The following is a 71037-nucleotide window of genomic DNA, read 5'->3' on the forward strand; positions in this document are numbered from 1 at the left end:
GCTTGGGAGGATTTACAGTCACAGACCTTATCTGGCTTGGAGAGCTGCCAGGCCGATATCTGCAAAATGTGGCAAGGAGTCTCGGAGAGTCACCAACTAATGAAGCGAACTAATTGTCTCCTGCAAACTCCACTCCCATTTCGCTCCTCTTTTATTTCCTCTGGGAGGGGCCATTCACCTGTGGCCTTACTCCCAAGTCGACTCCTGTTCTTTAGCTGTTCCGTTCTCCTGACAACTCTGCGCATGCGCACACTGGGAACAGGCTCCAGCTGTTCGTCTGCCTCACTGATGTCTGACTCTGAAGGCAGCTGATAAGTGGTATACGGCTGTATCCCCCTCTCTGCCTCCGACGCAGAGCCCTCACCCGAGCCTTTCCCAGACTCCAGGACTGGCCCAGGTTCCTCTCCAACATCCTCACCATCCGAATCTGTCTCCGCTGGCAGGCGGAGACAAAAAAAAAGGAGGAAATAAGGCTGCAAGCCTTTCCCCACTACCACCATTTTTCCTGCCTCTCCTTTCGGCCATACCTCCCCTCTGCCTCTCCCTTTGCCAACTTTTTTTTCCCTCTCTGCCTTTCCAGCCTCCTCTATTTGCATATTTACAATGTTTGCATATTTGGAATGTTTGCAATTTTTTCCCCAATATGCAATATTGGGGGAAAGTGCATATTTTGCACTCTTTCCAAATATTGCACATTTGGAGAAAAAGGGCAGAGAAGAGCAACTAAAGGCCTGGAGACTAAAACATATGAAGAACAGTTGCAGGATATGGCTACTCTAGTGAAAATGACTATAGGTGACAGGATAACAGTATTTCAATATTTGAGATGCTGCCACAAAGAAGAGGGGGTCAACTTATTCTCCAGAGCTCCAGAAGGTAGGACAAGAAGCAACAGATGGAAACTAATCCAGGAGAGAAGCAACCTGGAATTAAGGAGAAACTTCCTGACAATGAGGACGATTTAACCAGTGGAATGGACTTGCCTTCAGAAGTTATGGGTGCTTCATCAGTGGAGAGTTTTAAGAAGACTGGAGAGTCATTTGTCTGAAATGGTATGGTCTCCTGCTTGAGCATGGGGCTGGACTAGAAGATCTCCAAGGTCCCTTCCAGCTTTATTCTGAATTGAAACTGAAAGACGTGAAGCTCTAACCTGTCCATCAAAGACTCATCAAAAAGGGGGAGCCCTCAAGAGTCAAACCTAGGTTCCTCCCTATGCCTTTGATGCACAGGGTTGTCTCAAAATTTCACTCGTCATAGAAATATGCCTTTTGTTTTATAACGTAGGTAGTCCTCGACTTAACAACCACAATTGGGATCAGAGTTTCCATTGCTAAGCAAGGCAGTTGTTGCGTTGCACCCATATTTATAACCTTTTTTTACCATGGTTGTTAAGCGAATCACAACAGCTGTTGTGAATCATTTAGTTATTAAGTACAGATAGCCCTAGATTTAGTCATTCATTTAGTGACCATCCAAAGTTACAATGGCACTGGGAAAAGGGACTTGTGTGAAAAAGAGTCCTAAACGCCATTGCTCGCTGGGGAATTCTGGGAGCTGAAGTCCACACATGTTCAAGTTGTCAAGGTTGAAAACCACTGAATTGGATTCTCTCCAATTCTCCAATTCTCTCCCTTCACAGCTAGATTCAATGATTTCTCTAAGTTACCAAGCATATTGCCTCATTTTGAGGAATAAAGAGTACTTCAGCTGGATGTTTGTAAATCACAGGTGGACCAAACATCTAAGAACCCATTCCTCTTCATGTTCTCAATTATGTGATCAAAAGGAAAACATCATGTACTGTCTGTGTGTGAGAGTGTAATTAATGCACACACAGTCAAAAAGAAACCTAATGCATTAAAAGAAAACTGGATGAAGAAAAAAAAATGCAAAGTCCTCAGTGAACAAACAGATCTTTAAACAAAAAGATTTTTTTTAAAAGAAAACAACGAACTAAACGAAAAGGAGATCTCATTCCAAATAGAAGTAGGGGGGGGGGGGAAACCAGTGTAATCATTATTAAAGTGAAGTATCTTCAATTTTCAACGCAATTTAGTTTTTAGACAATGCACTTGAATCCAGATGAAATGGAGCCATATTTTGCCCAGGCTTGTATCACATTTAGTACAAAACGTATTCAAAGCCTCCGAGAGCTGAACAATTTGGGGAAGACAACTTTTCAAATATGGAACACCTGCATTCTGCCAGACCATAAGTCACCTTGTTCACAACTGTTCAGTCTTCATCTAAAGCAGGGGTGTCCAAACTTGGGAACTTTAAGACTTGTGGACTTCAACTCCCAGAATTCCCCAGCCAGCATTCCCAAGTTTGGACACCCCTGATCTAAAGTCTTTCACAGCCTTAAGGATGAGTCTTTGGAATACTTTTTGTTTTTTTAAAAAAAAACTTCTTTAACCCTTGAACTGGCAAGGTCGAACAAGTGTGGAAGAGCTGCTACCTTCCTTGAAATGAAAGGAAGAAAAATTTTCCCCCCAGGCCCTGAACATATTCATGGACAACTTTGCTTCAGTGTCTGTTTCTAAAGCCTGCATAGCACTGATGAGGTTACCTAACTGGGTAATGAAACATCTGCAAGAAAACAACTCGAGAGCACAAAGGACCACTACAGGTCTATTTCTTTTGTAACATCATCTTATCGTCCAGCAAAGAGAGTTTTCTGATTCCCTAAAAATCTATCTCAATATCCATGTTTCCCCGTAAATAAGACACGGTCTTATTTTCTTTTGACCCCCCCAAAATAAGCACTTAGCCTTATTTTCAGGAAGGTCTTATTATTTGTGAGGTGCAGGTGAGCGCGGTCACCTCATGGCTGCTGCTGTGTTGCAATATTTTCAGGGAGGGCTTATTTTTGGGGGGAGGGTGCTCAAAAGCCCAATTGGGCTTATTATCGGGTAAGGGCTGTTTTGGGGGGAAACGGGGTATTAGGATACACAGTATTGTTGTATTATTTATTTATTTAATAGCCACCACGTAGGGATTCTGGGTAGCATGCAGCATTACAAATAAACAGTATAAAGACCTTAGAAGCAGCCCCCCTCCCCTCCATGGCAGCAACAAACACAACTGTACAAGCCACTTGATCTGCTCTAAGGCCCACTGAGAAAACCACACCTTGAGGGTCCATTATTATTATAGTTACTATGTTACTATTATGTACGGTACTCAGTGATTGTGTATAAACTACTACAGCATCCTTTCCGATGTAAGCAGGCATGAGTACACAACATGCCTTCCCGTGTGTCTACATGAAACATATATATGTCTTGTGCACAAAAAAAAGAAGAAGCTTCTACATAGTGGAGAACAGAGTCCTTCCTTCCAAGCTCGGTTAACATCCGCTCCAAGGCATTCCTTCAAAAAAAAAAAAATGTTAATGCGTTCCACTGAAGTGGAAGATTCACGGGCAAGTGGAAATGCATAGAAAGAAGCATCGGCTTAGGGAGCAAACAGCAAGAATGAGAAAAATTAGCAGAACAGAAACTTTCCAGCAGATTTGTGACAAAACCAAAAGTGCATCATCCAAAAAATAAAAAATAAAAGCGCAAGAGGAATTGCTCTGCCACTATGGGAGAACGGAATGTTTGCTATATGAAAATCCAAAGGCAAATGTCATTTGATCCAATCCATATGTACCAGGATGGGCCTTCCTGTCTGGTGCTCTCAGCACCATGGCCAGCTCCTTAGCCAACCCAACCACTGAAGAGGAACTGGTCAACCGCTAAGACAGGGGTGTCCAAACTTGGGAACTTTTAAGACTTGTGGACTTCAACTCCCAGAATTCCCCAGCCAGCTTGGCTGGGGAATTCTGGGAGTTGAAGTCCACAAGTCTTAAAGTTCCCAAGTTTGGACACCCCTGCTCTAAGATTTCCACCTTAGGGCATCTCACGGCACGAAGCTTTCTCGACTATGCTTGCCATGCAAGATTCAGTGGTCCTCCCCCTCCCACTTGCATTCACTCACCTTGTGTGTGCAAACAGAAAGGGGTAGAAGGGGGGAAGGGAACTGCTCCAAAAGCAACATAGCAATCTTCCAATACTTGAGCGGCCGCATCAAAGAAGAGGGGGATCAACTTGTTTTCCCAAACACCTGAGGGCAGGGCAAGAAACAATGGATGGAAACTAATCAGGGAGAGAAGCAACCTGGAATGAAGGAGAAACTTCCTGACAGCGAGAACAATTTATCGGTATAACAACTTGCTTCCAGAAGTTGTAGGTGGAGGTTTTCAAGAAGAGATTGGACAACCATTTGTGTGAATTGGTATAGGTCAAGGGGTTGGCAACCTTAAAACACTCAAAGTTCCTAACTGGAAGACCCCCGTTCAATTCTGAAGTGGACTGGAAATCCGGTTCCCCCACCATAGAGTCTCCTCCTAGCGCTACATCCTTTTCCCTCTACCTGTCCTAACTGAAAGCCCTATTAATTGTGGAGCGGACCAGCGTCAGGGAGCCAGAGGGATGAAAGAGCCAAATGTGGCTCCAGAGACACAGGTTGCTGACCCCTGGTATAGATTTTCCTGTTTGAGCAGGGGGTTGAACTAGAAGACCTCCAAGGTCCCTTCCAACTCTGTTATTCTGTTAAAGGAACTGCAGCTGGGATTTGTTTGCTTCCGTAGTGAGACGCAGGAGGAATGGTAAGGCTGGAAATCTAGATTAGACAGAGGGAAAATTGGAGAAAGGGAGCCAGGATTTAACTGACAGTAACCAAAATTGCTTTGCAACCTAGAGCAATTCTCCCGAAAATATTAGGTTGTAAAAAAAAAACAGGTTTCTGGTTGTATTTTGGACTTTTATTTAGCCTCTCAGGATCCATTTCATCTTACTTAAAGTATGGCTGAGCGTTTCTAATTTAAACTTTCTCTTTGTATCCCATTTCAATCAGGGCCCGTATATTTCCATTTTCTTTAGGAGTGATTATGGTGTTGGAATTTTCAGTGGGACAATAAATAGCATGAACGGTAATTATATTCCAAATGAAATTCCCACATTCAAAGTTGGTGCCATTGGGAAAAGGCACCTGGCCATGCCTGTCCTGCTTTTAATCTTTTCTGGGCCACTCAGGGGGACTAATATTGGAAGCAGGTTTCTTCTTAGTCAAATTCAAGGAGAAAATTCTGGTCTACAGACCCACCTAGTGGACGTGATGCCAAACTGCCCTCCTCCCCAAATAAATAAGGAAGGCCCTTCAAGGTGCATTCACAACAAACCTTTTGCCACTCTTAAAAAAAAAAACCTTCACAACAACTAGACATAGCTTTACATTTGTCACACCTCTGTACTTTCTGTTAAAGTCAAGACTTTTTGGCTAGCTAATTAACATTTGAGCCGATTATATCAGGAAAGTGGTGGTGGTGGATAGATTGTTTCATTCAAAATTTTGTGACACGCTTTAGTGTTATTATTTCCTTCTCAAAGTTAATGACAGTTTTTGTTTATTGTTATATTCTTTAAAAAAGCATATATTGGGGCTGCATGAAATTTCTGCAGCTGGAAATCTTTTATTTGATTAATCTCAACCAAGGATTTCCTCCTGTTTAAATAAATGTTATGACAGGCACTATCTTTCAAGAGGAAGGTGGAGGAAAATGTGTTTCAAAATGCTATGCATTTAAAATAATCAGTTAATCAGGCACACTTCCCTATGTAATGAAGCATTTCTCGTCAAGTAACTAATCAGATAAATATGTGTGTCTGGGAAAATTTAGGTGATCAGTTAACATAGATGATTACCAAATTAACTCAAAAGTTGGTAGTTTCTTTTTATATTCACCCTTATTTGTTCTTCATTACCACATTTCACTCACACCGGGAACTTCTTCCCAAACCAGAAAAAAAATAAAACCTATACAGTGCTGAATTGGAGGGGGGAAATAATCACAAGTGCTTTCATTTCTATTTTATTTTCATATGAAATAACAAAATGCTCCCACGGCCATGGGAATGAGCCCAGTTAGCAAGAAACAAAATAATTATAATAATTTGTATCATGGATCATGAAGGATATCTTGAGAGCAGGAAACCAACAGCAAAACAGGGAGCGAATCCCATAGTGAACAGAGCAGATTCAAGAGGCATTTACAACCCAGTTCGATCCCAAGCAAGAAGAGGATCAACAACAACAACACCCCCCCCCCACCCCCCACCCCAACACACCAAAAAATAGCATTAAAAGGACTCAACTGTAGAGAAGGCTGCCATGGGCCTTGCAAGGGTCAAAGGTTGCCCAAGTCGGAAGAGGCAATCCGTTCGTTCTGCTGAGAAGGGAGAAAAAACAGCCCAATGCCAACCAGAAGGGAAGGGAAGCATCAGACCACAGGATGGCATGGAGTGTGCCCAGCCATCAGTACGGCTACCTCAGTGGGAAGTGGGTGGGGCAAAGCGACACCTGGCTCATTTACAGAACAGGTGGGAAAATAAAAGGATGCGATCACATTCCAGGAATGCAGAGAGCAGCAGAAGTGAGGAGAGGAGGAGGAGCCATTTCGGCAAACACCTGGGCCTGCCAAGGGGGAGCCAAAGAGCAGCAGCTCTCAGTCCACCTCAAGAGACCAGCTGCCCCTCTTCGCTCCCCCCAGCCTGACTCAAACACCCCCAATCTGGACATTTTCCACCTGGATATTCTCAAAGTGAACACCTCCATCTGTTGGGTAGATCTCAATGGTCTCCACTACGGGGATGGTTTCCATAATGGCCACCGTGTTGCCATAGACGGGTTCGCTCGAGACCACCGAGGCTGAGGATGTTGCTGTTGCGGCGGCTGTGGCGGCCGCAGCGGCAGCCACGGCCTCAGCCATGACTTCTTGCTCGTGCTGCAGCCGCTGCTGCTGGTGCATTTTACGATGCTTCCAGAGGTTGGAGAAGGAGCGGTAGGCCTTCCCGCAAGCATCGCAGTGGTAGGGGCGTTCCCCTGTGTGGATGCGCTTGTGCTCGGCCAACCGCACCGCGATCGTAAAGGCTTTCCCACACTCTTCACATTTAAAGGGCTTCTCCCCGGTGTGCAAGCGCCGATGATCCTTGAGGTGGGTGGACTGCCGGAAGGCCTTCCCGCAATCCGGGCAAGGGTAGGGACGCTCCCCGGTGTGGATGCGGCGGTGGACCTGGAGGGACGTCTCTGTGCTGAACAATTTCTTGCAGTCACTGCACTCAAAGGCCTTCGGGCAGGCGGGGCGGCGGGGACGGGGCGGGGGTGGTTCCAACACCGGTAGCTCCTCCTCGACCCCTTCAGGGATCTGGATGTCCCCGTGCAGCCGTTCGTGGGCCCTCAGCTGCACCGTTGAGCCAACCTTCTTGCCGCACACGGAACACTCGAAGTGGCGACTCATCTTGCCACACTTGTGTTCCTTCAGCTGCTCGGCTGTGACAAAGGCAGCCCCACAGCCGGAGGTGCAGCGATGCGGCTGCTGGCCAGTGTGACTCAACTGGTGAACCTCCAGCAGACGGCGAAGCAAGAAAGAACGGCCACAGGTCTGGCACTTGTAGGGATACTCCCCGGTGTGGTGATAGCGGTGCATAAGCAGGCGGTAAGGCCGGTGGAAGACACTGCCGCACTCCTGGCATTTGTAAGGATAGTGGCGACTATGCACCAGGAGGTGCTGCTGCAGCGTGGACGACTGCGTGAAGCACTTTTGGCAGATGTCACAGCGGTAGGGACGCTCGCCCGTGTGCGTCAAGCGGTGGCGCTGCAAATTGGCCGGGGAATTGAAGCTTTTGCCACACTCCTTGCAGTGGTACGGCCTTTCCCCTGTGTGCGTCAAGAGATGGTTGCGCATGTGGGACTTCTTCTTGAACATCTTGCCGCACGTCAAGCATTTGTGGCGGCGCTCCATCTTGTGGGCAAAGCGCTGATGGCGCGACAGCTGGGTCTGCTTGGGGAAGGCCTTGCTACATATCTGGCACTGAAACTCCACAGATTTTTTCTCCTGGGCACCGCCCTCCATGGAGGCGACGCTGCTGCCCACCGAACAAATGAGGGCCAGAGGGACGATTTCTTGCTTGTCTTCCGGTTGCTCTGAGGCTTCTGGGGGCTCTTCCTCGAGGGGCTGGTCCTCAGGGGGAGAGGAAGGCAATTCGTAGATCTGTGCTGAATTGGCGCTGTGGGAGCGCCGATGATAGAGAAACTTGGTCATGTTGATGAAACTCTTGCCACAGGTGCAGCGGTACATGGGGTTTGACGAATGGGTGCGCCGATGGGAGAGCAGCACCGCCTCAGTGCCAAAGCCCAAGCCGCATTCCACACAGAGGAAGCGGGACTCGCCACTGTGCTCCTCCCGATGTTTCTCGAGAGCAGCTGGAGATGGCAGCACCTTGCTACAAAGTGGGCATTTGAAGGCACCCTGCCGGTGACTCCTCATGTGCAGCTGCAGCTTGTGGGCTGATGGAAAGAGCTGGTCACACTCGGTGCACAAATACTCCTTCACGGCCTGCTTCGCTTTACGGGGTGGCTGCTCCCCAGGGTTGTTTTTTAGTTCGTAACTGTGATCTGTGGCTGTGACGCTAGTCTGGATTTGTGCCGGCACAGCCCCGTTTTGTATGCCCATTACATTTGGCGGCAATAACTCTTTTGGCTCGGCAGGGCAAGAAGCAGGCAACTCCCTAATCTGTGCCCCTGGGGTTGGCTGGATCACTTGATGTGAGGCCTGATGCTCTAGGAAGTCTGTGGTTGACTGGAACAGCTGGAAACACTCGCCACACTCGTAGAGCAATAACTGCACAGTTCCACAGGAATCCCCTCCTTCCTCTGGCTTACGGTAGGAATGTTCCAGGTTTACAAGGGCCTGGCTCTGAGGAGGAGGAGGTGGTGGTGGTGGTGGTGGAGGAGGAGGAGGAGCAGCTGCAGCTGCTTCTGGCGGCTTGCGGTGGGTCTGACGGTGGGCAAGCCACACATCCTGACTGGTAAACATGGCTTTGCATTCTATACACTCGTAGTGGATTTGACTGGAACTCAGAGGCTTGACCAAAGGTTCTTGTTCATGAGTAACCATCTTCAAGTGCATCTCCTGATGTTCAAGCAACTGACTTGGAGACATGAGAATCTGTCCACACTCCAAACATTGGTACTGGCTTTCCTGCACAGTCACTGCTTGATAAAGACCAGTCTCGCCACCTGCCATCAACCCGGCTTCTGCCAACCCAACTACTTCATACTGCTGCTCCTGGGAGCACATGTGGCTCTGCTGGTGCACCAAAGCATCCTCTAAGGAACTAAACTGCTGGCTGCACTCTGAGCAGACATAGCGGTGCTCTACATACAACAGAGTTTCTTCCGCTGATTCGGCCATCACGAAAGATGGCTCCCAGTGTACTGGGAAGAGAAAGAGAGAGGGGAAAAAATTAGGGAGCTGATTGGTTGAGACTGTGCTTGGAACATCTGTTTGATTGATGAGAACAAACACTTATGTTATTTTAAAAGCGCCCTCAGATCTTTTAAAAGGGCCATTTGTAATGCAAGCACTATCAACTCCATGGGTGGCAGGAAGCTACTCAGAAGCATTCTTTTCCGACAGAATTGCAAAGTGCTGTGATAAAGGAATCTATCCTTTTTAAACAAAACAATAAAGCTTTCTGTTCAATTAATAACCAATTTTTTTTGGAACGAGTAACATCTCTCTCCTACATTATACCTATCATGAAACAGACAGTCAAAATCTCATTGGCAAATTCTGCAGCAAGAAATTTGTGCTGTAAACAAAAATTGCAAGCAGCACCATCCAATGTGGACTTCCCACTGGAGATTACTGTCAAATAAGGGTGTACAGAATTCTAGTCTTCATCAATCAACTACAGGCTGCATGTTGGTTAAAAAAGAAAATGTAAATTATTACCTAGTTTGTTTGAAAGGGTTGTTTGGTTTATTTGATTAGGTTTGAAGGCTTACTTCTATTCATTATTGCTTCAGGATATGAAATATTAAATATTAAAGAAGTCACTTCTTTGTAACAACAAGGACTTTCAGAAAATAACCATGCAATTAAGAAAAGAGAACATTGATTCCTGTTCAGATAATTTGTCTGCCTTCTCCCATATTATCTACTGAGACCAACACTGTCTCTCTCACTCTCATTAAACATATTGTTCTTTAGTTTGGGATTCTCCCACAATATTTATTTGATTTCTACAGCCACCCATCTCACTAAGTAACTTGTGTACATCATGAAGCATAAAGCAAATAAAACATTACAAAATAAATATTCATGGCACCAAGTAAACAAACCATTTGAATGCCAATCCGATTTCAGTATGGTACTAAATTATTCAGGATGATAAAAACTCATGGAGGGATAGCACAAAGCTGCAAAAGGAAATTTCTAAATTGGCAAATGAATTTAAATAGCTCCATTTCAATGGACAAGGTTCTCTCCTCCCCTCTTCTGCCTTTATTTTCTCTAGCCTCAGAAAATAATAACCTGAAGAGAAAGTTATTAAATGATCTCAGGCAAATGGGAATCCCCATTTCACAGCTGCTAACAAGGAGATCCCTAGCACTGCTCTGGAGTAGACTAACTTTTCTAAACCCTTCTTACAACACAGAAATTATCTCGAATTTCAGAATCTAATGTCAACCCCCCCCCCCAGTCTTTCTCCTATTCTTATTTTCTTGGACATTGCATCCTTTAAAATATTTGTTCACCACTACCTCATCTCCCCTTACTGTAATATTTTCTTCCAAACAAACCAACCCAATTCCTTTTTAACGTTGGTTTCCAGATCCTTATCAACTTAATAGCAATTCTCTGGCAGCCCACTTCAACTTCTCTATGCCCTTGTAAAGAACAATTCCCAGGCACCATGCCCAATGCTCCAATGTGGTTTAACCAATACAGTTTATCTAGTTTTCTCTCACATACCTTGCAGGCCTAAATCCAAGGACCTTTAGGCCTCAGAAACTCATCCAGTCTGGCCTCTGTCAGCCACATGCACGGCGGTTCGGAGCAGAAGATCCTTTTCTGAAAGCTTGGCGTTAAAAAGGCTACAAAGAAGACAGCAGAGAAGGTTGCAGATCATTTCATCCACCTCAAGGTCCCAGGTTCTGACCCACCCACCCCTCAGGAAGAAGGGGCCCCACTCCTCCTTCAAGCCTTTAAATCTTGAGCTACAGGGTGAGGCAGAAGTCCCACCTCAGGCGCCCCCTTCACCCCCACTTTTCCAGACAAACCTCCCTGCTTCCTCTGCAACCAAGAAGACCCACTCCCCCCAGATCCCATTCAATGGAGCCCCCCCCCCATTTCTGGCAGGGAAAATTCTAGGGATGCTCAGATGCAGCACCCCCCCCATCGCATCCCTCCCCCCCAATACACACCCTCTTTTTCACCCCACCCCCACGGAGGTCAGCCCCTCCCATGCGCCAGGAGGCCCCCCCCTCCCACAGCATTGCAAGTTGGGAGGAGAGCACACCTTTCCCGATCCCCAATTATCTCTCACATCCTCTCACGTTGCGCGCTCCGGGCTCCCCTCCCCCACCCCGGCGGGAGGGGGTGGCGGCCCATCTGCTCCGCCGCTCCCCCCCCATAAGGGAGGGGAGGGCTCCAGCCTCCCTCTTGTCTCCCTCCCCCTTTAGCTCCCCCCTGCACTAGGGGCGCTCTCCCCCAGTCCCCCTCCCCTCACCTTTTTTCCCTCCCTTCTGTCCCCCACAGCCCAACCTTCTCTCTCACCCTCCTGGTCGAGCAAACCGTCTCTCTATTGGGTGATAGGGCGCAGCCAATCCGGAGGCGGGTTACTCAACCGCCGGCCAATCGGCGGCCCCCTTGGTGCGCGGCGCGCGAGCCCTTGCCCGAAGCCGTCGGGATTCGCATAGGGCGACGTCACAATGACGTCGCGACGAGGCTCGAGCCGGGCGGCTCCCTTTCCCCTTGAGAAAGGGGGCGGGGCGAAAAGGAAAAGCGAGGGAACCGGCCGGCTGGGCTGTACCAACGTGAGCAGGCGGGAAGGGGAGGCATATAAAAAGGGGAACGAGAGGGGCAGTTGGACCGAACCAAAGTGCTGGGAAAGTGTGAAGGGGCTAACGGCTCCCTCAGCGATGGGAGCAACGATTGGGATATGTGTGTGTGTGTGTGTGTGTGTATGTATGTGTATGTATATTCATTTAGGAAATTTATTTCGTCTCAGAAATTCTCCTCAGACCTCTTGACGCCTTCATGCTTCAAACAATGTTTTATTATGATTTATGAACTTGTTTATTCGTCTCAGAAGCATTACAACATAGGGTATACTATATATGATATAAAATATAAAATACAAGAATAAAATTGGTGCAAGGTAAACAGATCTTGAATAATGAACAGATGAATCGCTACATCTGTACTGTGCTGCCTTGGAAAATTCTGGGGGTTGAAGTCTGCGCGTCTTCAGGTTGCCAATCTTGAGAAACGCCATCTTGAAGGAAAGAAGATAAATTCCATAAAGAAGACCTTTCGGCAGGATGTTTCCCCTCATGTTCTCCAGCTGCAGATCTGAACTTGGGGGGGGAAAGGAAGGAAGATTCAAGAGGGTCCTTGGGAAGATGTTGTGCGCCTCTGAATTTGGAGGAACAGAGAGAAGGAAAGGAAGAGAGATTCCTCTACAATATTTTTTTCTCCCAGCTTGGTTGCCCGCCCAATCACCCATCTGAGGTCTTCTTGATAGGCATCATGAGAAAGATGTTGAAGCAACCAAAAGAGGAAAGAAAAATGATCGGTGAAAGAGAAGATGAAGGGAGGAAAAAAAGCTCGCTCTTAAGAAGAGACGTTGTGGCTCAGCGGCTAAGATGCTGAGCCTGTCGATCAGAAAGGTCGGCAGTTCGGTGGTTCGAATCCCTAGTGCCGTGTAACCGAGTGAGCTCCCGTTACTTGTCCCAGCTTTTGCCAACCTAGCTGTTCGAAAGCATGTAATAATGCAAGTAGAAAAATAGGAACCACCTTTGGTGGGAAGGGAACAGCGTTCGGTGCGCCTTCGTCGTTTAGTCATGCCGGCCACATGACCACGAAGATGTCTTCGGACAGCGCTGGCTCTTCGGCTTTGAAACGGAAATGAGCACCGCCCCCTAGAGTCAGGAACGACTAGCGCATATGTGCGAGGGGAACCTTTACCTTTACCAAAAAAGAAGAAGATGGAAGGAAAATAAGCAAAGGGACTGTTTAGAGAAGGAAAGATTAGGAAGGGAGATCCAAAGAACTGCCTTGGGGAAGAAACACCATGAGGTTGTCGTACTAATTGCAGACCTTCTAAGGCAGAGAAAGAGATACTTTGCAGTTGTTTCTTGCCAATCAGCTATATTAATATATTTCTTAAGTTTATTTGCCATCCACCTTGTTTCAAAAAGGCCCTGGGCACCTAGATACTAGATTCACTCCCCTACTTCTTGATAGTTTTGGGATTTGGGTGCATCGTCATGGCCACCATTCTGACTTTTTTAACCCCAATCTTGCGGCTACTTCTGATTGAGTTGGTGAGAAAATTTCCACTTATTGAAACTTTGCTGGTTAGCTATTAACATCTTTCTTTTGATCCAATCCATCCATCTATATTTTTGTTCTTTCTTGAGTAGGAATAGTCAATCCTTCATTGTTCATATTTTTGGGGAAAAAATGTTCTCACTTCTGTATAAATATTAAAGATGCGAGCATCTTTTAATTTTGGATCAGGTGACTATAGGTGGAGACTGACATTTGTTATTGCAAATATGTAGCATTAAAATAGTAATGTGGAACAGAAGTTGGACCTACACACACATTGTCATTATCAGTGTGTTAACTCTCACTCACTCCTGGTATAGATGATGCATGCTCCAACTTGTCCTCCTGGCACTGCGGTCTACCACACCATCACACTACTGTGACTCTGCTGCTAAATACACACATTCCAGTTACAAATCTCCATTAGCAAGCCAGCATAGCACTTCAGAAACCACAGGAAACATCAATTTCGGACACAGCAACCTTATTTCTATGCTCTCATTATATGCTTCACAATCCAGTGGAATGAAATTTCCTGTGCATTCCTCCCTGGTTGTAGATTGTTTCACTGGAGAATTTGTCTATCACATACCCTATTTCCCACCTCATTCACAAGCCAGCCTCTAGAAAAACAGTAACAGCAAGATATGCATGCAACTGCTATGTTACAGCGGACTTAGAATTTGTTGGCTGAACGGATAAGGAGGCTTGTCTACCATGGTCCTCGCCAGCTTCTCTAGCGCCTTGGCCTCCTGATACACAACCCAACCCGTTAATCCTCTGTTGGTGAGAACCATCTACAAAAAAAGCATATCGGGTGCAGAGGATTTATGAATAACTTGCAAATTACATGCACCGGGTGTGACGGTGTTGACTCCTTTCCCTCCGAAATCCATTTTTCTCTTCGAGTGCTTTTATGGTGAGTGATGCACTTGATCATCTGTCCCTATTTGCATACTGATTCAAAATGTGTGTCTCCCCATGTTCTCAATCTCAAACAGATCCTAAATGCATCTACGGTAGGTCTTATTTGGTGGTGGGGCAGGAGATGAAATAGAGAGTGATTGCTTGCACTTAATCAGCAGTCTCCAACCTCTGCAGATGGCAATGGCGGCAAAAGGGGGGGGGGAGGCGATGGTTTTGCACACATGCGTATCGATAGCGTGAATGCAGCTTTGTGCACTCATGTGCTTGCCCACTGCTTGTACGGCCCGGTTTCCAAGGGGCTGTGACCTGGCGTCGGGCCGCTGAACCGGGGATAGGGTCCACTAGTTTACATCCGATCTGCCTCCAGAGCATAAGAACACAAAATAGTAACAGCTTCTCCATGAGCCACTAGGACTGTTTGTTTGAAATTGCCCCCTAACCAGACAGCAGCCAGTAAAGCAATGTCAGGTGTGTCCAGCATGAAAGTGTGGCACCTGATCACTGTCCGTCTGGTAGGATTCAGTAGTTCTTTCTGGTAATTAGAATTTACAGATACTGAGACACTGAGTATTACTTAATTGAAATCAAAGAAAGTGAATTGGCAGAAATGATAGGAAACTGTGTTAGAAATTCTCTTTTGAAGCCAGGCAGTTGAACCCCAAAGTCCTCCTGGGCAGACACACTTGGGGAAAACGTCTCACCTGGGTTGCTTTTACAGCCAGTTTCGGGTTGAATTAAAAATGACTACATACCCCCAACCTTTTGGGTACCACTTTCGTGGAGAGAAGTTTTTCCAGAGGACAGGAGGGGGGCTGATTTTGTGTGCCGCCTGCATCCTATTTGATGGGGCTTCGGTTGTTTGCAACGCCTGGTTTCTGCATGCTGCGGACCAGTGCCAGTCCATGGGCCAGGAGTTGGGGACCTCTGTTGTACAAGATTTAAAATTGTTATCGTGTTAACCTCCTAATGCTGCTCCATAGAGATGAGATCCTTTTTTTTAATGTTTGCTCATCTGCAAGCACAGTTCAGCAAAGGTTCCCTGCAATTAAATTTCCCCCTTGCAGGTTGTTCCTGTTTCATTGCTCTTCTGATCAGTTTGTTGAGGGATTAGTGGTGATTTACCACTTAATTAGAGTGCTTCTGCTCTCCACAAAGGGGGGAGATGGCAGCTTTAATTACTTGTTTCTCTTATTTTTTCCTCTTTGTTTTATAATGAAAAACTGCCTTTTCACAATAAAGGTGGGGGGGTGGGGGTTAAAGGAAGCCAGTTATTAATCCCCAACCCTCAGCAGGAAAGAGAAATTGACTAATAGATAAACAATGAATTGCTAATCTCTATCTAAGCAATAAAACAAGAAAAAGGCTAGCTATCTAAGGAAGAAACTTTTAAAATTAAACACAGACTAATCCTTGGTATTTAATTCATACTACAAATGCCAATGCTACAATTGGAGCTTACTGTAAAAGATTTAAAAAGAAAAAAAGCTTATAAAACACTGCCATGTAAAGATTTAGCAGAGTCACTAACTGGGTTTTTCTTTAAAAGGCGAGTGACCAAAAAGATGGTAGGTCAGGAATAATATGAAAGCCTTTGTTATGCCCTCAAAGGTCAGATGGAGGCTCTGGAAACCACTGAAACTGCAGCTAGAGTTAGACGTGGGATTGAAAAGATGATTGTTCAGCACAATCTTTCCTACAAGAGACAGAAAAAAATGTCTATGCTGTATATAGAAAGCTCTGCCTTAATTTTGTACAAATCCACTTGTACGCTTGCATAAAGGACATTTTTAAAAAGTTAATATAAGGGCATAAGTAGTGAAGTATGCACATGATTTTAACACACACACACACACACACACACTGCCTTTGAGTCAATTTTGACTCCCGGCAATTGGTTTTCTTGGAAAGATTTTTTGGAACTGGTTAGCCATTGCCTCCTTCCTAGGGCTGAGAGAGGGCTACTGGTTAGTTCTAGCACTAGAACTCACAGTCTCCTGGCTTCCTGATGCCTTTAACTACTACACCAAACTGGATCATTTAATACTCCCCAGTTCTTGAAACAGTCTGGGAACTGTCTACAATATAACATATAAAATCCAGCAACCACAATTTGGGTTTCTAGAAACCAGGATATGTAATTTATGACAAATGATTTAGAACTGGGTGAGATGGTGAATTACAAAACCTGTTTAGAGAGCCCTCTAAACAGTTAAACAGTTAAAATGCTACCGTGGTGCTTGTTAAACAACTTTTGAATTTATCATATACCAACATGGCATCCATATGCCAAAATGGAAATTTGACTTGGGTATAGAATTTGGTAGAGATTTAGAAAAATGATTTGGCCTGTTTTTATATATAAAAGGACACATTTTACAAACTTGTTCCCTTCAGATCCAATCTGAAATATCTGGAAAAATAACCAAGAATGTAGACAATAATTTTATTTCTATCTCTGTTTTCTTTTGTGGCCAACAGCTGTCCTTCTAAAATTTTAAATTCTTTTTCTGGACATTTGTACAAAGCCACAGTTGTTATAGCCTAAATGCTGAGGCCCCTTTGTTAAGGTACACCCTTGTCCCACTACAGCTGTTGCAAGAACTTAGAATAGCCAAAGAGCCCTCTCTCGCCTGGTACCCAATACAGGAGTGCCAAGCCAGCCTCCACCCTTCAGCTCCGCTATCTATCCTCCGTTGGTTTTGCAGCCAAAAAAGGAAAGAAACGTCACGCAAAGGATTAGGGGCAATGCTGCCAATGGCTTAATGAGAACCTTTGGATAGAGCAGCACAGCAACGGAGAACGTCAACAGTCAATTATGGGAGGTCAGATTGGCAGCCTTTCCCTCCCCCCCCCCCCAATACTTTTGATCTTTTAGAATAGGGGTCCAGAACAGTTTTGGACAAGTGACCATAATTGGAATGTGGAGACGTTATAAGCGCCATTGTTCCCATGAAAAGATGCGTCACAGTAATGGAAGTGGTCAATCGCAATATACAGTATGCAAGTAGTCCTCAACTTACAACCATTCATTTAGCTACTGTTCAGTTATGACAGTACTGAAGAAGAGAGACGCCCAGTCCTTGTCCTTACAACCATTACAGCATCCCTGTGGTCACATGATCGAAATTCAGGCCCTTGACAACTGGCATGGATTTATGACAGTTGTGAACTTCACTGCCCGCCTCTGAAAAGCAAAGTCAACGGGGGCTTCTAGATTCCTTTTATGACTGTGCTTCGAATGATTTGCTTAATGACCATAGCAAAAAAAAGGTCGTGAAATAGGCACAACTTATTTAACTTAGCAAGAGTCTCAATTATGGTTAAAAGTCAAGGACTACCTTTGCCCTTATTTTAGAAGGCAAAGAAAGCAATTGGCTGTAGATTACGTTATCTTCCAGTTATATCTTTGGAGCCTAATTGGGTGGCGAAGACGCAGCAGCAGGGAGAACACTGTTTTCAGGTGCCAGGTTGCTGATCCACATTTTTTTCCTTTCCTCCTGTGGTCTGCAAGTTCTGTGCCACGAATGAGTCACCATAACAGATTCTCAACTTCTTTTCAACTCATCTTTGGTTGCAAGATTTTTATTTTGTTTTTTGTTTTTAATTTTAAAAAAAGACAGGGAAAAAAAACACAAAACCACGACAGAACCAAATGAAAGAACAAATTTAAAAAGCACTCAGAATATTTGTTACATTATCATCATCATCATCATCATCATTTTTTTTCAAGTCACTTCTAAGCCCCACAGTTACAAATAAATTAACAAGACAGGATCAGACCCCGGAAGATTAAAAATTTAAAAAAAAAATGAATACTAGGAACTAACTACCTTTGGCAAAGTTATCACACGATTTCCCCACTGCTCCCAGGTCGGCTACAGCAACAGGCCAGTCATGTTGGGGTGGTGTCGACAAGAAACTGGGTTCTAGTGCAGCATCCTTCATGCAAAAGGCCAGCCCATTTGATCCACTCCTCTAGGCGCTATCAAACTGACCGACCTTCCTGGGCATATCAACGAGATTCCCTTTTTCACATTAACCTCAACACCGGTCAGAGTTGATAAGAGAGCAACCTGGAGAAGCCAGTTCAACGGAAGGCAGAGGAAGACCTCCCAATCAGACCCGAACGTGGTCCCAGTCAAGGTTTCTAAAGGAGATTCGCGTCCAACAAGAAACAAAAAGCCCAGCTTCAACTTTCGATACAAAAAAATGCTCTTGCATCACAGCTGAATTCCAGCTATCCTCCAATTTAACCCTGATGTACAAAGTGCCAGTTACATCGGGGAAAGCGAGGCCCTTAATGTCCAGCCCCTGGCGTGTCTTTTTAATTTTTTTGTCCTTCTCTCTCATGTCTTTGTGGATGCAGTCTTCAGTCCTTGTCACGGTTCCATCCTAACCACGTCGTCGTCCTTTTCCAGATGAAACGTATCCCCTGGAACCCTAGAAGCTTACAATAGATCAGATTTCATTGGACCTGGGCTGTCCTACTGATTTCCCTCCATGGGGCGAGAGGAATGCTGCGCCCGATCCCCCACCGCCCCAAAACAGACCTGTACGGCACACACCCTTAATAAAGCTTTTCTATTTGGTTTATCATTAAAGTATATGAGGTATATGGCGGGCTATCTCCAAAGAGCCTTGTGGTGGATGTCTTGGCACTGTAAGGAGAGGGAGGGGGGTGGTTAGCCTGTCTCCCTCCCTCGTGCCCTCCCCCAACCCTGGGACAGGCACTGGCACGGAGGCATGTGAGCAAATATTTGGTTTGACAGCTTTGGTTTTACTTTATTTCCTTCCTCTTTCTAAAACTCCTAGGAGTGGGGAGCTCAGCAGAACAGAGAGATGCAGCTATTTTTCAAGCATCTTCTTCTTTTTAAAACCAGCCAGTTGAAGAAGTATGTGGACTAGAGAGGTACAGTTGCTTATGGCCTTTGACCAATCAATAAAATCGGCCAATTTAAAACTAACGATCAGGCCGTCTTGCTCTGGATCCATCAACCTCAAGCATCCCTATAGCAAAATTAGTTTTACGTTTCACGTCTTATATAATCAGCAATTTGGAAGGGGAGATAGTGATGTCCCCGTGGTTTAGATGTCTCTCCCACATCTTTCCTAAAGCTAAAGCTAACCTTCAAAAGGGGCATCATCCTATCTACAACCTGTTTATGTATATTTTCTTCTGTCTCATTTCGGTCAAACATTTGGCTGGTTTTTGAAGGCTAAAAGAGGGAGCAATTATCAGCCACCCCCTTTTTTCATCTTTCTGAAAAAGCTGTTCCTCCTCCTCATCTCCAGATTGACAGCAATCTAACCTACTTCCCAACATCCTTACTTGCCCTATAAAATCTTTCCCTCCACGCCATTCAACCACCACTCAGCTCCATGCATGGAGATAGGGTCATTTTTGGTCTAGAATCAATTCTTTTTTTTTTTAAATAAAAAAAAACACATTTTGGTTTTTGGTATTTTTTTTGTTTTGTTTTTTGTTTCCTTTTTTCCCTTTTTATCTTTTTTTTGTTGCAAACCTTTAGCGTTTGTTTTTTGTCTTTTTTTCTTAATACAGTAAGAAGCGATAAAGCGGAACATAGAATTTTCTCTATTAAAAAAAAATAGATACCCCCCCAAAAAAGTAAAAAGGAAAGGAAAATAACAAAGATCACTAAAACAGTTACATTCCACCTAGAAACACGTTCAGTAGCACATGAGAGAGAGAGAGAGAGAGAAAGAGAGAGAAAACAAGAGAAATATTTCTCTCCAATGTTTTTTTTTCCCCCTCAGATGTCCACCATTATACCATAACTGAAATCTGAATAAATACTTGGCAGTTCTCTCTCACTCACGCACAGAATGGGATGAAAACTTTTCTTTTTTTCAAGTCAAGTCTTTTAAACTAGGTGTTTCCTGGGGTGTTTTGTTGTTGTTGTTGTTGATTTGTTTCTGTTTTGGAAAGTTTCACAGTATTTTTTTTCTTTTGTTATCTCAAACCCACCTGAACGTTAGAGCACAGCAAAAGCAGGAGATAAAATGAGGTTGAGGGTTTTTGTTTCTGTCCTTTAAGAAAGGTTCAAAGTACTTTTTTTGTTTGCTTGTTTATCTTTTTTTTTTTAAACTCTGTCCTTTTGTTTGGTTTTTGTTTTCTACCAGATCGCAGTATGCCATGGCTAACTTCCTTCTCTGCAACAGCAAAACTTTGGTTCGCAGGAGTTGAAAATAAAAGACAAACATTCAAAGAGCCCCCAAAACATCGATTAACCCACCCAACGTATTTTTTTTTAAAAAGATTCCAAACCATCCAGTTAAAACGAAACCAAAGACGACCAAGTAAAGAAATGTACAAAAAAAAGTTTAAAAACAAAACAAATAAAATAAGTGTTTTGAGAAGCCATTCTTAAAGCTTTCCAGACTTCTGGGAGAAAGTCGCAGGATCTTCTGATCTTGCCCTCCCACTTCAGTTGATTTGGTTTACTTATTTGTCTCTTTGCCATTTTATAAAATCTTGGCTTCTCAACACAACTTTCCATGAGGTATTTTTTTTTTCAGGACAGAGAAAGACGGTTGAGCCATTTTGTCTTAACCAGAGAAAGTAAAGATGTCCCCTTTATTCCCACACATTTTCATCCTTTCTTCTTCGTTTAAAAGTTTCTTGTGGTTATTTCTTTTTGCTTCTTTGTGTTCGCTTGGTTGGTTCTTTTTGGTTAAAAGTTTCTCTCGCCTCTGAGTCTCTGTGATACCCACTTTCTGAGAAGAATTCCTTTTATCCCTCTTCTTCTATCTTTGCTTTTATTTATGTTCCCCAGTGGTCTTCATTTTGTTGTTTTCTGTAGTGATGTCTATCAATTTTTGGTTTTTTTTTTCTGAAAAATGTAAAGAATGCTGAAATTCTCATATATATATTTTTTTTGTTTTGGTTTTTGTCAGGCACTGGAATATGAGTATTTATTTTTCAGAACACAGCTATAAAAATAATAATAACAATAAAAATAAAAAACCACACGTCCCGTTTTCAGAAAAATAACCCCTGATACTAACCCCAGGCAAAACCAATTAAAAACAATTCCCCCCCCCCCCGCTAAGCTCAATAGAAAATTAAAGCTGGCAAAGAAAAGGTTCAGCCGATAGAAAAAAAGCATAGATTTAGTGCTGCCCATCCTTAAAAATTTGAAGACTGTGACTTTCAATAATGCCTCTTGTCCTGCAAAAAGTACTTACATTATATGCCCTCTGAGTAGCCCTGCTAATAGTAATTGTTGGAAGAAATGACATTTCTTCCAACATAACAAAGTAATTCCAACTGGACGTAACCCCTTCATCCTTATTGTAGGAGTGAGGGAGTTTTTTGAGAGGGACAGAAACAAGCATTGCAAATATCTGGGCTTTGATGCACCAAATACTTGCAACGTATCCGTATCTCAGGAGGATCTTCAACGAAGAAATTTTGTAAAATGTTTCCCCACCTCCTCCTTGCTTCAAGCCCCAGAGAATTACTGGTAATATAGATTTTGGCTGGCAAGTAATCTGAATTTTATGATCACAAAACTCCTTTGGTGGAGCCTATCCCCAGGCCGATTAATCAAATAACCTCTTTACAAACAAGAAGCAGCAGAAATATTTTTTCAAAAATAACTCAATGCAGGACATCAATCAAGAAACCAGTTTCCAGACCAGGAGGAACCCGGTGTCTGATATTCATTATTGCCTTTGAAAATCCTAGCCTTCATTTCTTATAAGAATCCCCCTATTTGTATAAAGCTTTCTTATTTGTTTCATTTAAGAAGAAAAAAGAGCAAAAAAAAAAAAAAAAGCAGAAACATTTGTTAACCATTTAAAAAATAAAGAAAATATTTATAGGAAGATCCTGAAATTAAATCAATCCATTCTTTTCCTGGCCAAACCCTTTCCGGATCTAAGGAAAAGAGAAAGAATAAATAAGAATAAATAAAAGCATTTTGAAAGACATTCGACCAGACACTGAAGATAGAAAAGTTTGTAAAAAGCTTTGGGTGAAGCTAGAACTGGTGATTTTTGGTGTGAGATCCGTATTCCCCTTAAGGATTTTTAAAGGTTCTTTGAAAAGTATTTTTTTCTTTTTCTTTTTTTACAAAAAAAAAATATCCCCATTTATTGGTTTCCTTTCTGATACTGTCCAGGAAACGAGCAGATGAAGAACAAAAAGAGATAAATCATTAAAAATCGAACAGACCATCGACTGTCAACCTTCTGCAGAGGGGAAAAACAAACGAATGCCAAAGGTTTGGGGAACTTTTGTTTTTTGGTTTCTTCCTTTTTTTCCCCTTTTTGCTTTGCTTGTTTGCTTATTTTTTGGTTGTTGGGTTTTTTTTTTGTTTTTGTTTGGCTGTTGCTGACATTTCTATGTTTGGTTTTGGTGGTTTTGGTTTGCTTGGGGTTTTTTTTTTTTTTTTGGTTTCATGTGTCGGTTTTGTACGTCCACTCCTGGCTACCCCCCCGCCATGTCAGAAAAGGCAGCGTGGATGCGCCTGAGTCCTCACTCCATCTTGGCATCCAGTTCGGTGGATCCTGATCCAACTTGCCCCATTGTCTGCGCCATGTCACTGGAGGAGCTGCATGAGGAACAAGAGGAGGAGGAAGAGGAAGAGGAGGAGGAGGAGGAAGTCAGGGTAGGGGACTTGCTAGGCATAGAAGCAGCCGCGGCAGCAGCTGCTGACACCAGCCCCACGCCTCCGGGGGCAGCACTCAGCAAAGGCAGGCCCGCGTGGTTGAGGAAGAGCTGCGAGGTCACGATGCTCTGGCTTCCAGTTGTGCCCGCAGTGGTACCCAAGATTAAGTTGCCACTGGCATCAAGGCTGGTAATTGGCAGGCTTCCACCACTGGCCAGGGCTACACGAAGAGAAAAGGAAAAAAGTTGGTTAGACCACACCTGCAATGGCTTCTCGTCCTTGGCCTTGGGATCAATATAGAATTGGCCCAAAGGAGAGACAGTGCCAAGATTGCCCTCTTGCAGGAAACCATTCTTATCATCTTCTTTCATAATCCCTTGCCGGGTGGAGTCTAGGCAACTGAATGGAGCTAGCTGAGTATTTACATGCCGGATACCATTCCAGTCACCAATGCGGAGTTTTGTTCAGCAGATATATTCTCATTGGGCCCAGAGAGAGAGATAAATATCTGCCTCTACCTAGGATCGAACTCACAGCCTCCTGATGGTGAGGCGAGAGCTCCACCTCTAGGCCACTGCACCACTCACACAGGAAACCATTGTTATCTTTGTAAAGAAAATATTTTTGGAGGCTTCCTCTTCTCGCATGTCAAAAAGACCGGTATAATTGCAATGGCTCTTCCTTGTCCCCCGACAGCTCTTTCATTTCTCTCCCCCGACATGATTCACACGGAAAAGACGCACGGTGTGGGAAGACAGGTGGCACAATCAATGGTTAGCACATATGATGTGAAGGATGAATGTAATGGAGCCTGAAGGCTTCTGCTATGTGCAAATTCAAGATGGAATGGAGAAAGCCCTCAAGATGAATGAGAGGAGGTTGTGAGGGACTCCACCGACTGGCTGCACTTTCACACACTCTGTATTACACTTGCACACCAGCTCACAAGCAATCTCGCATCTTAGGTCTGGCCAAGAGGCGGGGAAGAGGCGTAATTCAGTAAATACCTCCTTGAAAGAGTAAATGGTGTGCGCTCTCTTGAACGCCCCAGATTAGACCATTTCTATCTGCACGGTCACAAACAAGTGCCAAAGATCTTAAGTGAAGCAGCTTATCTGGGTTGTTTTCGATCAGGATTCATAGCAAGGTCCTGGCTGAAAAAAGAGCCCAGATAATCAGAGGTGAGGATGGTAGAAATGGAATTGGTCCCTCTTGTGGATGATACTGTCATCTCTCTGTCTTGCCAAGCTCAACCTCCAGCCATCACATAATGATCTCCAGAGCTTCTCCTGTTTAATTCCAGGTGGAGAGCCACAACTGACATCATCCCACCTGATTCCCAAAACGACTCTGTTGGTTTACAATTATAACCGGGCCGGGGGGGGGGGGGGGAGGGGATTAAAAACAACCAATGGCTTTGGATAAATTATACATGTGGAGGATATCTTACTCCAAACTGATAGATCACCTTCTCCATTGGCTTCTTATATGAGGTACACCTTAAATACGGGTAGCATTTATGCATTTTCTTTTGTCCTGCATGTTTCAGCTGCTTCTGACATCCCTATTTATTCTAGGCTGGTGGGGGATAAACAGTCAAGTCTATGGCCCCTTTCACAAGGCTTGATCCTTACAGGTGGTCCTCAACTTACAACCATAAATGAGCCCGGAATTACACCCATAAGTTGTTGCCATCGTTAAGAGGATCCATAGTTATTTTACACACACACCCCAACACACAAACAGGTATCTTCCACTCTTTGCCAGACATGCAGCAATCCGCAGATGCTGTGCGCCCAACATGCAACCTCTACAAACTCACAGCCGTTCCTTCGCATACTTTTTCTCCCACGCCAGCAAGCCAGTGGAGTGGATGGCAGCCACGACACCATGGGTTGTTGGTTTTTTTTTGTCTTTTCTTTCACAAACCTTGTATGGTGGCCAGTGGGTTGGTGGCCATTAGCGCTGGGTTTAACCCTGCATTCACCCCTAGCACTGTGCTTCTGCAATCAAATCAAAGGCAGCGAGTTAAAGTGGGGGCTTTGGGGTGGCAAAGATGATCATGCTCTTGTCACATACCCCCATACCCATTTTTTCCTCTCCGCTGTGTCCAGGAATGTATCAGTAGGATCCAACTTAGAATAGTTGAGTCAATGTAGATGTTTTATCTTATCCTCCAGCACAGAGGTGGGGAACTATGGCTCCTGTATCACCTGCGGACTTCAACTCCCAGAATTCCTCAGCCAGCATGGGGAACTATAGGCGTTTTAGGACCTGTGGACTTCAACTCCCAGAATTCCTCAGCCAGCATGGGGAACTATGGGCGTTTTAGGACCTGTGGACTTCAACTCCCAGAATTCCTCAGCCAGCATGGGGAACTATGGGCGTTTTAGGACCTGTGGACTTCAACTCCCAGAATTCCTCAGCCAGCATGGGGAACTATGGGCGTTTTAGGACCTGTGGACTTCAACTCCCAGAATTCCTAAATGAAGGATGGGAAGGCAGGGCATGTTACAGGTCCCATTGATTAGGAATATACATCTGGTGAGACCACAAAAAGGGCCTTCATGGTGGAGGCCCCTTCTCTATAGAATATCATTCCCTTCAAGGTATGGTTGTCTCACCCCCTGAAAAGCCCTAAAAACGTAGCTCTGTCAGTGGGCCTGGGGATCCCCAATGGAAACAGGGCCGACCAACTTGATTTGATTGTATTATTGCTGTCATGCAGGCTGACTGGGAGGCTGTTATTTGTTGGATTTTTAAATGTTGTAAGCTGCCCAGCATCATCTATGTACGAGTTGGGTGGCTCTATAAATGTGTTAAAGAAAGAAACCCAGAAGTTAGTCCCCATGACTCAAATCATAGCCGTCTTCCAATATTTGAAGGGCTGCCCCAAAGAACAGGGAATCTATTCTCCAAAGCCCCTGAGGGAAGGACAAGAAGCAACAGATGGAAACTAATCAAGGAGAGAAGCAACCTAGAACTAAGGAGGAATTTCCTGACAGTTGGAACAATGGATCAGTGGAACGGCTTGCCTCCAGAAGTTGTGGGTGCTCCAACAGTGGAAGCTTTTAAGAAGAGATTTGTCTGAAATGGCAGAGGGTCTCCTGCTTGAGCAGGGGTGTTGGACTAGAAGACCTCCAAGGTCCCTCCCAACACTGATATTCTGTTAAGGGGCCGTTAAAGAAGCTCCACTGAGGATCGAAGTCCAACCTCTGCGAGAACTCAACCCTCCAAAAGCTTTTCCAGTCTTGTCACTTACCCCGTACTGGGATTCAGGCCTTGCAAGCTGAGAGCTGGATGGCTGCTGCTCTGAGGACTGGGATTTGTGCTGTTGCTTGGGGGTGGCGTGACCGAGTTGAGGGTGGTGCCCCCTGCTCCAACTGCTGTCCGACTGGGGGTTAGGGAGCAGATTGCTGGGGACAAGGTAGTAACTGTCCCAAAATAAGAACAGGAAGTTAAAATGAGAGCTTCATGCACAGAAGCCCAGAAAGCTAGGCATTCTGCCTTCCCAGTTGTCCTCCACTTATGGCCACAATGGAGCCCAAAATTTCGCTGAGCAAGATGGTTGTTAAGTGAGTTATACGTTCCTTTTATGACCTTCCTTGCCATGGATGTTAAAGGCGTCCTTGCGAGTTTTTTTTTTGCTAATAATGCAGTGGTTAAGGGAATCTGGCTACCCCACTGACTTTGTGAGAAGGTTGCAAGAGGGGATCACATGATCCCAGAAGACTGCAACCAAGTGCCCCCCTCCCCAATTTCAGGCATCCAATATGATCAATTTCTGATGTTGCCCTCTTATCATCCAGAGTCCCAACAGACTCAAAAATCCCTCAACCAACTTTGTGGGTCAAACATCAGGCTGTTCTTATATTCCTGTGCTTAAGGACGTCAATTTAATGCCCGGTCTCAAAAGCTCTCATCACTCCAGCCCAGTAAACTATTCCAAAGGGAAATAAAGGAAAGGGAAATAAAGAGGGGAGCGTGTACCTGTTGTGCTCAGACTACTGGAAGCCTGGGAGAGGGGCAAACCTGTGCCGGTGCCTGGGCTGGTCACCTGAGGAAGAAAAATAGAGAGACAAGAATCTGTCACCGACATGCTTTCTCTCTTCCACCACCAGGGGGCAGGAAAGGTTTTCCCTAAAGGGCTACTTAGGAACTTGTTGCATGGAGGAGATGGCATCAGCCATAGTGGACAGTCTGTTGAGGACAACCAACTGTATCTCTGAACCCCTGGCTGACCAAGAGATGCTGCCAAGCCTTGTCCCAGGGCCTGGAAGCTATTGGAGTCTGGATGGAGAGGCACATTTGGCTTAGCCACTATTTCAGCATGATTAAGTAGCTGTAGGTTCATGGACCAGTCAATACTGAGAATTTTCCAAGCTTAGTTCTCCAAAGGGTTGTATTTCCCCAGATGGAAAGGGTATGCAGTTTGGGTGGGGGTGGGGGTTACATGCACTGGTTTACTTGCTCAGTGTTGAACATGTATGTCTATAATTTGAAGATGCTTCTGACACAGATAAAGAACCTGCACTGATAGGTCCTGCTTTATGACTCTGTAGCCCCTAACTGGGCCAGAATCGGGACGACTGAATGGAGTTGAGCATTTACTGGCCAGACGCCCTTCCTGACACCTACGCAGAGTTCACAGCAGATATTTTTCCTTCGCACCTTAGGAGAGAAGTATCTGTCGCTACCTAGGATTGAACTCTTAGCCTTCCGAGCGGGCAAAAACAATGTGTCCCTCAAGGGACTTTTGCAAATGTCAGCGTCCCCATGGGGAAGCCACGAGAGAGGTCACCTGAGACAGACGGTCACCTATGAGGGAAAAGTGGGAGTTTACCAAGTGAGGGCTGTAGCCAGTAGGCTTGCTCTGGGCAGGCAAAATGGGAGCAGAGCTGCAAGGGTTGATCCGTTTCTCCTTCTGGCGGCGGTTGCAGAACCAGACACGAATCACCTCCTTCTCCATGTTCAACTGTTCGGCAATAAGTAAGATTTCCTCTGAGGTAGGCTTCTGGTTCTGTCGGGGGAGATAGAAGGGTCAGAGCGACATCCGGTCCTAGCGAGAAGTGAAGAGCAAACAGCAGGACAGGGAACTATTCTTTGACAGTCGGACAAAATGGATAAAACTGACTCTACAGCCACCTGTAGTGGGTTACAGGTAGTCCTCGACTTACGACCGCAATTCAGCCCAAAATGCCTGTTGCTAAGCAAGACAGTTGTTAATCAAGGTTTGGCTCACTTTATGACCTCGGGGAGGGGAGGGACAAGGGAGGGTGGGTCGCTTGGTAGGGAAACTTTTTTTTTTACCGCTAGAAAGCTTTTTTCCAATGCAAAGCGGACGTTGGTCTCAATGCTAGTCCGTTTCTTGCGGCGTCGGCCCGGCAGCCCATCAAAACCAAGGTTGGGACTGTTCAGCTGATTGGGGCTGGGAAGCGTGGAGTCCACGGACATTGTCTCTGTAACATATGGAGGAGGAACATTTTATTCGCCTCTTGAGTAAGACTCATCAGGCACATCCCCTAGACCAGGGGTCTCCGACCTTGGCAACTTTAAGATTCGTGGACTTCAACTCCCAGAATTCCTCAGCAAATTCTGGTAGTTGAAGTCCACGAGTCTTAAAGTTGCCAAGGTTGGAGACCCCTGCCCTACACGACACGACCCCAGAAATGGCATCACTTTTCTCCCCCACTTAATCGGAATTATGTAGGAATGTATCCCATGGTGATGGAGCAAACAAGAACAAAGTTTCTCCAGGGATGGGATTCAAAGCTTTTAGCAACTGTTTCTGGACTTCTGGGAGGCCTGTTTTTCGCCCTCCCCAGGCTCCGGAGGTTTTCCTTGAGCCTCCGGGAGGGCGAAAATCCTACGGAGGCTGGAAATGGGCCTGTTTCCAGACTTCCGGAACTTCCAGGAGGGGTTTTTTTTTTGGGCCTCCCAGAGCCTCCACACAGGTCCTGCACTTACCTGGCATCCAAAACAGGCCACGAGGAGACTCCCGGGAGGGGAGGGATGGGCGGGGCCAGCCAGTCCTTGCAAGTACCAATTCGGCGAGCCAGATGTAAAATTAGCATCCGGTTTGCCCGAACTGGTTCGAACCAGCTGAATCCCACCCCTGAGTTTCTCCCTGGAAGGTAATATGCTCTTTATGGTGCCCTATTTCCCACCACTCAATCCTGCTTGTATTGTGCTGCCCCATCTTCCTTCTGCCAGGCTCAGCCACGAAGGCTGTCACTTAGCCCCTACATCATGCTAAACTATGGTTTTTGAATGAGCCACAATTTGCCAGCTTCACACGGCATGCTAACCTTGTTTACCTGGGCTACCAATGGCAGGAAAGCCCTTTAAAAAAAAGGAGTAACAGAATAATAGCACTGGAAGGTACCTTGGAGGTCTTCTAGTCCAACCCCTGCTCAAGCCTATACTTGAAACCCTATACCATTTCAGACAAACGGGCGTCCAATCCTTTTTTTAAACCCTCCAGTGTGTTGGAGCACCCACAATTTCTTCAGGCAAGCCATTCCACTGGTTTATTGTTCTCTCTGCCAGGGAATTTCTCCTTAATTCTAAGTTGCTTCTTTCTTTAGTTAGTTTCCAACCGTTGCTTCTTGTCCTGCCTTCAGGTGCTTTGGAAAATAAGTTGACCCCCTCTTCTTTGGGGCAGCCCCTGAGATATTGGAACAATGCTATCCTATTACCCCTAGTCCTTCTTTTCCCTAGATTACACATATCCAATTCCTGCAACTGTTCTTCATATGTTTTAGCTTCCATCTCTCTCACCTTTGTTGCTCTTCTCTGCACTCTTTCCAGAGTCTCAACATCTTTTTTTTAAATTGTGGTGACCCAAACTGGAGCAATAGCTTATGTGTGAATGCAGCTGGCTCTTTCCTGTTGCCTTCACTGCAACTTTCACCACAGTCTCCTTGACCAAATTCTCTTTTCTTCTCTGGCATTCTTAACATTATCCAACTCCCAGACCGGCCATCCTGAGCAGGACTCAGCCTGAATCCCACTCCACTGTCTTTCCTTACCAGCGTCATTCAGCCATTTCTCCAGAAGAGGTTTGAGTTTGCACATGTTCTTGAAGCTGAGGTTCAGTGCCTCAAAGCGCGAGATGGTGGTTTGGCTGAAGTCATTCCCATAAAGCTTCCCCATAGCCAGCCCCACATCACCCTGCGAAGGACGGAAGGAAGACAAGGGAGAGAAGCAATTACAGAGAGAATGCCAAGGCTACGTGGATTTCACAATTCAATACAATACAATAGCAGAGTTGGAAGGGACCTGGGAAGTTGCTTCTCCCTTTGATTAGTTTCCACCCATTGCTTCTTGTTCTGCCGTCAGGTGCTTTGGAGAATAGTTTAATACAATACAATACAATACAATACAATAGTAGAGTTGGAAGGGGCCTTGGAGGTCTTCTAGTCCAACCCCCTGCCCAGGCAGGAAACCCTATATCGTTTCAGACAAATGGCTATCCAACATCTTCTTAAAGACTTCCAGTGTTGGGGCATTCACAACTTCTGGAGGCAACTTCTGTTCCACTGATGAATTGTTCTAACTGTCAGGAAATTTCCCCTCAGTTCTAAGTTGCTTCTCTCCTTGATTAGTTTCCACCCATTGCTTTTTGTTCTACCCTCAGGTGCCTGTTTGACTCTCTCTTCTTTGTGGCAACCCCTGAGATATCGGAAGACTGCTATCATGTCTCCCCTAGTCCTTCTTTTCATTAAACTAAATTCCCCGCACATAACTCTTCTTCCTTCATTAGGGAGAGCTAATGGACTGACTCTTCCTCATCTGAGCCCAGTGTTCTGAGGTGTACCTGCGTGAAGCCCAGTTTGATACGCCGTTGTTTGAAGGTGCGGGCAAACTGTTCCAGCTCTTCCAGGTCGCTGGGCTCCTCGGGGTGAGAAGGGGTCTCCAGGCATTTGGGTGGCTGTGAGTGAGTGAGGTGGGACTCGGGGAGGCCAGGCCGAGTCACTTGCTGCAGAAGAGGAAGAGATCAAAGGAATGAGAATCCAAGAGACTCGGAAGAACCACACCCAAGTCCAGGCAGACTTGTGTTACCAAACTCAAGTGGAGAAATAATCTCGCTAATTTATTTTTTAAATATATTTTTATCATTTACATACAAGTATATTGAACACAGTGTGACATTTCATCCGCAATAGAAACCAAAGTGAAAGACAAATAACATATCTACTACTTACACAGTGCTAGTCTTGTACAATTATTTTTGATCAATGCAGTCTAATACATAGAAAATATCTCATTCCAGGTCTACTTAGCCCAGGGGTGTCCAAACTTGGGAACTTTAAGACTTGTGGATTTCAACTCCCAGAATTCCCCAGCTAGCTATGCTGGCTGGGGAATTCTGGGAGTTGAAGTCCATAAGTCTTAAAGTTCCCAAGTTTGGACAGCCCTGACTTAGCCTAATTTTTTCATCTTCCAACTCCCACTTTGTATTTCCAACCATTGACAAAACCTGTTCCATGTGTCATAATATTCTCTCTCCTTTGTTTGTTTTTAAAATTCTAGCGTTAGTCTATCCTTTTCTGCGCAAGTTAATATCTTCCTTACTATCTCCTTTTCTGAAGGGGAATTTTCACTTTTCCATTGCTGTGCATACAGCATTCTCGCTGCAGTCAGGATGTGAAGTATCAGGTCTATTGACCCTTTGCTATAGCCTTCTCTTATAATACCTAATAGAAATAGAATTTATCAATTTATTTAATAGGGATTGCTTATGCCTGGGCCAAGATGAGGAGTCACTTCCCTGCCTTCATGAGTTGCAAACGTCATTTACTTCTTTCAGTGTTTGGCGGGTTAGGAATGGACGAATTTGCTCTCTGAGATTCGGGACTTAAATGCTTGCAACTGATTTAATACTGGAGAAAATGAAGCAGTATAATTATCTAAAAAGAAAAAAAAAACAGGGGCAAACCAAAATATTTGCATGGTGTTCATTTCCTTCTTTTACCTCAATGAACGTTTTATACACATTCTTTCTTTTTTTTACACGGCCCTCCTTTCCTTCCTTCCTTCCTTGCTCACCTGTGCTGGGAGTCCTGCACGAGGCTGGTTCGGCAGGAGGCTCCCTGGATTCTGCTGAGGTAGCTGAAATAAATTTGGTGTCGAAAGCAGCCCTGTGGGGAAGTGAGGGAGGAAAAGAACGAGTTAATTTCTGAAGAGACCCGACATATTTTTGTCCTTTGTGTGCCAAGTTACAGCCCAGTTAAGCCATAAGCAGCAACAGCTTAAAATTTAGTCCCGCCTTAAGCATGAGAGCCGGTTGGGTGACTTGGGGGCTAATCACCAGGAGACGGTGAGTTCTAGTCCTGCCTTAGGCATCGAAGTTGGTTGGGTGACTTGGGCCAATCACTAGCAGACAGCAAGTTCTAGTCCTTAGACATGAAAGTTGGCTGTGTGACTTTGGGGTTAATCACCAGGAGACGGTGAGTTCTAGTCCTGCCTTAGGCATCAAAGTTGGCCAAGGGACGTTGGGCCAATCACTAGCAGACAGCAAGTTCTAGTCCTTAGACATGAAAGTTGGCTGTGTGACTTTGGGGTTAATCACCAGGAGACGGTGAGTTCTAGTCCTGCCTTAGGCATCAAAGTTGGTTGGGTGACTTTGGGCCAATCACTAGCAGACAGCAAGTTCTAGTCCTTAGACATGAAAGTTGGCTGTGTGACTTTGGGGTTAATCACCAGGAGACGGTGAGTTCTAGTCCTGCCTTAGGCATCAAAGTTGGCCAAGGGACGTTGGGCCAATCACTACCCTGTTTCCCCGAAAATAAGACCCAACCAGAAAATAAGCTTTAGCGTGATTTTTCGGGATGCTTGTAATATAAGCCCTACCCCCAAAATAATCCCCAGTTAAGATCATCAGCCAGATGGATGCAATTAAAACCGTATTATTTCCCCCCAAATAAGAACTAACCCAAAAATAAGCCCTGATGCATCTTTTGGAGCAAAAAACAAATATATAAGACCTGGTCTTATTTTCAGGGAAACAAGTTAGGAGACAGTGAATTCTAGTCCTTAGACATGAAAGTTGGCTGGATGGCTTTGGGCCATTCACCAGCGGACGGTGAGTTCTAGTCCTGCCTTAGGCATGAAAGCCAAATGGGTGACTTTGGAGTAATCTCTCTCTCTCAGTCCAACCCACCTCACGGAGTTGTTATGGTGTGGGAAACAGGAAGAGGAAGAAGCATTAGGTATGTCTGCCCCCTCGAGTTGTTTATTAAAATAATAAAGGAAGGGTGCTTTTTTTAAAAAACAAACATGATCTCACCTTGCTGTCCCTGCTGGGCCTGTGGCAGCAGGAACTGGGCAGGGGGCTGGAGAGGGTGCCCTGGGACGAGGACTAACTGCTGGAGCTGCAGCAACTGCTGGATATCCTGGAAGAAAAGGAATCGGGAGGAGAACTAGGGTGAAAATACCTCCACCTGGTGCAGAGGGACCTGGTTTTCAAGGCGGTTGAACTTCTTGAGAGGTTCCTGAGAATTATACCTGCCCTGAGACCCCTTTTCTCCCCTGGAACCATGGCTCCCGTGAGCTGGCCGGAAAAGAGGCGATGGCTAGGGGACCAGTTTCAATGGCCAATGCAAGGCAGGCAGAACCTTTGAAGCATCCCCTCAGGAGCGACCGCCTTCCCTTCCAAGGGCAAGTGGCCTGGCAATGCAGAGAGAGAACCTCTTGTGGCCGTCCCTGCAAAGCTCCCTGCTTCGTGCGTAAGCCCTTACCTGTGCCGTGAGCTGGATTGGTTGGGACAAGGCCAGCTGGGGCGCCTGGGGCTGGCTCTGTGGTGCTGGCAGTTCAGCCCCAGGTTGCTGAGAGGAGGCGGCGGCGGCCGCAGCAGCATTAGACTGCTGTACGGCAGCCGCCAGGAGCTGTGCTTGCGCCTGCTGCAGGAGCAGCTGCTGTTGAGCAGGCATCAAGGCAGTGAGCTGTATGAGAGAGGAGGCGGCAGGGCGGGCAGCAAGCAGGAGGCAAAGGGAGAGGAAGGAAGGAAGGAAGGAAGGAAGGAAGGAAGGAAGGAAGGAAGGAAGGAAGGAAGGAAGGAAGGAAGGAAGGAAGGAAGAAGCAAGTTAGCCAACTACATTCTCTGCCCTCAGCAAAAAGCCAGAAATGTTCTCAGGTAGGCAGCCATGCAGTTCCTCTTTGGCCAGCGACTGCACTCACACACACACACACCACAGAGAACTTGGCCAGGTAGGAGAGAAGCAGGTGTGTTGCTCCTTGTCACGTATGGAGGTTCAGGGAAAGGTGTACCTGTTGGGTTCCTCCCTGTCCACTGGAAAAAGGGCCAGGAGGGAGAAGGGAGGGTTGCTGCTAAGAGGGAAGCAGGGTGGAATTACATCTCCTTCCCCAGCGACCTTTGGGGCAGAGGCTGAGACATCGCCATCTGCTTCCCCGGCCTCCGTCCATCCCAGGAGAGCCCTAACATGCACAACCAAAGAGAATGGGGGGCTCCAAAACTACCCATGCCCTTCCCTTCCTTGTGTGGGTCAGACAGCCCCTCTCAATGCGATGTAGACCAGTTGTTTTGGCGGATTACGAGTGGTCCTCGACTTACGGCCATATGTTTAGGGACCAAAGTTACAACGGCACTGAAAAAAGTGTCGTAGATGACCTTTGTTCACAATTACGACCATTGCAAGCATCCCCTACAGCAGGGGTGTCCAAACTTGGGAACTTTAAGACTTGTGGACTTCAACTCCCAGAATTCTGGGAGTTGAAGTCCACAAGTCTTAAAGTTCCCAAGTTTGGACACCCCTGCCCTACAGTCTCATGATCAAAATCCAGACACTTGGCCTCTGGCTCATATTTATGACGGTCGCAGCGTCTGGAAGGTCACCTGATTCCTTTTTGCGATAAGCAAAGCCAACGGGGAAGCCCAGTTCGCTTCACAACCGTACGACTATTTGTTTTATTTATTTATTGGCATTTGTAAACAAAAAACAAAAAAACGAGAACAAGGATAAGAGAATGAAAATACAATGACAGGGACGATAGGCACCTCCCCTCTACTGACCCCTTAAGTATGGAGTAAGGTCCACGGAAGTCAACGTGTGACTGAAATTGTGAAAATGTGTAGCCGAGAGACAAACTGAACCAGACTTTGACAACTCTGACTTACCGACGGCAGCGACTCACTTAACAACTGTGGCAAGAAAAGTTGTAAAAAGAGGGAAAAGCCACTCAACAAATATCTCGCTTAACGACAGAAATGGTGGGCTCAGTTTGCACTCATATGAACGTCTATATAAGTAACGCCTAGATAACAATAAACTACTTAAGTATGCTCAGCCCTTTCTTTCCTTTTAGGAGAAAGCCTCTGTTGCACGTATTGTGCGCAGTTGTTAGAGTGTAGTATTGCAAGCTAATTCTGCTGACTGCCACCTTCCAGCAGTTTGGCAGTTCGATTCTCAGTGGCTCAAGGTTCCATCCTTCCGAGGTGAGAAAAATGAGGACCCAGATTGTTGGGGGTAATATGCTGACTCTGTAAACCGCTTAGAAACTGCTGTAAAGCAGTGTGAAGCGGTATATAAGTCTAAGTGCTATCGCTATTGCTAATCCTAGAGTGAATGTTTGAATTTTGCCAGCATGGATTGCAACTTCCCTCCTCCACTTTCCTCAACCCTTGATGGCAATACTCAAGGTAGAAATAATTCAACAGGTTTCAATCCCCTTCTGTTCCACCTCTCACCTTGCTTCAGCCAAAGGTGAATTGCGGAAACTGCCTGTTGCACTTACCCCAGCAAGTTGGCTGCCTGCTAACATGAGCTGAGCCTGGGGTAGGTGCGGCTGCTGAGCTTGAGGGGCTGGGGCTGGGGCTGGGGCTGGAGCTGGAGCTGGGGCTGGAGCTGGAGGCATTTCTGCAGAGTCTTCAGCTTTGATCTGGAAGGGAACAATAATAATCTTGAATGGAATTCTCCACCAATTATGAATTACTATGTATTGAATTGTTGAGTTTTCCACCAGTCTTAGACTGCGAATCTCACTGCAGATTACCCATGTAGAGTAATAGCAATAGGCACCTTGCGTGCAATTATAAAACATCTGGAGCAACACTTGAACTTCATCCAGCCCTGACAAAATCACCATCAGTCAATTGCAAAAGGCAGCTTTACTCAGAACAGCTTCCATCCTGCGACAATACCTCTCACACAGTCGAACATCCACATCTGCCTATCCCAGATGCCTGGGAGGGACCAGATAGGCAGATAAAAATGTCAAATCCAGTCTGAACATCTAGCCGAGTGTGTGATCAACCATAATATAGATGGTCCTTGACTTACAACCGTTTGTTTACCGACCACTCAAAGTTACAACGGCGCTGAAAACAGGACCATTTTCACACTTACAACCATTTCAGCAGCTTCATGGTCATGTGATCAAAATTCAGACGCTTGACAACTGACTCTTATTTATGACGGTTGCGGTGTCCTGGGGTCATATCATCAACTGGTTCTCTGCCCGGTTGCTGGGTGGGCGTGGTCATGGAGGCATGGCCTACTTGGCCTCCTGCACCATGGTGGGGAGTCGTTTTTGCCCTCTCCAGGCTCTGGAGGCTTTCCTCGAGCCTTTGGGAGGGCAAAAACGGCCTCCCCCGGCCCTCCGGAGGCTGGAAATAGGCCTCTTTCCGGACTTCCAGAACTTCTGGGAGGCCTTTTTTTTGCCCTTCCTGACCCTCCACATGGGCCCTGCACTTACTGGCATGATGAATGGGCCACGTGGTAGGGAAGAGGTGGGCGGGGCCTGCCAGTCCTTCCAACTACCGGTTCAGCGAAGCAGATGCAAAATTAGCATCCGGTTCGCCCAAACCGGCTGAATCCCACCCCTGAGATGGTTCCTTTCTTGTATTTTTTAAAAAACCCTGAAGCTCCCTTGTCTGAACCGAATAGTTATGCCTCACACTAGAACCAAAGGGTCAGCTGTCGGGAGGATCCTGTACTGGAGAGATTGAGCCCTCTGTCTGATTCAGTGGGGACCCTCCACTGCAGCCAAGATCCTGTGCAGTTCGACTTGAGGAATCCCGAGCAACGGGATCCAAACCAGGGGTAGGCTGCTGCCGGTTTTACTACCGGTTCGCAACCCTCACGCGCACCAGATGCGGGCTGTGCACGCATGCACTGTTCAATGTCAATTGTTCTTCATGCATGTGCAGAACAACTTACCGTGAACTGTGCATGTGCAGTCACTAAAAAACAGCGGCAAGGGAACCATTTCAGGGGTGTGGCCAGCCTGGGCCGTTCTGTGACCCAGACCTGAATTCCACTACCAGTTCAGCCGAATTGGGCTGAACCGGGAGCAACCCACCTCTGATCCAAGCCCAGCAATCTTAAATCTCTGCTACACTGCAGATATTTAGTAAGGAGTTCTTTGTAGGGATGAGAAATAATGCAGTACAATACATTCACATCCCGCCCACTGACCAGTGCAAGATGATTTATCGTTTCTTGGCTTCCTGTTTTTCTGCCAGAGTTGAGGCACAGGGAATTCCCCCCTTAAACCAACCTTGATTCACAAGTTCCTATCAGGTTGATAACAAAAGCACAAGGCACTTCCCATTTGGGGGGGGGGTGTCTTTCTTTGTCAGCGTGATTTTGACCCGCAATGCCCGGCTCTGGCCTTTGTTGAGAGGGGGAGTTTCAGGATTTCCAGGAGGGGCAGCCTGAAGGGCCTCCCAGAATTGTTTGCAATATTGCAGAAAGTGCAACTTTTAAAATTATGTTAAGAGCTGAGCTGTTGAAGTTATCTAATTCTATGTCTCAAAAGAGAGAGAAGGGGGGGGGGAACAGATTGTGGTTTGGGCAATATGCAAATTTTTTCTGTGCAATCAGTTAATCAAAATGCAAGTGATTAATCCAGCTAAACAGACACGCACAGAGAGAGTTTACAGGCTTCTTATAGCATCATTCAAGCCGGCGTCAAGAGTTTTGGTCTCATTTCAAAACTAAACCCAAACAGACAAGGATGAAGACAGAGTTTAAAAACTGGGGTGCTGAATTATGGGCTATGACCTCCTTACGTCATTACCTCCAAGATTTAAAAAAGGATGATGTATACGATCATTGACAAATAAGATGTTTGTTGAGCTGGTCATCAAGACTTAGTACACAGTTACAGTTTTGAAGCATTAGCCTAGACCCATGATGGCGAACCTATGGCATCCTTGCCAGAGGTGGCCTGCAGAGCACTCTCTGTGGGCACGTCATTGCCAGCTGCTCTTCTGGGCCAGCTGATCTTTGTGTGTGTTGGAGGCCCGGAAATGCGAAGACCAGCTGGCATGCGCACACCAGCCACCTGGCCTTTGGGTTTCTGGGGCTCTGGCATGCGTGAAGATGAGCTGGCCCTCACGCATGCACACACTAGAAACCAGAAGGCCAGATGGGTGCCGCATGCTGGAAACCCAAAGACCAGGTGGTCTTTGGGTTTCTGGGGCTCAGTTATGCATGGACATCCCGGTTTGGGCACTTGGTACTGAAAAGGCTTCCCATCCCTGGCCTTGACCAGTGTTTCTCAACCATGGCAGCTTGAAGATGGGTGGACATCAACTCCCGGAATTCCGCAGAACAAAAGGGGACCACTCCTATTGTCTCATCCCCAAGAACGCACCCTTTTCTTCTCTCCTGGAGGGAAATTAAAGCTCACCCTCAGCACAGCTTCTGGCCCCAAGTCAGTCCAAGCCAATCTGAACGCCAGATGCCTTTAGAGCGATGTTTCTCAACCTTGGTGATTTTTAAGTGATGTGGACTTCAACTCCCAGAACTCCCCAGCCAGAAATGCTGTTGAGGAATTCTGGGAGCTCCTGGAGTTCCACCCATTTGAAAGTAGTCAAAGGTTGGGAAACGTTGGGAATTCTAAGAAGAAATGACACCACCTCGTGTTCCGTAGGTAGTCAAGAGAAAAAGTGGGACTTACCTTGGTGCCGGTGACGCTTGGGGATGGGGAGAACGGGGAAGGTTTGCTCTGCTGAGTCTGGAAGGGAGAACACGAAGCAACGTCAGCACTGGCAGTCTTAAGACTGTGGCCCACCTCAAGATATAACTATTTCCTTACTCCCACTGCTCCTGCCCAAATGGCTCTCACCTGATGGTTTGTGTCAGGTCCATTTCTTTCTGTATCTAGAAGCAAAAAAGTTAAATTCACCACGTAGGGTCCATACTAAAAGAGTCTCAAGAACCCCCAACTTGATCAAACAACCCACCCATCTCCCAATCTCCCCAACAGATCCTCAGAGGCTGATCCATTTCTTTCTTTCTCATATTCCTTTATGGATCCTGTGCTTGCTTCTGCAGCTTATAGTGACTGGAAGAATTCCATGTCTGATGAAGATGTTTCTACAATTCTGCAGTGTTATATCAATATCTGAATCACTGGCTCTGGGCCATGGATAACCGCCGTACATTGGGATAGATAACAGACTCCAGAGCGACACACCAGAAAGGAATAAAAAATGAGGAAATATGCCTAGAATATAATGTATGGCCTAGTCGTATTTTGAGTTCACACTCTTCGTTTTCCAAAAACAAGATCGGTGTGTACAAGCTTTGTCCTGGCCCTGATAGTTCTGATAAAGAAACAGAAGCAACCATTATTTTTGTCACCTACAACCGTTCTCAGTTCATTTACATTATTTGTATTTAGATAAAGATAGATGATCCTTTAAGGCTGGTCTGTGAAAGCATTAAATAACTGATGTGTGTGATCATGCATCACTATTCATCCTTCACAAGTTATTGGTGCGCTCTTGTTAATGTTCTGAGTGGTTTAAGATTCATTCTGAAAATGTGGTACTTTTGTGACAGCAGTAATAGCAGTGGCCCAATGAGAGGCTGCCACAAAGAAGAGAGCGCCAACCTACTCTCCAAAGAAAACGGGAGGCGGAACAAGAAGCAATGGATGGAAACCAATCAAGGGGAGAACCAACCTAGAAGGGAGGAGAGATTTCCTTGACAGTGAGAACGATTAATCAGTGGAACGACTTCCCTCCAGAAGTTGTGAATGCTCCAGCACTGGAGGCTTTTAAGAAGAGAGAGGACAGCCACTTCACTAAAATGGTGTAAGATTTCCTGCCTGAGCTGTGGGTTGGGCTAGAAGACTCCCAAGACCCCTTCCAACTCTACTATTCTGTTATTTGTCTTTTCTCTAAAATAGAGTGGGGAATATCCATCATTTTCTCTTGTTCCCCTTCGTCCACTACTTCGGATACTAATTTTGATTCATGTCCAAAACTGGCTAATGCAATACAGTAGCACCGACTTGTCTCAGGAGTATATTAATACTATTTATTAGGCCTAATGACTCCTTTATATCTTGAAGATGACTGGGGGGGGGGGAAATTATGTATAAAAAAAGCCAATTTCTGGGTTCCTGACTTTTCTATTAAGGCTCTCCAACAGAAAGCTGGAATCTGACCCTGCAGGGATCTCCTTTATTTATTCATTCACTTGCATTCTGTATTTTTAATACCTTCTTAAATTTAAAAGGGGAAAGAAAATGAATTAGCTTCAAAGAAGCCACCGCTGCAGAGACTGCAGGGAAAAGGGCGCTCTCATTTCAACCGGCCTCCGCAACAGCCTTTCTGCTAATGAATAAATGCATCTTTATTCTTCCCATCAAAGCAACTTACCTGTGTGGTCTTCTTGCAGCTCCAGGTGCACCTTCTCCAGTTCCAAGGGCTTAGACATTCTTACTTCTGTGAGAAAAAGGAAGGATAAAAAAAAAAAGGGAGAGGAAAATGCAGGTGAGTTTTAATAAAGGTACACAGAAGATAATGGGGCCAGAAATCAATGCCAGTAGCAATAGCACTTAGACTTATATACTGCTTCATAGTGCTTTACAGCTCTCTCTAAGCCAGGGGTGTCAAACTCGATTTCATTGAGGGCCGCACATCAGGGTTGTATTTGACCTCGGGGAGGGGTGTCAGGGGGGGCATGGCCAGCTTGAAGTCACTTGTGTTGGGGATTCCTGTGGCCTAAACTCCGTTTTCACCTGCGACAGCCTCCTGAAACTCTCTGCCATCAAAAACGGCGCTCAGGAGGGCCACGCACGGAGCTTGGGAGCTCTGCTTTCATTGGCAGATGGCTGCAGGAGGACGTCACGGCTGAAAATGGAGCTCAAAAGGACTGTGCGCAGTCCCCCCGAGCTCCATTTTCGCTAGCAGAGGTACTGTGGGCCAGACCTTTGTTGTTTCCAGAGCGGTCTCACGGGCCAGGTCTAAGCACCCTGCGGGCCAGATTCGGCCCACAGGCCTTGAGATTGGACACCCCTCTCTAAGTGGTTTAGAGAGTCAGCCTATGGCCCCCAACAATCTGGGTCCTCATTTTACCGACCTCGGAATGATGGAAGGCTGAGTCAACCTGGAGCTGGTTAGGATTGAACTCTAGCCACTGCTCCACCAGGACTCTATGATGTGCCAAATCGAAGTAACGTGGCTTGTACCAAACCAACAAACAAAAAGTGGAGAATTGGAGAAGAAACCAAGACTGATGGATTTAAAACGAAGGAAATGAAACGAAACAAAAACTTTAAATGATCAGGCTGGCTCATTTCTACGTTGTAATATGACACTGCAGAATTCAAACCGCATAAAATCTGAAAATAAATGCCTCATAGATGTCAACTGATTCTAACACCCCCTAACTGAAACTTCCAAAACTATTGCTTGTTAAATTCCCAGTGTTTTAATCTTGGTAAGCTGCCTAGAGTCGCTGGCGTGAGATGGGTAGCTATATTAAAAGAAAAGAAAAAGTGGGAAGGCTATTTATTGCCTGCATATATATATATATATTTTAAATCTCCTCCGAGAAATAAAATGGTTTAATCTTGGTTTTCTTTTAATGAAAACTGTAATTCAGCAAAGCAGCTGAAAAAAAAATCCCTGAGAAATCTAGGCTACAGAATATATTCCTGCTTGGCACCAAGGGGACCTCTTTCTCTTACGCCCATTAGAGACCCTCACCCAGTGGTGGGATTCAAATAATTTAACAACCGGTTCGCTGCCCTAATGGCCAGCTGGGTAGGCGTGGCTCGGTGGTCAGGTGACTGTGTGGGCGTGGCCAACTCACAACATTTAGGTTGATGGGCGCTTCGCCTTAGCTGTGACAATGTAATAAGGGTTAACCAGAGAGGCAGTTTCTGTACGCAGGGTAAACGAAAGATTAGGCTAGAAACAACACCAGAATGTTTCCTTCCTGCCTTCCTTAAAGGATTAGCCCTTTAAAGTGGAAAAAAACCAAAAGGAGATTTCTTCCAACAACCGGTTCTCCAAACTGCTTAGAAAGTTAACAACCGGTCCTCCCGAATAGGTGCGAACTGGCTGGATCCCATCACTGCACCTAAACCCAAACCTTTTGCTGAGCACGTCACAACAGATACTTGAAAGATTAAACGTTTCAAAACATTTGTGCAATGAATGCATGGATGGATAAATGAATAGGAAAAAGGGGGGCAAAGCAGAAACAAGCGTATACTTTACAAGGTAAACATTGGAACTGCAAAAATATGGATGGCCACTAGAATTTGCCATTCAGTAATTTTCTAGATTTTTGCAGGGCCTTTAACATTTTCAAGAATTAGCTATTTTTTTTCTATTCCTTTTTTTCCAATATCTAAATACCTCCTCCATGGTGGGCAGATAACAATGCAAGGAAATAATACAAAACTTCAATAAAGTGAGTTAACATCCAGTGGCCTCAGAAGTCACCAAAATCAAAAGAGGTTCAAACCAAATAATGCTCAGGGTTTATTGTTTTTTTGTGTGTGAAATGCAAGCAGGGATAAGGGACCATCCAAACTTTGGCAGGAGAGTGCCCCAAGAATGGGGGCCAGCATTGGAAGGCTTGCTGTCTGGTTGTACCCCATAGCTCTTGTAAAGAAGGGGAACCGCTCAATAGCTTCCCCCTACATACCAGGACTAGATGGGCACATTCTGTTCTAGAAAGCACTGCCTGCTGTTGAGAAAACTAACCTGATATGTTGCTTCCATGGTTGAGAACCAGGTTTATTCCCCTTTTGAGGCAGGAAATTTGTGCCAAGTAAGCCTCTTTTAACACTAAGTCTCCTCATCTCAGTGGAGAGAGATAAAAACCCCTATCAGGGACATCAACTCTGTGACACTTTGTTTAGTGATTTCTTTCCAAGAAATTATGCTAGCTGGTTGTTGATATTATTCATTAGATAAAGTAAGACAATGGTCTCTGGTAGCAGATGCTGGAGGTGGCCAACTCTGGTTCTTCTGTTTTAGATATTGCTGCAGTTGTGTGCTAAATAACCTATTGTAGTCTAATCTAAACTATGAATGGTAATCTAGTAGAACAGGGATTGGGAACGGAGACCATCCTACCACTAGAGTCCACCAAACGTCTGTTCAAGATCCATTGGAGGCAAAAGAATCTACTGGTTAGTATTGTGACATCATCATCCGCCAAGATAATTCACGAATGGATGGAAAGATAACTCTTTCCATCCATGAAGTTCTGCTGTTTTATAGTTTTCATAATCACTTTTTAAAACTTAGCACAATATGGGAGGGAGGGAGGAAGGAAGAAAGGGTAGTAAGGGAAGGAGGGAGGGAGGGAAGGAGAGAGGAAGTGTAGAAGGAAGGAGGAAAGGAAAGGAAGGGAAGAGAAGGAAAGGAGGAGGGAGAAGAAGGAAAGGAAAGGAAAGGTGATGGAGAAGCAGGAAAGGAAGGGAAAGGAAGGGAAGAAACTTGTTCAGTGTGATAAATCCTTCTCTGTGTTTTCCTATTCCTTCAAAACTAGTCAGAATCCCACTTGGTCTGTAAGCAAACCCTGAAAGCTATCATTTTTTAAAAAAACTGGACATCAGAGCAGGAGTTCAACCAGCATCACCGCTGATTTTACCTTCATGTAATGAGAAGGATAAGTCCAACAGATTCAGCCAAACATGCACCTATTAAAGACACAGCAGGAAAGAAGAAGGAAACAGCCCTTTCAGCATCTCCCATGACATTTCTTCATCTACTTCGTCATGAAAAGCAATCTTTAGCAGGGAAGGCCATTCCTACTCTCCACCCCACCTTCTACCAGTTTTCAGGGCCTGCCATGCAAAAAAAGGAAAAGCAACAGTATTTTCAGAACCTGCAACTAAAGTTTGAGTTTTGTAACTAAATGTTGCTAGACAAAACTATTCTCATCCAGAGCCCAACCTGGGGCTTACAACAGGTTTTTTAGTGACCGTTCAAAGTGACAATGGTGCTGGAAAAAAGTCATTTACGGCCGTTTTTCACACTTACAACTGTTGCAGCATCCCCAGGGTCACGTGGGGATCAAAATTCAGATGCTTGGCAACCGACTCGCATTTATGACAGTTGCAGCATCCCAGGGCCATGTGACCCCCTTTTGCGACCTGACAAGCAAAGTCAATGGGGGAGTGTTAAGATTCACTTAATAACCTTCTTACTAATTGCAGTGCTTCACTTAACCGCAGTGGTAAAAAAAGGTCGTAAAAAGGGGCAAAACTCACTTAAACAACTGTCTTGCAATTACGGGCTAACTTATTCCAAGATATTCAGATTTATTCCTTTTCCTGTCTGGTTTTCCATTTCACTCCTCTTCTGAAAGCTAGCAGCTTCTATAGGGGGCATTTCTGCTCTTCTCCCCATCAGAATCCTACCTACAGTCTCCATGTCACCCCGTGTTTGTTTTTTTTAAGCATAATTCATAATTACCAATCTGGTCGTTCCCAAAGCTTTTGAGAGAGAGAAAGAGAGGGGAGGAAGGGAAAGGGAGAGAGAGAAAGACAGGAGTCGGCTGCTACAGGTTCGGCCAGGTTTGGGAGAACCCGTAGATAACATTATGGCCAGTTCGGAGAACCTCCAAATCCCCCCCCTGACTGGCCCCGCCCACCGTGCCCACTCCTCCCACCCTGTCTTGCCCCCTGTCCCTCCCAGGAGTCTCCACCCGGCCTGTTTTGGATGCGAGGTAAGTGCAGGGCCCGCACGGATGCTCGAGAAGGGGGTGGGAATGGGTCTCTTGGAAGTTCCAGGCGGCCAGGAACAGGTCTCTGGAGCCCAGGGGAGGCAGTTTTCGCCCTCCCAGACGCTCAAGGAAAGCCCCCCGAGCCTGGGGAGGGTGAAAACGGTCCCCCTGCCATGGTGTAGGAGGCTGACTAGGCCACGCTCACCCAGCAATCGGGCAGAGAACCCATTGCTGAAAATTTTGAAGCCCACCCCTGGAGAGATTACCACATCTAGAAGTTGGTAAGTTTGCAAAAAACGTAAATTTGTGCAAGGTTGATGCCACTTTGACTAGATTAAGCGTTGGCTGTTGGAGAACTTAATTCCCATAGTAAAATGAACTTCAGCAACTCAAGGAATTAGGCTTGCGATCTTTTTAGCTGATACCAATAGAGAAGTAGCAAGCAGAGAAGCTTTTCCTGGTATAGTGAAGGTAAAAGTTCACACCCCAGTTTCCTTCTATCAAGCCCACACTAAAGACGTAGTGTGTGTAATGCTGGGCAAATGGCACTCTCATATATCCACCACAATCTGCACAGCTAGCATTTAATGCTGCAAGCGTTTGGTAATACGGGAACGATCATAGGTACGATAACAGCTGGTGAAATAACCCAGAAATGTCAATCTATAATCTGTGATCAAAGATAATAGAGAGGCGTTATGTACATAAGAATCAAATTGGATTTTGAGACCGAATAAAAGCTGAACGGGAGGTTTTTATGAGAGATATGAAAATACCTCTTAGCTGTGAATATTGTTTAATGCAGAGTCAACATATAGTGGAGCCGGTTTTCAAGTTAAATGCATCTTTTCATCAACAATGTCCCCGACTATTAATTTTTTTTTCAGAGCTAAAAGAAATCCGAGCGTGATTCTCAGGATCACTTGAGATAAAAGCACCTGGCAGTGGATTTTCTGAAGCAAATTTTCATCTGGAACTGTATGTTTCTTCATTTGTCTCTAACAAGATTTCTGAAGTATGCAGATATTCAACAGGAAGAAGCTTTTCTTGACACACAGAAAGCTAAGTGAGAACTAATTCTTGACTGAAGGTCAACATCCCATGGAGGTAGAAGATGTAGCATGGAGAAGACTGATAGCAGTGTTCCAGTATTGGAGAGGCTGCTACAAAGAGGCTCAACCTATTATTTTCCAAAGCCCCTGAAGGCAGGACAAGAAGCAACGGATGGAAACTAATCAAGGAAAGAAGCAACCTGAAATTAAGGAGACCCTTTCTGACAGCGAGAACAATTAACCAGTGCAACAGCTTGCCTTCAGAAGTTTTGGGTGTTTGAGAAGAGACTGGACAGCCGCTTGTCTGAAATGGTATAAGGTTTCCTGCTTGAGCAAGGGGATGGGCTAGAAGACCTCTAAGGTCCCTTCGAACTCTGTTATTCTGCTACAGCTGCTACCTTCTCTTTGAGCAAGACCTATCAGTGCAGGTTTCTTCGTGTCAGAATCAGCTTCAAATTGTTATTCTGTTAAGGATGGCTCAGTGTTAGAACACTGAATTTAGGATGTGTCTGAATCTCTTGTTCATTTTTCACTAGACTCTGCAATACAGCACTATTAAAAGTCAATGTACTAAATTTAAAAAAACAGGAATGCGGCAAAAGGTTCACTCCGGCTGCAATGTTTTTCCCCTTGTGTTCTGGAATCCCCAGAATATTTCAATTTCTGTCTTTCTTTGCTGTAGTACTGTAGATTTTTTACAAATACAAACCAGCTCATTGTTTTCATTAGAAGGACGTTGATTGGATTCAGGAAGCTCAACAGCAGCCACTTCTGGTTAAAAGTGATGCAAAAATGAATGTCATTATTTTTGAGTCATAGATGCTCGTATTGTGGATTTCCTTCATATATTATTATTTCTAGAACTGTTTTATCCCTGAACTATGAGCATTATTTGTATTTTCATGTGTTGTAAGGTACCTTCTGAAGGTGCATTTTTTTTTTAAAAAAAAAGGAGGACTCCACATCATTTAAATAAGCAAATGGTAGGTTAGGGTTAGGGATGCAGTGGCTCAGTGGCTAAGATGCTGAGCTTGACAATCAGAAAGGCTGGCAGTTCAGCAGTTTGAATCCCTAATGCCACATAATGGGGTGAGCTCCCATTACTTGTCCCAGCTTCTGCCAACCTAGCAGTTTGAAAGCACGTAAAAAATGCAAGTGGAAAAATAGGGACCACTTTTGTTGGGAAGGTAACAGCGTTCTGTGCGCTTTCGGCATTGAGTCATGCAGGCCACATGACCACGGAGACGTCCTCGGACAGCCCTGGCTCTTCGGCTTTGAAATGGAGATGAGCACCGCCCCCTAGAGTCGGGAACGACTAGCACATATGTGCGAGGGGAACCTTTACCTTTACTTTAGGTTAGGGTTGGTCCGTGGGTTGGACCTGCGTGGAGCGATCCGATTGCAGGCATAGAGGAAGGGGAGGAAAGATAGAAAGAAATAAAAGGAAAAAGTGATAGCGAGCAGGAGAGGTAGAGTCAAGGAAACATGGCTAAATTTGTAATTTTTGCTAAGCTGTAAACTATTGTATGCTATTTGTATGTTTTAGAGATCCAGTGTAGTATCGTGGTTAAGAGGCTGGCCTAGAAACCAGGAGCATGTGAGTTCTAGTCCTGCCTTAGACATGAAAGCTGACTTTGGGACAGTCCCTCTTTCTCAGCCCACTTCACAGGGTTGCTGTTAGAAAAATAGAAGGACAAAATAGAATTATCTGCGTTTTATTGGTTTGCATTACTTATAAAGTAATAAAATCAAATCAAATCAAAAATCAAACAAAAATTTGAAAAGCTATTGTATTGGTTCCAAATAACAATGGCTCCCACAAGATGTGACGGAACAAATCAAATTATAGCTTCTCCGTAAAATATCTAGTGCAAGTGAAAGATGCATGCTCCATATTTTTAAAAAAGTTGAGCGTTAAGAGCCTAGAACTGAAGATGCATCCAGATTCAGCACCGAAAAAAGTGACATCACCATTTTTCACACTTACGACCATTGCAGCATCCTCATAATCACATGATCAAAATTTAGATGCTTGGCAACTGATTCATATTTATGACCGCTGCAGTGTCCTGGGGTTATACGATCCCCTTTTGCGACCTTCTGACAAGCAAAGTCAGCGGGGAAGACAGATTCACATAACAACCGTGTTACTGATTTACCAACTGCAGTGATTCCTTTTACAACTGTGGCAAGGCAGGTCGTAAAACGGGGCAAAACTCACTTAACAAATGTCTCACTTACCAACAGAAATGCTAGGCTCAATGGTCGTCGTAAGTCGAGGACTACTTGTAATTCAGATCTGCTGCTTTTACTACGTTGTTTTTGCTCTGCTCCTGAACCTTTTAGCAGCAGCTGGTATTACAGGCACAGACTAAGTGAAATGTTCTCCACTTTCAAAAAAAAAAGTTCCAGATGAGGAAATTTAATATGTCTGAGAATCAAGTGGACATCCCAAACCACAAGCAGGGAGGGTAAAAGAAAACGCCAACTTCTCTGATGAAATTCAGAGTTTCTGGAGAGATTAAGTAGTGTAAGAGAATGAGTTTGGATTATTCTTGGTGAAATACGCCATACGTTGGAAAAATTGTAATCTGGTGGGATTTTCTTTTTAGGGGGGGGGAAGGTCAGGAAACACAAGAAATGCTAGCCAGTATATCAGGACCAGGGATTTGCTTCCCCCCCCCACCCCCTTTCCAAACTGCTGGCCACTCTTGTCGGCTTTCACTTCTGCTTCCCTTTCACATTTTTAGATGGTTTAAAAAAAGCCTCCAATTTACTGAAACTCAAACTAAAAACAGAAGCCCCAAAACCAGCCCCCTTGCCAGCTCCGGGTAGAGCTCCTCCTCCTCCTCCTCTTCATTTCTGATCCTAGTTCTCCTGCCTCGCTTTCTATGGCTGCCCAATGACAGAAAAAAGTTGGGATTAAAAACACTGGAGTGGCCTGTGGGGGGAAAAAGGAGGTAGGTTCTCATGACATACTTTGCAAATTTCAGGGGGGGAAATTCCACTTTTACCTAAAATATACATTGCACACCAGAAAAAAGCCTACTAAAATGATTTACCTTTCAAACCAGGGGTCTCCAATCTTGACAACTTTAAAACTTGTGGACTTCAAGTTGTGGAAGTTGAAGTCCACAAGTCTTAAAGTTGTCACGGTTGGAGACCCCTGTTCCAAACAAACAAACTAACTAACCCGCAAAGCCTGGTTAGCAGACTGACCGCTCTCCAAAACACTAGGCATGGTTTGGTTACAAGGCAACTTGCTCTAGAGGCCAACATCTGACTTGGCGATACGGCCCTTAACAAACGTCGACATCTGCAGAGATCAGCAGCAAAACTTCACAGCAAGGGAAAGAACCATGATTGTGTGCTGCTCCGCTGTTTAAAGCACAGTGACGGTGGCTGGCTCACAAGCTAGTAAAAAAAAAAAAAAACCTTGCCACAGCTCCTGGTTGGATGATCCTTTTTTCAAAGATCCAATGACTTCGATAGGAATCCAGTCGATGTAGCTTGCCCTCTTGCTGAGTGGGTAAGCTTTCCTCTTTAATTTATCCTCTAGCTGATCTCTAGGTTGCTCCATGCTTCCCAAGTCCTCCTGACCTCCTGCATGACTGAGTGGTGCAATTCCCCTTACATGCACTACTTCCTACCCCTGTCCCCCCCCACCCAATCTTAGGCTTACTAGCCCCTCCCCTAACACTGTCTCTTCTTCTCCCTCCACCCCATGCAAGGCAGGATTGGAGGCAGACAAAAATTTGTCGGGACACCCTCCACCACTCTGTAGAGAGAAGGGTTCGTCTTAATGAGTCCTGAAGCTTAGGACAGAGCAATCACAAGCCTCAAAGCAGGAGAAGCAGCAAGAATAGGTAGCACTGCTTCGGTTACCCGTACCCTGGCAATGTATTCCGGAGAAGGAGAAAGAGAGAGAGAGAGAGAAACACAGTGAGATGTCTCCAAGTTGCAGTATACCTCTTATCGCTTACCTGTTGCCCACAGGCCCGAGTTCACCATGGCTATAATTCTTCTGATGTGGAAGAGACAGACCCAAAGGGCCCTGCCTGCCAGTGACGGATGGTACTTGTTCCAGAGAGGAAAAAGCAGGTGGCAGGACAAGGAAGGGCCTCTAAGCTAGGGGCAGGCCTGGGGAGTCCCCAGGCGCTTGAGAAGCAAGAACAGTGAATGTGGCAGGAAGCAGCTGGGAGGAAGAAGACATGGCAGGGTGTGTGTGCGTGCGCTGGGGTGGGGGGGAGTGAAGAAGACTGCAAGGGCTGACAGACAGCAAATACAGAGATATACGTGTGCAATTGCCACGGTACCCACAGGTGCCCATGCTTCAGTCTGCGGTGTCCAGAGCTCAGGGCGGCCCATAGCTGAGTTCAAAAGATCGGCATGGCACATGATCTATGGAACGGGTTTCTAGCCTAAAATGTGATTGGGCATTTTATGGTTCAGTGGATGGTCTTAGCATGTTGTGAACGGCAGGTGGTCCTCGACTTACAACCGTTCATTTAGCATTGGCTTGAAGTTGTAACGCCACCGGAAGCTGGACTGAGGACCAATGTGGCATCCCCACGTTCGCATGATCAAAATCCAGGTGCTTGGCGAATGGCATGTCTTTATGACCATTGCAGCATGTGATCGCCCTCTGCCACCTTCTGAGAAGCAAAGTTAATGGGGGATGGCATGTTCACTTAATGGCCACATGAGCTTTCATTGAGCAGCGTTTTTTTGGGGGGGGGGAGAAGGTTGCAAAATTGAGAGCAACTTCGCTTAACAACCAACTTCCTCAGCAGTGGAAATTGGGGTCCCAATAGCCTAGCCTAGCATGCAAACCTGATTTGTTTGACTCTGGCTTGGTATGTTGTGCAAACTCAGCCGCTGCAGTTTGTAAATCAGGCTTATGGCTTGGCAAAATATGTGGGTGTCCAGTCAGTGTGGCTTATTCAACAACCCTCATGACTTAGCACAGTGCATGAACCTACCCAATCGCTGTCATCCTGGTGACATCTCAGCATCTGTATTAACAAACCAGAGTAACTCCATCCATCCCCATCGCTTATATAAAAACCTACTTCATTGGAGGCAACCACAAAACTCACTGCATGTGACCCAAAATGGATCCAGCTTTGTTAGATCTAAAATATTTATAGTATGTAGAAGAGAATTGTTCTCCTGTCTTTGTATCTAGGAAAATCTCAGTGCAGGAAATCTTAAAAGATCAAGTAGGAAAAATCTAGCTGGGCTGGAGAAAAGCTCTCTGTTCATGGTCCATGGGACCTTTTATTACTTTATGCACATTTAGGGCTGATCTGCAGCAGCTAAAACATGGTTTGGAGCTAAGTTCCGATAGGTTGCTTTTGAATGTCTGTAAAGTGGGACGCGGTGGATCAGTGGCTAAGATGGTGAGCTTGTCCATCAGAAAGGTCGGCAATTCAGCAGTTCGAATCCCTAGTGCAGCGTAACAGAGTGAGCTCCCTTGACTTGTCCCAGCTTCTGCCAACCTAGCAGTTCGAAAGCATGTAAAAATGCAAGTAGAAAAATAGGAACCACCTTTGGTGGGAAGGGAACAACGTTCCATGCACCTTTGAAGTTGAGTCATGCCAGCCACATGACCACGGAGACATCTTCGGACAGTGATGGCAGTTCGGCTTTGAAATGGAGAGGAGCACCACCCCCTAGAGTCGGGAACGACTAGCACATATGTGCGAGGGGAACCTTTACCTTTAATGTCTGTAAGACGACCACGGAGAACAGCTGTATGTTAACGATTAGACTTGCATTTTTGTCCACTCAACACTTGGGGGAAGCAGAATGCCACAAATTCTCCAACTCACCTGTTGTGACCATACAATCCACAACAGTCGGGAGACAGCAATACCATGCTAGCATCAGACTTACGATCATCATCCCTCAACATCAGACACGGAGGCCTCTATAGTATTCACTAAATTTTACTCCTGATCTCCCCTACTAGATGGAGACACAAGAAGTGTTTCTACAGGGGGGCATTTCATTGTCCTGTTCAGAATGCAAAAAAAAACCCCAACCTCTGTCTGGAGACAACCACATTGCAGTTGTAACCCAATTCAAAGGTATCTATGGAGAGTCTCAGGTCACGGTTGTCCCAAAGGTGCTTTCTTCAAAAGGCAACTGGATTTCTTTGGGGTTTTTTTTTTACCTTGAAGATGTTTCGCTTCTCATCCAAGAAGCTTCTTCAAATCTCTGAAGGGAGCGTCTTGGATGAAAAGAAAAACATCTTCAAGGAAAAACAAAGGAAGTCCAGCTGCCTTTTGAAAAAGCACCTTTGGGACAATTCAGAGGTACATTTGAAGGGCATTACAGGGCCAAGTCCACTCATTCCTGCACACACCTCGTCACATCTCAGTGTGGCATATATAGTAGGGGCTTATACAAAGCTGAATTTTCTACAGTAGTTGGCAACTCTGGGCTCACATCTATACAAAGCTGCCCTCTATGCCCACAGCATTCAGATGAAGGGACTTTAACCACACTCACACCTGGGTAGCACCTTTCCTGCTGTGTCCCTATGAGGTTGCCGTGCTTTGTCCCCCAACCCATGATAAGCCAGTCTTAAGTTGTCCTTAGCAGTGCCAGGGGTTAAGTTGTTTTCCTCCTCTCCCAACGTTAGTCAAGGGCAGCCTCGAGGTGTCTAAAATTTGGGAGGCTTTATGTCCCATTAATCTGAAAGGAAGCCAAGTGACTGATTCAACGGGCTACAGAGGCGGCAGAAGCAGGATGGGGCTCTGCAATGGAAACTCAAATTATATTATGCTACAATTTTCTGCTGACTCAAGGGTGGAGGGAGAGCAGTTTAACTCAGTAACAGGGAAATTTACCAAGCTACAGAATCAGTAATTATCCATCTTGCATAAAACGTTATGTTGTCCTGAGGAAATATATATATATATATAATCCATTCTTCCAATGCCCAAGTCTTCTGGTTTAAAGATGTAAAGCTTGCAAACTTGGGAAGGAACTCTTATTGATCGCTTAAAGATCCGTTGTCACGTGATTAAAAGAACTGTATTTCACATGAGATAGCTTCCTATATTTATATATTCGGTTTAATCACTGCAGTCCACTATCTGTAAAATGGGAAATGTGTCCTTTTTCAAAGAAGTGCCGTGTAAAAATAGGTTTGTGAGTTTTTAAAAAATGATCCTGGTTCATTTAGGCCCGTAAAATTGGGTCACTGCTGATCTCTACAGGAAAAAGAAAGAAAGAAAGAAAGAAAGAAAGAAAGAAAGAAAGAAAGAAAGAAAGAAAGAAAGAAAGAAAGAAAGAAAGAGAAAGAAAGAAGAGTGAGACAAAGAAAGAAGGAAAGAAAGAAAGAAGAGTGAGAAAAAAAGAAGGAAGAAAGGAAGGAAGGAAGGAAGGAAGGAAGAAAGAAAGAAAGAAAGAAAGAAAGAAAGAAAGAAAGAAAGAAAGAAAGAAAGAAAGAAAGAAAGAAAGAAAGAAAGAAAGAAAGAAAGCTAGCTGAAACCAATGTTGGCTTTAGCAGCCCAATTTTAAAATACCTGGAAACAAATCCTTCTAAGTTTAATAAAACTGGTGTCTTCATCAGATGTCTAGGATTGCAATATAAGCCACTGATGGCCACCGAGCTCTATTTTAAGAGAACAATCTAGGATCTAATATTCGAACTCTTCCGATGCTTATTTTAAAACTTTGCTGTGAAAACAGACCCCATGCTGAGATCAGCCATGCCGCTTTCCTAGCGGCAGACTAAAAATAAATCTCACCAAAGGTTTCTGGGGATTCGTGCGCATGGACCCAACATCCCCAAAGTGCACAGAAAGCTGCCTGAGTTGACTATCAAAGTTACAGACCGAGGGAATTATTAGGCGTGGAGCAGTTTGGGAGCTGCGGTTTCAGCCGAGAGTTCCTCTGATCTACGGTTTGGCTCGTTGGCCTTGCGGTGTGATACCTTCTCCATGGGCATCTCCACCCCGGATCTTGCCTTCACCATTCGGAATTGTTGACCAACCGAAATATGAGGATGTTTTTTTCCTGCTTGGTATTTGACTGGTGAGGCAGCTACAGGTTGGAAGCACTGCACAAGGCATAGAGTGGAGCTGTGTCTTGGGTGAAAGGGGGAAGATTCATTAAACAGCTAGCCATGTTTCCTCCCCACCCTCCCCAGCGCTGCATGTGAGGAACCTGTGGCTAGGATAGCAATAGGCCTCTAGGTCAGCAGTGAGGTCCAAGAGGCAGGCACCCTGCCCAACCCCGTCTCCCTGTTCCCATGGCTGGCTGAGGCAGGCGGTAATGAGAGGAGACGGCCGGTGTCGCGGGCGCTCCCCCGGGGCTGTGGTTATTGTATGTGACGCGCTGGCTCCATCGCGCTGCTCATATTTCTCCCCCGATCAATACTTTTGACTCCCTACAAGACAATAATCGCTTGTCCGCGGCCGCCAGTCGATCAAATACATTATTAGAGTGCGCTCCCAGGGGACCAAGGAGCAGGGTGGGCAGAAGAGGGAAAGAGCAGGGGGGGGGGGAGTAGAGAGAATGTTTGGGGGGGGGCAGGATGGCAGAACAAGTTTGAAAAGAGACAGAGGGAGGGGACCAAGTAGAGAATCTTTGTGTCTACTCTTGCCTAGGAAATGAGTTTTCCCAAGACAGTCCACCGGGACGTGACATGAGTGCACTTCTCTCTTAAACCGGTGCGAAAGTTCCTTAAGTTTTTGCTCCAGGTGTTGAAACATCTGGTCCTCCTTAAAACTGCTCAAGTTTCCAAACTTCTTCAAACCTTGCTAAGTGGCAAACTAGGAATGCACTGAAGCGTTGCTGAGAAATGTGGTTCAGCTCTTTGGGATTTTCGTAATTTCCCCCATTCTAGGTCTACGGAGATTCTCAGCCATCCAGGTCACGGGTGTCCCACAGATGCTCTTTCAAAAGGCAGCTGGGCTTCCTTTGTTTTTCCTTGAAGGTGTTTCGCTTCTTATCCCAGAAGCTTCTTCAGTTCTGAAGTTTCAGTTCAAAACTGAGGAAGCTTCCTGGGTGAGAAGTGAAACGTCTTCAAGGAAAAACAAAGAAAAGTCTAGCTGCCTTTTGAAAAAAGCACCTTTGGGTATCCTTAATATATTTCACTCTAAGGCAGGGGTAGGGAACGATGGCCGCTTTATGACCCGTGGACTTCAACTCCCAGAATTCCTGAGCCATGGCAGGTCATAAAGCGGCCATCGTTCCCCACCCCTGCTTTCCAAAAACACACTTCAAGTTCTGCTCCAGGTGAGATTGCCGTTCAGTTTTTGCTTCTGGTCCAGACTCCGGAGCGTACGTCTTTGCTCCTCGGACGCCATTTCTGCTTTCCACTGAGCGTTAAGCACAATTCAGCGTGCCCTCCCAACTGAGATTGTGATTAATCTTAACGAGGCTCGGCTGAAAGTCACCAGCTTCACCAAGTGTGGCTTAAAAGTCCTTGTTTCCACGATGCTTAATTAAGATGGACATCGTTCGTCAGCTTCTGACAATATGGTAAACGTGAACGGGCGTGTGGCAGTTTCCCAATGTATCTTTGGGGCTGTGCCAGAGAAGAAAGAGTGGGCAGGATTATCTGTGGAGATTCTCCGTCGTCCAGGTCATCGTTGTCCCAAAGGTGCTTTTTCAAAAGGCAACTGGACTTTGTTTTTCCTTGAAGACATTTTGCTTCTCATCCAAGAAGCTTCTTCAGTTTTGAACCGAAGCGTCAGAACTGAAGATGAGAAGCAAAAGGTCTTTAAGGAAAAATAAAGTCCAATTGCCTTGTGAAAAAGTGCCTTGGAGAAAGACAGGATTCCAAGATTCAATGCAGTTTAGTCTTTCCCCTAAGCCACTAAACTATGGTTTAGCTTGCCTGAATGTGGACTAATGCTACCCTGTTTCCCCCCAAAATAAGACCTCCCCAGATAGTAAACCCAAACGGGCTTTTGAGCGCATGCGTTAAATAAGCCCTCCCCCCAAATTAGGCCCTCCCCTAAAATATTTAAACACATGCACAGCCGGTCCTCGCCATTTCCTGGCGGGAGGGGGTAACATGCCCCATGTGCCCCACAACCACCTGCCATCCACGCAGAACGGGCTCATGGAGGCCGCTCCTGGAAACCCTAGCTACCACCCTAGCTTCTCTTAGTGGCGGCCACAAAGAGTGGCAGGCCCAGCGACGCTAGAGCTGGCAAGGGGGTGCCAGAGTAATAAGACCTCTCCAAAAATGAGGCCAAGCGCTTATTTTGGGAGGTCAAAAGAAAATAGGACCCTGTCTTATTTTGGGGAAAACGTATTTTTGCAGCTCGCTCAGATGTTGCAATTGGCATCAACAGCTCTCCCTATCTACCCCAACCTTCCTCGCCATAATGTCAACTAGAAGCTATTAATGCAGGTTAGTCTGTCTTCTTACTAGTCTTAAGAATGTCCTTATATCTATGGAACCAGTTCATCGCCACACTAGCTTTGAGGCCCCAAAGTCTGCCCACAGTTTTGTTGACACATTTATTTTGTGACAGAACATCAGAGGCTGTGAAAAAGGTCACTTTTAAGCATGGGCAAGAACATAGCACTGAACCAGAAAACAACCTCACTATGCTCTCGCATCGGAGATGGAGTCAGAGGTAAAGTAACCATGCCTAAAAGAAAAAAAGAAAAGAAAGAAGAGGAAATGGGGTGGGGGGGAATTACGCCTCTTACTGTAGACGTAAGGGTTATCAATATGAAAAAGAAAACTCTGGGCCACGCACTTTTGAAGGGTTGCGTATCACAAAGGGCATTTGGCAAATGTGTGAGAAGTTGATTAAAGGCAGATCGGGGTGGGCAAGCTTGGCAAGTTTAAGACTTGTGGACAGCATGGCTGGCTGGGGAATTCTGGGAGTTGAAGTCCACAAGTCTTAAAACTTGCCAAGTTTGGACACCCCTGAGGTAGACAATTCCAACTCTATCGCAGTGGTCATCAGTGAGTGGCCAGAACTTGGAAATGGGGGGGGGAGCTCAAAAGCCGATAAATATTTCATTATTTGAAAAGTAGCATGCAAAACCCTTTTTGGCCAATTCACTTTAGACGTTTCTGCCGTTGGAGTTTCTTCAATAAAGGTTCTTGCCCAGAGCTGCCAGTTGGACTTCACAGCCTAAGTGCCTTCTTCCAAACTTACGATTCCATGATTCTCACCAAAATCCACTTTTTCCAAAGAGAGTCGGATTGTAGCTGCTTACTTTTTAAAGGAAGGAAAAAAAGAATCCTCTTGGGGCTGAAATAAGTTTGTCTCCTGACCAGGTAAGAGGAAAACTAAATGTTGGCATTCTTTGAGAAGACCCCACACAACATCCTTTTCCCCTTCTCACCTAAACTTCTAGTCCTCTTCTCAAAATCACCAGCTCATTGCAAAGTTATAATAAAGTGCCTGGATGAGACGTTCGCCGAATCTATACCAATGTCCGTAGCTCACTGGCTGACTTTGTATTTGTAATAATTCTGTATGCAGAATTATTTATGTATTTATTTATTAAATTTCTACCCTACCCATCTCATCCAAGTGACTCTATGCAAGCTCAGGCCTAGGCATTTCTGCTCACAGTCACTGTGCATGAAAGGGTGGGAAATTCATGTTAAAAATAACATGAAATGAAAAAAAAAAACCAAGCAGCAAAACAAAATGTACTCTACACACTAGGGGCTGGGGGGGGGGGGCTTCAAATGAGCTTTGGATTGGTGAAATCCTATTCTGCTGTCTATGGTTGGCAGCTGAACCAATTTATTTTCAGCTCAGCTACGAACCTGATTTTCTATTAGAAATCAGGGAATCCCATTGGTGGGAATTCTTGCTTAACCTTCCTCCTGGTTCCTAGTTTTTCTCTCTTCGCATAGAACCACGGAACTCTCAAGTTGGAAGGAACCAGAAAGATCCTTTATTCCCGTGATGGCGATCCTATGGCACACGTGCCCAAAGTGGCACACGGAGCCATGTTGTTTGGCACACGTGGCGTCACCCGTTCCTCTTCTGGGTTTCTGGCGTGCATGCGTGCAAGACGATCAGCTGACCTTCATGTGTGCTGAAGTTCCGGAAACTGGAAGAGCTGGTCTGGAAGAGCGCGCACGCTGGCCAGCTGATCGTCACACGCGCATGCGCACCAGTAACCGGAAGACTAGCCAGAAGTTCATTTTCGCGTGCGCATGCCCCCTGGGCAGCTCCTCTTCTGGGTTTCAGCTCAGACGCTTGCACGAGCACTGTTCTAATCCAACTCTGTTCGCCATCACTGCCCTAATCCAACTCTCCACATTATGCAAGAAAAGCATTTCAATTATCCATGAGGTGGCTCTCCAGCCTCTTCTTAAAAACCTCTAGAGATGAAAAGGCCACAGTCCAGAAAGACTACTGCAGTGTTGAACGGATTTCACCATCAGGAAGATTGACCTGATATTCAAATGGGATCTAGGTAGTTGCAATTGATACCTGTTATTTATGGTGCTAGTTTCTGAGGCCATGAAAAACAGTTCATGGTCCATCTTCCCTGGAGTCATCCCTAAATGTGACTTTTATATCTCCGTTTCTGCTAAATCTATGTATCTGACTGAGGATCCCAAGATCCTTCGGCCTTTCCCCATAGTGCACGTCCTAAAGAACTTTGAATCATCTTTGTTGGCCGATTCTTAATGCTCTCCAATAAGTCGATATTCTTCTGGAAACGGAGTCTGCAGAAATCTGAAAGATGCAGCTAGTTATACGCCTCTCTTTATGGTACCCTGTATTAAATCAGAGGAAGATTCATCTAGTTCAGGACAGCCACTTTTCCCAGCCCAAAGCCCTCCAGATGAGACAGATGGTAATGCTCATCAACTTCAACCACGAATCAACTTCAACCACTTACTTAACTAAGTAAGCCACTGTAGCTGGATCTGTCAAAGTTTCCTTAGTTATTTTGATTTACCTTCACGCCAATTCACAGACTCCTTTTACAATCCTTTTATCATTCACCACTCCCTCAGGTGGCAACAAGGGAATCTGGCAAAACTTTCCTGGCCAGAGGAGGGAGAAGCTCCACTCCATCATCTATCTCTTCCAGAGGTGGATTGCTGCCGGTTCAGCCCGGATCAGGCAAACCAGTAGTAGTGGCAGCGGGAGGCTCCACCCACCTGGATGCTTCTGCACATATGCAGAAGCATTGTGGGAATGTGCCCGAACCGGTAGTAAAAAAATTGGCAACGCACCACTGGTCTGTTCCTATGGTGACCAAAGTAGTAGGAGACTATAATGACCTTTGGGCAATGGGCTCAGTGAAAGGCATTTTGCACTGATCCAGGAAGTAGATACGGCCATCCTGATTAGCTACTGACAATCACTTTATTGTCTGTGAATATTCTATTTCTCCTTTATTTAAAGCATCCTTAGCTAGTAATTCTCACCAACAGAAACTCACCACCTGTGAGTTTCTATAGGTTAGCTCTGTGGCTGTCTGTTGTGAAAACAAGTGCCTTTGTCTGTCCTGAACCTTTCACTATTCAATTTCTACGGAGGAGTCGGTTATAAAAGGAAGAAACGTAAACACATCCTTTTTCCCCACACTCTGCAAAATTTGTATAAGCTTCGATTACGTTTTTAAGATATTACGAAATGTCTACAAAGGAGAATTTTTCTAGCTACCTTTTCATTTTTGTGTGTTGCTCTTTTCTCCATGTTTTTTTTCCTGTTTGTTTCGGGGCAGAAATTCTAGAAACTGCAATTCCAGCAGATGTAGGGGGGGGGGTCAACTTAGCGTATATTAGCTGAACGAATGCTTATCTTTGGCCTCTGCATTCTTATCACAAATATATCTCCACTTGAGCAAGTACATTAAGAATGCAGAAAAATTCCCTGATTGGATAACGCCAAAAACTACCATACTTGGCCTGGAAGAGCTTCCACTGGCAATAAGGCTAGGACTTGTGGGCCTCACAGGCAGGAGATGAAGATCTGGAGGCAGCATTCATTTCTGGCATTAGGCACAATCCCTGAATAACAATAATATCAAGTGGTATTGATCATAGGATGGGATCTATATGGATGGATAGGATCCAATATTTGAGGGACTGCCACAAAGAAGAGGGGGTCCAAAGCATCTGAAGGCAGGTCAAGAAACAACAGATGGAAACTAATCAAGGAGAGAAGCAACCTGGGGGGGGAAAATCCAGACAGTTAGAAATTAATTAGTGGAAGGATTTGCCTCCAGAAATCATGGCTGCTCTAACATTGGAAGTTTTCAAGAAGAGACTGGACATCCATTTGTCTGAAATGGTGTAGGGTTTCCTGCCTGAGCAGGGGGTTGGACTAGAAGATCTCCAAGGTCCCTTCCAACTGTCTTATTCTGTTATTCTGATGTAGTAGCAAAGATGGAGTGCCAATTGTTTTGAGGTGTAATGACTCATCTATAAAAGCAGATGCCACTCCATATACTAAGATGACTGAGTGATCAGGCCACTCTGCATTCAAGCAGGTAGGATCACCGAGTTGGTAGGTGTTAGATACAGCACAGAGAAGACCAGAGTCTCTGCCCAAAAATTTTAGAGAGGAAGGGGAATCAAAAGGGTTTGTTATGAGATACGCAACAGCAAAGATAGGAGACATGGTTATCGTGATGAGAAAGGAGAAAATAATTGGCAATTAAGAATATTTTAGCTAGAATTGCGGGCCTATAAAAAAGCTCTTGGGCTGTTAAAGAGGGATGATGGGAGAAATACATCTTCATGGGTTTTTTTTCCCATAAACTGTAATATTTAGAATATGCACACTTTTAATCCAAACATTAGGAGTGCGTCAGTTTCAGGACAACTGATGCAAGTACTGGCTTTTTCATATCAGGATACTGAAGAATATTAACAATTATTATACTGGCAATAAACCAGCAGTGATGATTCCAGCCGCACACCTATGCCACAGATCTTGGAGCTTGCTAAATTGCAAAGCAACGCAGTTGTGCAGGACATAAAAGTAATCTCAACTATAGTTAGTGATTAATTTCAGTCAGTAAAAAATAGGCCAGGAATGCTGCATATAATGTCCATATTTCTGTCCCTAGTTCAAGAATGTCACTGTTTAGCTTTCAAAAAGCTGGTTTCTAGACCTCAACGCAACCAAGATAAATTTGAAAGGACTTGTAGAACTTGGAAGAATCTTACCATGAAGCTGAGCAGGATTTTCAGGGCTCAAGAAAGAAAGAAAAAAGAAGGAAATATATCCATCTTCATATTACACTTTGGGTGAGTATTCCTTACGCAAAATGCTTCGTTTTGCACACAAATCCGTTTTTTTCACATTTACACTCACATTAGTTCCACCCTTTTCACACTCATTTGGCACACACATACACACCAATATATTATGCGTTTATACAGGCTGTCTTCCGCTTACGACTACAACAGAGCCCAAAACCTCTGCCGGTGTTGCTAAACGAGACAGTTAAGTGGATTTTGCCCCATTTTTACAACCTGTCTTGCCACAGCTGCTAAGCGAATCACTTGGTTGCTAAGTGACTTTGGCTTCCCCCATTGACTTTGCTTGTCAGAAGGTTGCAAAAAAAAAAAAAGGTGATCACATGACCCCGGGACATTGCAACCGTCATAAATATGAACCAGTAGCCAAGCATCTGAATGTTGATCGTGTGACAATGGTCATAAGTGTGAAAAATGGCCATGTCACTTTTTTCCAGTGCCGTTTGTTAACTTCAAACAATCCCTAAGTGAATGGCTACAAGTCAAGGACAACCTGTATGCACATGAGTTATTTTTTTACACCTGTCTTAGCCTCTTCTTGTAGTAATAAAAACATTAATGGTCTTCCTTATCTTCTGTCTTGAGTATGCCTAACATCTGGGACAAGCCTGTTCTGTCTCAAGCAATCCTCCCCAAATGAAGGTGGGGTTCCTTCCCGTGCTCTGGATGATAAGGTGGTAGAGCTTCCGATTTCTCTTCAAACAGCTCCGGCTTCATTCCATGGAAGGGCCGTGATATATGAAAATCCAGAGCAGGTTTTGTTTGAAAAGGAGTTTAACTAAGTGGAGAAAAGCTCATTTGTGTTTGAGCCTCTCTTTGGCTTCTCCCCGAGTCCCTCCTACTCTTCTCTTTGTAGAAATACTTTTGATCCTTTCTCTCCCTTTTGCAATATTTTTATATAGTAACGAAAGAGCGAAGAAAGAAAAGGGGTCATCAAGTGGCCGAGTGTGTGTATAAATGACATTTATTAGATTTCCTTTTAATCTCCTCCCGCACACTTTTCCCGTTTGCACCTTGTCAATAATTATAAAGAACACTTCTTTTTCTTTTTTCTTTTCCCCAAGGGTCTTTGAAATGCTCTGTTTATTTTAAAACTAGAGGAATAACAAATAACGAACGTTGACTCCTCGATGAGACAAATTCTAAGGCTATGTTTGCACAGGGGGAGATATATGCGATGACGGTGAAACACAGATAATTTGACATTAATCAGAATCAAGAATTGGCACTCTTGTTTCAGGGCTCGGCTCAGTAATAAAGATTGAGTCTAAACGTGGACTAAGTGCTTTTCCCCTTACCAAGAATAAACCGCAGCCCGTCCCCCTCCGAAATCGCTTGGATCAGAGGGTCTCCAACTCAGCCTATCTGAACCCGGTTCCAGAAACGACCAGAGTGAATACATGAGTCATTCCTTCTGAGACACCCATAAAATCTCACCCATGAAGACACAATGGATTGGGAAGATTGGGGGCTCAGTACACACAATAAATTCCATTTAACAAAAAAAGGTCTTAAGACGTAACAATCCCACATTCTTCCTATATTAGATTCAGGTCTTGGGGTTGTTTGTCGATGTTGTAACTATTCACACAAATCCTCAATAGCTTCTTTTTCCTTTTTTTTTTAAGGGAGGAAAGTTGTTTTTTCCACATTGTGATGTGTTTCTAAAATGTGGTGAAAAATAGGCAAATATTTTTTAGTAAGTACAGAAATGATGTGAGTCGAATGGCTGCATACAGGAAAGAGAGAGAGAGAGAGAAAGAGAGAGAGAGAGAGAAAGAGAGAGAGAGAAATCTACAACATTTGTGTTCGTAAGGAGTGAACAAAAATCATTTTTGTACCTTCTCTCGCGCTGCAAAAGTAACAACGTGATTTGAAGACGTGTCTGTGGGACGGTGTCTGTGGAGATAGGAGAGTGCCAGACACAGACACGGTCTTTGTGTGCCAGAGAATAATTGCCAAGTAAAAAAAGATGTTTTGACGATGTCATCGGCACCACTGCAAATGAAGGAGGGAACTCAAAAGGACCACCTGTTTTACAATACATTCAAGGGAAGAATGAATGAATGGGGTATGAAATTGGGGGAACGTACATCACAATGAAGGCTGGTGTCAGAATTTAGCCGGACATCATCATCAATGAGGAAAAAGAGGCACGGAACACCGTGGATTTTTTTTTTTAATGACATTATATGAACTGTTTACATTTGGCTTGTATTTGTTTTGCTTAGAGTTTACCAGCACTGGGACAAATTGTAAATCTTGCGTAGTCAATCAATAAAGATTCCTATGCAGAATTTTTACAAAAATGCTGTGTAAAAGGAGAAGCATGTTTCAGAGTCAATTCACACAAGTGTTCTCTGGCTCAAAGGTGAGGTGGGACGCCCGACCTCTTTTCCTCCGTAACCGTAAGGATGTAAATTTCTGGAATTATTTGAAGACTGCATTGTTATCTCATTAAAACAATCCATGCTGAGAACTTTTCTGAAGGTGGAGAAAAAGGTGAGCTGACAATACAATACTTATCCCATCTTTTCATTTCGGTCTAAGCTTAATCACGCCGCAAATGAGCTGTAAATAGTTGTATCTCCACACAGTATGTACCACCGATTGTAAAAAATGACACTACGGGACACGAGCTCTTGTCTCCACATGGACGATCTTTGAGTGTTTCCCTTTTCTTCTCAAGTCCCAAACTTGCTTTTTACAAAGCCTCCATTTTTAATGTTTTCCAACATTTTTTTTCTCCCCAGTCCTCACAAAGCTTCGGCACTCGGTGCTCCTTTTTTTTAACCTAGGGCCTGGAAGCACGACGCAATCCACCCCTGAAACTCTACGCATAAAATCAACTCCATAAATCTTCAGTCAAGTTACATATTCATTCTCACACTGGGCAGGATTAGTACTGGACACTCTATCATATCATCATACATGGTGGGGACAGGGAACATCTCCGCATCTTCTCCTGCCTGCCTTCAGGTTAATTTTACTGTGAATTATTTCTTGGTTTTACACTTGTAGACTTGATTAGGATCATACAGGATCTGAAGCATTGAAAGAGTCTCTCTTCCTACCCCTCCCTCCCCTCCTCCTCTCTCTCTCTCTCTCTCTATGTGTGTGTTTGTGTGTAGTTGTATGGGCAACTGCATGTCCCAACCTCTTCACCACTCTTGAATAGCTCTGCTCGGAAGTAAGGAAGAATACTTAATATGCTCTAAGGAGGCAACTAATTTACCTGAAGGGATCTGGAGGGTCCCCCCACGATGATAAGGGGAATTTCAGAAACACAGGAAGGGCAGGTGGGGAGGGGCGCACCTTACAGTGAACAATGCTTCTACTCAAAGAAATGGAGGAGAGGGGGGGGATGGATAGGGACAGGGGAGAAAAAGAAATACAGAGGGGGACCCTGGAATTCTCAGTGAGATATTATTTTGGAAGGATAAAACTGAAGCCAGGATGATAAATAGGATTAATATAATGGGGCGTGGGGAGTCGGCCCCCGAGCTGCAGCATCCCTTTCCATCCCCCAGCGGCTGCGCTTTGTAGGGGGGGGCATCCGTCAGCCCAAGCGCCTGACAATGAAAATGGTTTCAAGCCACGGCTGCCCGATCGATACTGTGCGGGGGGAGAGAGGGGGCTGCTAGCTACGGCAGGGCCAGGCCTCTCGTTCACTTGCTGGCTCTCGCTCTCTCACCCTCCCCCCCCCACACCTTTTCCACCCAGCGATTTCTCCCTTCTCCTCGCTTCAGACGCATTTCATTTTCTTTCCTATTCCATTCCCTGGTTTCTGCGTTGCAGCAGACTTGGGGAGGGGGGGGGCTTGGAATGGGGGGAGGTGACATACCCACCCTGTCTGGTCTCTCTCTCTCTCTCCCTCCCTCCCTCTCTCTCCCTCTCTCTCTCTCTGTGTCACAATTTCGCAGTTCTCAGCATGCCTTGCCAAAGCTATAATAGTAATAATAATTTTTTAAAAGCAATAACAGCAACAAAACCTGGGGGAACAGCTGGGTTTCTTTCCTTTCACCCAACTCCCCCCACCTCGCCCCCAGACCCATTAAATTAAAGCACACAGGGAGAACCAGGAGATAACCCCCAAACCTTCCTCGCTAGCCTTTGTAGACATTGACAAAGAAATCAGTAACTGCCACCACTGTACAGGTGGAGGAAACCCCCTGCCAAGGTCACAAAAATGCCTACAACAGAAGGGTGGCAAAAATGCACCCCAATTCCTCCTTCCTGCTTCCCACAGCCTGCATCCAACCCAGAGACTTGTACCCCTCACCCCAAATGCCTGCTGACTCCCAAAATCAGCACTGGCCATTCTTCCGCTGGAGAAATCCTTCTGGGCATGCAACGGTCATCATGCCCAAGGACCCCAGGGGTGGAGAGCAGGCCTGGGAGGGCTGGTTTGAGTTTGGTCCTCTTGAGAAGCCATTTAGGCCCGAGCGAGGCCGTTGCCTAATGCATTCAGCTGTGTTAAAGGGCAGCAGACGGTGATTGTTTAATTTATAATGGCACCGTAACCCCAGGGAAGGATGGGGTGCGATCGGGATTTCGAACCCGAGGCACCAAAAATACCTCAGCAACTACATTACAAGGTCACTTAATCACGCTGGAGCAGCTGCCAGGGAAGAACATGGAGGGTTGGGAATACCGGTAGTCCCCCGACTTACAACGGTTTGTTTATAGTGACCGTTGCAACGGCACTGGGAAAAGGGGATGTATTGTTTATGACCGTTTTTCACACTTACAACCGTCCGCAGCATCCCCATGATCAAAAGTCAGGCGCTTGGCAACTGACTCCTGCTTATGACGGTCCCAGTCATGTGATCCCCGTTTGCGACCTTCTGACAAGCCGAGTTCACTTAACAACCAGGTTACTAACTTAACAACTGCGGGGATCCACGTAACAACGGTAGAAAGAAAGATCATCAAACAGGGCAAAAGTCACTTAGCAACTGTCTCCCTTAGCAACAGAAATTTTGGGCTCAATTGTGATCAAGAGGACTATCCATATATAGGATGGGGACAGGGGGTCCTCAGAGGCAACTGGGATGGACAAATGCTACTTTGGGAAGCTCCAGCCTCCAGCATCACCAAGGCCCAGTCCAACCCCCCGTTTTCCCAACTCCCAGTTGCTTCTGACCTCTTCTGCTCTCTTCCTTAAATATCTACTTTATCTCTTCGAATGGTTTCAACAGCCCCAATTCCAGGCCGCCCCATTCTCTCTCTCTCTCTCTCTCTCTCTCTCTCTCTCTCTCTCTCTCTCTCTCTCTCTCTCTCTCTCTCTCTCTCCTTCCCTCCCTCCCTCCCTCCCTCCCTCCCTCCCTCCCTCCCTCTCTCTCTCTCTCTCTCTCTCTCTCTCTCCCTTCCCAATTCAACCTCCTGTCCCACAGTTTCCTGCAAGTTCTCCCTCCATTGACTGCAGATATGTTTCCCCAGCTCTTCCTAGCCTGCTTTTATTGCTGTCCAATTAGTGTACAAGAAATCATCGTCACCTTAGATTTATATCCTACCTTTCCTTCAGGGGAGCTCAAGGCAACATTTTCCCTTCCAACTTCCCCCCCACCCCCCAGACATTTTCCCCTCCAATTTTCCCCCCAGAACAGCCCCGTAAAAAAAGTAGGTTGGAGTGTGGAAGCGAATGGCGCAACATGGCCCAGTGGAGATTTTACGGCTGAGGTTAAACCAGACTTTCTCCATTTCTGCTCTGAGGCCTTCATCCCTGCAACGCCACACTGGCACATAGAACTGTACAGGTAGTCCTCGACTTACGACCACAATTGAGCCCAAAATTTCTCTTGCTAAGTGAGACATTTGTTAAGTGAGCTTTGCCTGTCTTTCTTTGCCATGGTTGTTAAGTGAATCTCTGCAGTTACGTTAATAACATGGTTGTTAAGTGAATCTCTGCAGTTACGTTAATAACATGGTTGTTAAGTGAATCTTTGCTTGTCAGAAGGTTGCCAAAGGGGATCACGTGACTCAAGGATGCGGTAATCGTCCTAAATAGAGGAGGCAGTTGCCTAGCGTCTGAATTTCGATCACATGACGTTGGGGATGCTGCAACGGTCATCAGTATGGAAAATGGTCGCAGTCGTTTTTCTCTCTGCTGTTGTAACTTTGAACAGTCACTAAATGAGCTGTTGTAAGTCAGGACTATCTGTATTGGTGAGATGAGCAGCCATATAAATCAGTATAAATAAATGAAGTCGTTCATACTTTCCCTGGATTTACATTGGCACCGCAAATACATTTTCAATCAGAGCTTTCTCCTCCTTTTCTCTTATTCAGCTTTTACCTTAATTGCATCCCCATCAATCACCCCAGCTGCCCAGAGTGATAAGAGGAGCAGTCAATAAATTTTATAAATAAAATAAAATAAAAATAAAAAGGAATGGCACATGGTTGCCATTCTTGGAGTAACAAAGACTCCTCGTTACTTTAAAAATCAAATCATTTCCCCCCACTTTCCCAGTTGTCTTATCACTTACTTGCGGGAGGGGGGGGGAAATGTTTAACTAAGGCAGACTATGGGTGCCTGTGGGGAGTGTGAGAAGCACGATGTCGCCCAAGTCATGATGTCACCATGCACATTTATGACGTCATTAATTAATTTGTGTCACTTGCGTAATGGCCTCACATGATGTCATGATGGCCTTTATCGGTCACCCAGAGTGGTGGAAAACAGAAGATAAAGACATAATAGCCAGGAGAAATGGGTCACCAAGCCCTGCCTACCACCTGTTGGCTCCTTTCAACTAGAGAGCACCCCACAGGAGTTTTCAGGCACAGCATTATGGAAATCAATAAAAGCCATTCAAGAATGTACTTTTTGCTCTTACATTTTATTTAAGCTGGGCTTGGCTGAGCGAAGCTTGCAGGGAAATTAGGGCCCAGGGTTCAAATGTCTATTTTCTTCTCTCCGCCATCTTCAGTAGCCTCCCAATTTTGCTGCCTTTTCAGGATTAAAACCTACAGACCGTAACGTCTTAATAATTCTCTCTCTCGTCTCAATACAGGGAGTCCTCGCCTTACGCCCACAAATGAGCCCAAAATTTATGTGGCTCAGTGAGACATTTGTTAAGTGAGCTTTGCCCCACTTTACGGCCTTTCTTGCCACCGTTGTTAAGGGAATCACTGCAGTTGATAAGTTAGTAACTAAGAAATAATTAAGTGAATCTGGCTTCCCCATTTGGCTTTATTGGTCCGAAGGTCGCAAAAGGGGATCGTGTGACCCCGCAACATGGCATCGGTCATAAATAGGAACCAGTTGCCAAGCCTCCGAAATTTAACCATGTGATCATGGGAATGCTGCAAAGGTCGTAAATGTGCAAAACAGTTGTAAGTCGCTTTTTTCCGTGCTGTTGTAACTTTGAACGGTGACTAAATGAACTGTTGTAAGTCAAGGGCTACCTGTAGTAGCAGCACTGGTCTTCGGGTGTACTCAAAGAGACCAAGGCTGGGTTGCGACAACACATTTTAAATCTTGCTTAACTTAACAAAGCACATTCGCTGACTGTGATCCCTACCAGGCACTACCCAAATCACTAAACCACGTTATGGTTGAATGTGACAGCCCGATTCTACAACATCTGAAGGATGGATGGCTTCCCACAACATACTGAACACAAATGACTCAACCTCATTTTAGCCTCGCCTAGCATTTGTGTAAATGCAGCTGTTTGGCGTTGCAGGAAAATGCATTTATTCCCCATCTGGCTAGGGCTTTTAGCTCACTTTGGAGAACCACGGACGAGATTGGAAAGCTCCAAATATCCAGGGTGCTTGTGAGGAGGGCGAGTTTCTGGGTTGGAAACCAATCCAGTGGGTCCTCTCAAGCTGCTTGCGATTCCTACTCCCCCTAACATACAATTTGCCCAATTGCCAGACCTGTCCATCAGGCCTGCGTCGGCTGCTAGGAGTCACGCTGTGAGGTGAGGATGCTGCACCCTCAGGGGTTCAGGAGTAGGGCTGGGGGGTGGGGTCATGGTAACACCTCCTCCTGTAACAAAGGGGGTTATAGCCTATGTGTCCCCCCCCCACCCTGCCAGGAGATGTCTCTGTGTTGTGAGCAAAGGAAGAAATCTTTACTTTCAGGAAGTCACCAAGGAAGAAGTTCAGACAGAATCTCTGGATATACAGCATTTTCCCCCCCTGTGCCTTCAAGTCAGTGCTGATTCCTGGATTAGTCCCTTGGTTTTCCTTGGCAAAAATAAGTGTTTTGCTCTTGCCTCTTTCCTAGCGGCAAGAGAGAAGGTCTGGCTCTGAGTCACCCAACCATCTTTGTGCCTAAGACGGGACTAGAACTCCCGGTCTCCCGGTTGCTACTACTATACCAGGCTTATTAAAGGCTGTTGCCACAGGAAAGAGGTCTCTTCAAAAATTCTTTCTTGTGGTGTCATTATGTCTTATCTCGTCTTTTTATTTGCTTTTAGCATTTCGCTCTTTTGTATTTATATTCTTCATTTTGCATCATCTGCTTGAAGAATGTAAAGTGACTACATGCTTATAATAAAGCTTTTTTCAACAACAACAAACCAGTTCTGAATATAATACAACAGATTGGCATCATCTCCCAAGTGTAAAAAAATACCACAAAAACGTAGTTGAATTCGGAATTTCCAGTACCACCTGCTATATAGGATCAGATCATTTGGTTCAAATGTTCTTTAATTACAAGGCATTTGAATCCTGATTCTCATATCATTTGTACCTTGATAGGACATTCAGTTTCAACGTATCCATGATCCATTTATTACAAAACAACCACTTCAACTTTAATAGGATTTCTCTGGAATAGATGTAGTTTTGTGACGGAATATGCTTCCCTATGTTATTAAACTATAAAACTGAGGCTAAGGGGAATTCTTCTAATTTGGACCAAGGGAAAATGAATTCAGTACTCTGGGGCTGGTCTTAAAAGTTGTCATTTCTACCTGTCACGGACAGGTGGAAGTGACACTGACTGTAGAGTATGAAACTCTCCTTAATATTTCTCTCTGATGGCAATCGAGCATTGCCTGCAATCTTTATACATACAGGTGTTGCACCAGAGCAAAATGATGGCCTCACCTATTATCTCCTCCCTCCCCAACTCCCAAATCCATCATTTTCCTCTGTCCTGGACCTTAAGCTGTGTGGACTTCAGCTCCCAGAATTCTCCAGCCAGCCAGAATTCTGGGAGTTGAAGTCCACACATCTTAAAATGGCCAAAGGTTGAGAAACACTGCTTTGGAGAAACCAATAAAATGGAAGCTGTAAGGGAGAACAGATGAGGGCAGAGGAAGAACATTATTTGCTTCATATCCCAAATTCTCTCATGGCAGCTTTTTCTACAACTAGGAAAGGAGCTGCACCCCCATCACCCTGCTGGAAGTCGGTCTCCACTGAGTTGCTGGTAATTAAAATCCTGTTAAACTTCATTAAGCAGCTTCACTTCCGACCTCATTAAACAGCGAGGAGAGAGAGGGACTAAAATACGACCGCTTGCCAAATCTTGGACCGATCACTCACTTTAATTTTCTTTCTCTCTTCTCCCTCTCCCCTTCCTCTCTTTGTCCAGCTGGAGGAAAAGGGTGAAATGCAATTTTCCAAAAACTCTCTCTATAGGTTTGATTTGGCTGTTTGCTTTTTTAAAACAAAAATCTGTAAGCCAGCCCTTGGACCAATACACGGCTTATGCAGTCAACATTTTTTTAAATAGATGCTTATAATCACCAGACAGGCAAAAGAGGACACAGAGATTTATTTGCAACAAGTTAGATGGGGATGATCAGCATAGACAAGTCTAAAACTA

At 45.2% G+C, this 71037-nt stretch overlaps 2 protein-coding genes across 6 annotated transcripts; both read right to left on the reverse strand.

Annotated features, from left to right (window-relative positions):
- Positions 1-5901: 5901 nt before the first annotated feature.
- On the reverse strand, positions 5902-11817 carry LOC309396793 (zinc finger protein 574-like). Of its 4 annotated transcripts, none has more exons than XM_081962237.1 (3): positions 11666-11817; positions 10862-10983; positions 5902-9318 (listed from the first exon to the last, which is right to left on the reverse strand). In XM_081962237.1, the coding sequence occupies exon 3, from the start codon at positions 9293-9295 to the stop codon at positions 6599-6601; it is 2697 nt and encodes an 898-aa protein (XP_081818363.1). In that variant the 5' UTR covers positions 9296-9318; positions 10862-10983; positions 11666-11817; the 3' UTR covers positions 5902-6598. The 4 variants fall into 4 exon arrangements, with proteins under 4 accessions (XP_081818363.1, XP_081818364.1, XP_081818362.1 ...); XM_081962238.1 differs by having other exon boundaries at positions 11654-11737; XM_081962236.1 differs by lacking the exon at positions 11666-11817 and adding an exon at positions 11619-11663.
- A 9630-nt stretch (positions 11818-21447) lies between these two features.
- Positions 21448-50082, reverse strand: POU2F2 (POU class 2 homeobox 2). Of its 2 annotated transcripts, XM_081961740.1 has the most exons (15): positions 49990-50082; positions 40643-40708; positions 39100-39134; positions 38932-38988; positions 35761-35904; positions 33296-33401; positions 32056-32147; positions 30824-30985; positions 30036-30177; positions 28315-28463; positions 27848-28024; positions 26995-27061; positions 26267-26438; positions 24934-25007; positions 21448-23224 (listed from the first exon to the last, which is right to left on the reverse strand). In XM_081961740.1, the coding sequence occupies exons 1-15, from the start codon at positions 50015-50017 to the stop codon at positions 22872-22874; spliced, it is 1824 nt and encodes a 607-aa protein (XP_081817866.1). In that variant the 5' UTR covers positions 50018-50082; the 3' UTR covers positions 21448-22871. The 2 variants fall into 2 exon arrangements, with proteins under 2 accessions (XP_081817866.1, XP_081817865.1); XM_081961739.1 differs by lacking the exon at positions 24934-25007 and having other exon boundaries at positions 23073-23224.
- Between the last annotated feature and the right edge of the window lie 20955 nt (positions 50083-71037).

Source organism: Natrix helvetica (assembly GCF_964273705.1).
Source record: "Natrix helvetica genome assembly, chromosome: 9".
NCBI lineage: Eukaryota > Metazoa > Chordata > Lepidosauria > Squamata > Natricidae > Natrix > Natrix helvetica.

What these genes read in the sequence shown, in the direction of transcription:
- POU2F2 (XM_081961740.1), bottom strand. Translation starts at nt 50,017, where the DNA reads ATGGTGAACTCGGGCCTGTGGGCAACAG. An exon ending in GAAATGGCTGAATGACGCTG is followed by an intron (nt 28,464 to 30,035) that starts GTAAGGAAAGAC and finishes CATATGTTACAG; the next exon opens with AGACAATGTCCGTGGACTCC. An exon ending in CTGGCTACAGCCCTCACTTG is followed by an intron (nt 27,062 to 27,847) that starts GTAAACTCCCAC and finishes TTTCTTCCTCAG; the next exon opens with GTGACCAGCCCAGGCACCGG.
- LOC309396793 (XM_081962237.1), bottom strand. Translation starts at nt 9,295, where the DNA reads ATGGCCGAATCAGCGGAAGAAACTCTGTTGTATGTAGAGCACCGCTAT.